Source organism: Catharus ustulatus, chromosome 14 (genome assembly GCF_009819885.2).
Source record: "Catharus ustulatus isolate bCatUst1 chromosome 14, bCatUst1.pri.v2, whole genome shotgun sequence".
NCBI classification, from domain to species: domain Eukaryota; kingdom Metazoa; phylum Chordata; class Aves; order Passeriformes; family Turdidae; genus Catharus; species Catharus ustulatus.
In genome coordinates, this window is record NC_046234.1 from 15,253,318 (window position 1) to 15,323,840 (window position 70,523).

Genomic DNA, 70,523 nt, shown 5'->3' on the forward strand with positions numbered 1-70,523 from the left:
CTGCAGAGATTTTCCTCGTCCTGGGACTCAGCAGATCCTGCCATGCTCCAGCTCCATCCTCCCTGCCTGTCCCGCCGGGGCGCGGGGCCTCCTGCTCCGGCCGCGCTCCGTGCTTGGCTGCACTCCCTGAAAGGGCCTTTCTCTCACAATCAGGGCAGGATTCACCCCCCGGCCCCCCTCGCCTCTCTCCCGCAGCCAGCGGTGCTGTGGGGAAGAGTGGAGGGAGTGCGGGATGTGGTAGAGCTGGAGCATCCCATGGAACATCCCCTGGATCATCCATCCCATGGAGCATCCCATGGAGCATCCCATGGAGCATCCCATGGAGCATCCCATGGAGCATTCCATGGAGCATCTCATGAAGCACCCATCCCATGGATCATCTCATGGAGCATCTCATGGAGCATCCTATGGAGCATCCCATGGAACATCCCATGGAACATCTCATGGAACATCTCATGGAGCATCTCATGGAGCATCCCATGGAGCATCCCATGGAGCATCTCATGGAGCATCCCATGGAACATCCCATGCAGCATCTCTTGGAACATCTCATGGAACATCTCATGAAGCATCCCATGGAACATCTCATGGAGCACCCATCCCATGGAGCATCCTATGGAGCATCCCATGGAAAATCTCATGGAGCATCCCATGGAACATCCCATGGAACACCCATCCCCTGGAGCATCCCTTCCATGGAGCATCCATCCCATGAAGCATCTCATGGAACATCTCATGGAACATCCATCCCACAGAGCATGCATTCCATGGAGCATCCCATGGATCAATCCCTGGATCATTCATTCCATGCAGCATCCATCCCATGGAACATCCCCTGGATCGTCCATCCCACGCAGCATCCATCCCGCGGAGCATCTCCAGGCAGGGCAGACCCACTGCTGCTCCTGGAAAGCTTTTTTGGCTCCTGCCAAGCTCGCTGTCCACCCCCAGCTGAATGAGGGGGTTCCAACAGCCAAATGGAATTCCTGGTGGGAATTCCTGCATCCCCCTCACATGCACAGGGGTTCTGTGCCTGGAAATCCACCTCCAGCAGCTGGGATCGCCTGGAAGGTGCAAAACTGACTCTGGGAAACCCTGCAGGATTTTCTTTGCTGAAAGGGTGATCAGGCCCTGGAACAGGTTGCCCAGGGAAGTGATGGAATCACCACCATCCCCGGAAGTGTTCAAAAAACCTGTGGAAATGACACTTGGGGACACAGCAGCCCTGGGAGAACAGTTGGTCTCCATGATCTCAGCAGGATTTTTCCCACCTTAATGATTCTGTGATCCAATGATAAGACGTGGAATAAAATCCCCAGCTCCAGGTTTCACTGTCTCTGTCTGAGCTGGGAGTGAGGCGTTCATAGCCTGGGATTTCCTGAGATTCGGGATGAGCCCCCTCGCCTCACTGCCCCTGCACCTCACACCCCACCCCAGCCCTCTGCACCCCCAAGGACACCCAGGCTCATCCCTCCCGTTTATTAGGAGCTAAAGACCCCGCTGTTGGTTTTGAGAAGGATCGAGGGATGTTTGGAGGCTCAGCCTCCCTTAACCCTTTCCCCCCAGGCTGGGACGGGTTTCCGGGTGACCCGGGGGGCCGCAGACACTGCGCCTTTGTTCGGCTGCTGCGGCTGCCGGGATATCGGGATATCGCCTTACGAGCCCAGCGCTCCGGCCCCACTCCCGCGTCCAAGAGCAGCAAAGCCCAGCCGGCACCGGGATTATTGTTGGAAGGCCAGGGAGGGCGAGGAGAGGTGTCAGGCTCTGGCAGGGGAGGGGTGGGATGGACACCCCCAGCAGGACCCACCTCTGCCTGCTCAGAGCTGCCTTCTCCAGCTGGGATGAAGCTCAGCCCTTCCCATCCATCCCCTGGGGAACATTTTCTCCGGTCCCCCCAACCCTCACTGTGATCCAGCCCCTGCAGATCCCACCAGCCCGGCCCTGTAAAGTCCAGAATTAATGGCCAATCCCATTCTACATCAAGCAGTGGGAGGCCACAGCTCATCCCACATCCTCCTCACGAGCTGCTCTCTCGTTTCCAGCCAGGACAAAGTGATGGATGCAGGATGGGAGCTGCCATCCTTCCAAGTTCCTGCAGCCCAAGCACAGGAGAGAGCTGGGTATTGGCACAGCCACAGCTGGGGGGACTCTGGGGGGTCCCAAGGGGAGCCCTCCACCCCATTTTTGCAAGGGGGCGGGGCAGCAGGAAAGCCCCTTTGTTGATGCAAATAACCCCACAGGCAGCTACCTCTGTGTTCTGGCTGTGGGTTCACCCTCCAGTTCATCTCCCCAGATACTCCCTTTATCCCTTCCCACCTCCATCTGCACCAGGAGAAACCCATGTCCAGCTGAGGCACCTCCTGGGCATGCTGTTGGGCTGGCACCTCACCACCCCAACCCTTGCCTTCTTCCGCAGGGATGATCCCACCCCAGCTCTCAGCAGGATTCAGGGCTTTTTCCACCCCTCTCCAGCACCAGCTGGGCCATGTCCCCACCTGAGCTCCCCCAGCCCCCAGGTGGAGGAGAGCAGAACTCCCCCCCAGACCTTTAGAGTCTCCAGCTCGCTTTTCCTTCTGGCTCAGCTTCCCTACAAGGACCCCAGAGCCACAGCCAGAGCCAATTTCCAGCAGGAACCTGGCGCTGGGCTCGCTGGGGAGGATTACACCAGGCTGCAGGAATTAGGGGGGAGCTCGGCTGAAACCGAAGCCTCTCTCAGCCCTTCCCAGCCCAGGGCAGCTCCAAGGCTGGAGGTGATGGCTGGGACGGGAACAGGAGCTGCAGGATGGGAACAGGAGCCCAGCTTGTCCTGGCTCTGCCCAAATCCCATCCCTGAGCTCTGGGTGCTGGCCTTGGGACGTGGGAGATGACAAAGGCTCAGCCACATCCCTCCATGGGGCAGGGTGAAGGTGTGGCAGCCTGGATCACACCGACCCCAGGACACCCTGCAGTGACAGCCTGCAGTCACAGTGTCCTCATTCCCCGTGCCCTGGGGAGCAGGGGACAAGCACAGAGTGACCATTGAAATGGGGCAACCTCCCAGCAGGATCCTGGGCTGGCTCAGAGGAGGGACAACCCTCTCAACAGGGTCCTGGGGTTAGTGAGAGGTAGAACAAGCCCCTGTCAGGATCCCAGGATTGCTGAAAAGCAGGACAAGCTCCTGTTGGGATCCCAGGATTGCAGACAGGCAGAGCCTCTGTCGGGATCCTGGGCTGGCTCAGCAGCAGCTCTCAGGGTGGCCACAGCACTGATATTTCCCATTTTTCTCTCATCCTCCATCAAAAACAAAAGGAAAAGCTCTGTGTTTCCTTCAGACCCCTTTCCAGCAGCTGGGGGACCCTCTCCAAGGGTTGTGTTTCAGGAACATTAAAACCTTGCACATAATTAACTGATGTTTGCTGTAGAGCCGTGTTCATTCCTTCTTAACGAACCAAAACCTACAGGATTTATCCTGAAGCTCCTTGTTTCACAGGGACAAAGTTTTCTCCTTGCTCCCCCATGGATTCCCAGCACACTCCTTTGCCTTTTCCAGCCCTGTGAGCCCTCCAGCCCAGCCCTTTCCTCGTGGTTATCCCAGTGGGTTGCTGGCAAACCCGGGGAGGTCACGCACAGGAGCCTCTGCACATCCCGGCTGGCTGGGATATGACCAGGGAAGAGCCTTTTCAGGATGCTGGAAGCGCTGCCAGGGGAAAAAGGCTGCAACCATCCCTGCTGGCTCGGGGCCTGCCTGCAGAGGAAAAACCTTGGCAGCGCGTGACGCTTTTCTCCGAGCACTTGAGCTCCGCTGGGTCCAACTGCGGGGCCTTTGTGCGAGCGGCGCCGGGCTCGCTCCGCCCGGATCTGCTCTGCCTCGGGCACAGATGGTTGCCCTGGCACAGGGATGGGGCTGGCAGTGGCACAGGAACACAGGGAGAGCGCTGGAGCCCGACCCGCTGCCTTGCCAGCGCCAGCTGTGCTCCTTTCCTCCTCTTCCTCACCCTTCTCCTCCTCCCATCTCATTCAGCATCTAACACAGAGAGCACCATCCACATTCCCATCTCCATCCCATCCCATCCCATCCCATCCCATCCCATCCCATCCCATCCCATCCCATCCCATCCCATCCCTGTGACAAACAGCCCCCCAGTGCACTCCCGTTATTGCTCTTATTACGGAGCCCACGGGACTCATTGCATTCCACGACAGCCTAATGGATCTTCCAGGCTCCTCTCCTTGGAAACCAGGTGCAGGCAAGCCAGTGGATGCAGCAGAAAGCCTGGCTGTGGGAAAAGCCCAGCACCTCGACCAGGAAAACCTGTTAGTTATTTTGGATATACTGCAGGGAAAACAAGGATAAACTTCCCAATCTTGGCGGCCACAGCTGGTCCAGCCAAGGTTTATGAGCAGGAATTGCTGTTATCCAGCCCCTTTCAGGCTGAGGGGTTCAGATGTTCCCCTTGGAGTGGGAATGCCAGAGGAGGAGGCTGAGTGGGCTGGGAAGGGCTTGTGGGGTCGGGAATGTGCTGCAGCAATGGGAGAATGGGGTGTGACACTGGAAAGGAAACCTGGGTTACACTGCCCTGTTCACCCTCAGCCCTGCTGAGATCCAGGGAATACAGCCAAGGGAACAGCAGGGGCTGGAGGCACTGGTGCTCCAGCTCCATCCCTGCTGCCTCCCAGGGCTAGCTCATCCATGGATGGATCCTGCTGCTCAGGGCCTTGAGGGGGTGGGAAGCTCCAGGAATGGCAATGCCTTGGCAGTGCTGGGATTAGAGGGAGAGGATGGGTGGAACAGGGAGAGCACCCTGCCAGCACAGCCCTGGCACATGGAGCTGATGTTCTGAGAATCCTGGGGCTGTCCCCCACACCAGAGCTCGTCCTGAGCCCCACAGCAACCCCAATGCCCCATCTCCAGCTGAGCCTGGTCTCAAATTGGAGCTGGAAGTGCTCCAGATCCATCACTCCCTGCTCACCTTCCTCCAAGGGGCTTTGAGCTTCCCATCCCTTAACCAGGCCATACAGGTGCTTCCCATATGGTGCTTCCCATATGGGCTCCCCTTGCATGGGGGTCCCACCCTGGCCATGACACACAGCAGCACCACTCCTGCAGCTGGGATGCTGCTGTGATTCTGATCCCTCAAATGCTCCTGTACCAGAACACAGTGCCCCCAGTATCCCAATCCCCACAAATGTTCCTGCACCAGGGACATGGTCACCCCCAGTATCCCCATCCTCAAAAATCCTCCTGCACCAAGGACATGGTCACCCCCAGCATCCCAATTCCCCCAAATGCTCCAGCTCTGCTGGCCTGGCAGCTGCTCCACTCCCGAGTGGGATCCGGCCAAGGGCGAGTTAATAAACTCGACAAAAAGCTCCTTTATGTGAAATAATTAAAATAACTCCTCCAGTCCTGATGGACATCCAAAACCATCAGCAGCTCTGCAGCTTTAATGAACTTTCCAGATCCAGAGGCTCCTGGGTAGGATCCTGCTGATCCCTCACTGCCAGCTGGCCCCTGAGAGCAGAGCACAGCAGAGCCACCATGTCCCCCTGGGCACTGGCACCAGGGTTTGATGTCCCCTCCCAGCACAGACAGGGACAAGGGTGCTCCCAACTGAACCTTTCCCAGCACGGGGACATCTGCAGGATATGGCACTGGGGTGGCATCAGGAGGAGAAGCAGTTCCAGCACATCCCTGCCCTATGGAACCTCTCTGCAGCTGCCTGGGGACACCCAAGGAGCACCAGGGGTGACCCCGTGGGGCTGGCAGCTCTGCACCCCCAGCCCGTGCTGGTCCCTCCTGGAGCAGCCCCGGAGCCGGGGGGACCCTCCCGCAGTCCCGCTCCCGGCCGGGGGTGGGTTCCAGGAACCTGTTAAAGCACTTTTCCCTCTGCTGGCAGGTCCCAGCATGTTTGGCACTTCCAGTTCTCCCTGCGGGCATCAGGGCCCAGCGAAGCTGTTTAGAATTAAAAGCCTTATTTCATTCCCACTGGGATCAAAGCACGCAGAGAGGGAGGATTTTCAAACCAGCAAACCACATTTGAGCCTGGCTGGTGCAACCCAGGGCCCCCCCATCCCGACCCCCATCCCTGCATTCCCTGCTCACTCCAGCAGGCTCTTGGCATGGTCCTGGAGGTTCTGGTTGTGTCCAACCATCTCTGAACTATCCCACTGTGTTCCATCTCCCCTCTGTATTGGATGAGTTTTCTCCAGCCTCTCTTGGTTGGTGCCTCAGCCCCAGTCTAACTCTGAGATCCCATAAACCAGACCCATTCCCTCACACATCCCTGTGGTCACCCCAGAATCCAGCACCCACAATTCCTGACAGGACAATCTGGACTGGAACTTTCATCACTCCATCCTCTCCTAAAGCATCTCCAGGGTGAGGAGGAGCCGGCCTCACTCCCTTCCTGCTTTTCCCTGTGCCTGCCTGGAGCAAATTCCTGGCAGCAATGGGACATCCCTGTCCGGTGCCACCCACCAGCAGCTCCCAACAGGCTCTGCTGATCTGGAGCACAGGAGCAGCCCCTCAAGCCTGAGAGAAATCCAGAGGTCCCCAGGAGCTTCCAGCTGCAGGGACAGAGCCATGGAAACCCAGAATCATTTAAGACCTTTCAGATCACCAGGTCCAACCATATCCATGTCCTGAGTCCATGCTGTAAATACTGGACAAAAATCTCCCAACTTTTCCCGACCAAACCAAACCCACCAAATCCCTCCAGGACCAGCTGGTGAGGATCTGTCCCAGCCAGCTCTCCCCACATCTCTTCAGCTTAGGCTGCACTTTCAAACCTGGGGCAGGAAGAAAGCACACGGGAGACAGCCAGGATTCCATAGGAAAAAAACCCTTTTATTTAACAATATATCAGGTTCCATCACGGCTCCATGGAGTTCAGCTGCCACAGAGCTGTTACCGATGCCGATGATATGCTACTGGGCGGGAGAGCTGGGAGAAGGCGAAAGGAATCAAAACCAGGAACATGACACGAAGAAAGAAAATCTGCGGCGCCGGGAGCGCGGCCGAGGGGATCCCGGCACCGCCGCAGCCCCGCCGGGAGCCGAGGAGAATCAACCAGCACAGGGACACCGAGGCTGGAGGCAGGATGTGCCCCTACAGCTGAGGAAGTGCCAGCACAGAGAGGCCTCGTTCCCTCCGTGCCCGGTTCCCAACCATTCCCTCCCGGCCCCATCCCGCGTGTCCCGCAGCAGGAGCGCACCCGGGCTGCAGCTCCGTATCCACCTCTGGGCTAAGGGCAGTGGAGGGTGGACGGGGCAAATCCGGCAGCCCGGCTGCTCCGGCGGCGGCACAGGGGTGGGGCAGCGGCAGCCCCGGCTGGTTGATGGCAGGGCCGGGCCCCTGGGGACAGGGGACGGCGCGGATGTGACGCTGTGGGATGTGGAGGTGGCACAGCTCTGAAATGTGGGAGCGCGGTGAGGACGTGCAGGCTGCGGCGCTGCCGGGACGGAATGGAGACAGGGATGTCCATCCCTGCTCCAGCACCTCTGGAACCTCCCAGGAACCCTCTGGCGATATAATGCAGGTTCACAGCCCAGCTCCTGCGAGGACTGGGGGCTCCCTGAAGCCTTCCAGCTGTCCACAAGTGACACTGGAGATGGCACCAGGGACAGCCACCACCCTGCGCTGAGGAGGAGCCGCCCCAGCCCAGGCTCCAAGAAGAGAAGGGGCCATGGTGAGCTGGCAAAACAGGCAAGCAGAAAACAGGGACAGCTGGGAAAGGGATCTGCACCAGGAGCAGCTCCACAGGCCCAGAAAAGCAGAGCAGGATCTCAGGGTGTTGCATTGAGTTCTGCATCCCCAAGTCAGGGATTTTTTTTTGGTTAAAAATAAGAAAGCAGATAAATTTGATGCTCCTTTAGGTCACCATGTGTCCCCAAGTCTCTGTCTGTGGCCAGGACAGGGCTCAGAGGTCCAGGACTCACTGGGAATGAGCCACAGATTTTGGGATGGAATAGAATCCCAGATTCCTGCCTCACTCTCTGCCTGGAGCCCATCTGATCCTGCATTATATCGAGGGAAGGTCCCAATCCCGATCCCAGCAGTTCCCACACTCCAGCACAGCCCACAGGCTCCAGGCTGAGCTCTATGACAATGTTTTACACCCGTTCTTGTGGTTAAAATTTCTTTTTTTTTCATCTTTTTTTTTTTTAAGTTCTCATTTGTTTTTCTAAGAAAAAGCAACCAGAAAATAATTCGGAGTTTATACAAAACATCTTTACATTATTTCTTCCAAAAAAGACTAGTATTTACACAAACAAAAGGGGGGGGGAACAAAAAATAAAAATAAAAACAAAAAAAAAAGGAAAATCAACCAAATTTCAATTCTTTCCAAGAAAAGAACCCGAGGGACACACTCTGATCCAGGACCCAGCAGCCCGAGGTGCTCAGCAAAAACCAAGAGTTCTGATTTCACCCTTTCTTCACATATTTACAATGTTTTGCAGCTGTTCCCAGCAGCAGGAGTGGGACTGATGGAGACCTCAGCTGGGGACAGCCACCAGGAGAAGTCACCAGCACTGTCAGATCGAGTTTGGTACAACCTGTGGCCAGACTCTGTCCCTTCTCCACCAAAACCAAACCAAAACTACATTGTCCCCCCACTTCCCCCTCCACTCTGGTCACTATTCCTAACAGATTCCACTGTCACTGTCACCATCACCACTGCCACCACCACCCAGCCAGGGCTCTGCCCACTTTGGGAAACAGGCTAAGGTTTGGCAGAGGGAAGAGGGAAAGGGGGATTTTTAAGACACGATTCTCTGGGATTTCCCCATCGGGGAATGGGGGTCCTGGTGGGGGCGGCTCCCGAGCCAGGATGGGCAGTGGATCCCACAGAGGAGAGAGGGATGGAAGGTGCTACACAGGGAAGCAGTGCTGGGATGGGGAAGCAGGGGAGGCACCTGCTGGGGTGCATCTCTCTCGAGGGAAGCAGCCAGTTCAGGGCCCTGGAAGCAGAACCACCTCAGGATGCCAAGGCAGGAGGGGAGCTGGGACACCCCGCTCCTCTCCAGCCCAAATTCCTGCCCTAAACCACAAACCCAACAATGTGACACCACAGGATGCTCCCATCCCGCTCAGGGCCAAACCCCAGCATAGCCAGGGCCACCAGATCCCTCCAAGTCACCAGATCCTCCCAGGCCACAGTCCTCTGTCCCTGCTCTGCCCCTGCCCCCGCCCGCTCCTTGTCAAGGCACTTTAGCAGAGCAGCTCCCTCGCTCTTTGGGCACTTCCTAACGCGGGATTCGGGGCCCTGGGGACAGGCGGGAACAGCCCGGGCAGGAACAGCCCTGCCGGCCCCACTCCTGCTCCCTGAGCAAAAGCAGCTACTGCTGGAAGGAAAGGAAAGTGAGGAAGGGGGGACAGCCCGAGGAGAGGCAGTGCCAGGGCACTGCCAGCCCCGCCGGGCTCTCTGACATCAGCCACAGTGCTGGAGGCTCCTCCCGGGAACAGGAAGCCTGGAATGATCCCAGCAGCCAGGCTCAACCCCTTCCAGTTTTGGGCAGGAGATGGGCGAGGCAAGGGCAGGGGAGCCCAGGCTTGGGACCCCGGGGGTGGCAGGACAGGGAATGCTCCTGCACCAGGAGCAGGGTAGGGAACAGGCACAGCAGGTCCTGCTGAGGGGCACTGGATTCTTCAGGTAAAACAAGCAGGAGGGTGGAAAAGCCTTTGGCTCAGCTCCCAACCAAGCCAAGCCTGGTGCTGCAGCCTCTTGGGGGCTTCCAGCCCCGAGCACCAGCCTCCTCCTGACACCGTGGGCACAAGCTGCAAGGGAACCTTTGTTTTCCAGTTTTCCTTTCCAAGGACAACCACCTGCAGTATGCCCAGCTTGGGAGGGGCTGCAGCTTCCCCCTGCCACCCCCTACTTTGCTTCCAGCAGGCTCAGCCCCAGCCTGAAAGAAAGCCCAAGGCTTTTTTCCATGGTGGGATGCTCCAGAGGGGTCAGGAAGAGCTGCCAGGCCACAGCTGCTCTGCATGGGGCAGGAGCAGTGTCCAGCCCCTCGCGCACTGAACGCTCGAGACAGGGTGGAGATAGAATTTTTTTTTTCTTTCTTTCTTTTTATAAAGAGACTAAAACAAGAGTCAACAGCTACGAACACAAAAGTTTCCAGGGGCAGTGGGGGGAACAGGATCTGCCCCGTGGCCGGCAGGATGATGTGCTGGAAGGAGGTGATGGCGTGTGCCCGGAGGCGGCGGGCCGGAGTCCCGCCCGGAATTCACAAAAATAAAAATGTTACAAAAAAATTAAAATAATTATAATAATAATAATAGTAGTAGTAGTAAATCGGGTTTGCCAGCTTCCTCCCTGCACAGTTGTCTGCATCTTGGCACCTTGGCAAAGCATCCTCCTCCTCCTCATCCCCCTGTGCACTTGCTGCTCCTGGGACCGAGCCCCGGTGTCGCTCCAGGCTCCCGGACCCCGCAGTGCTGGCGGGCACTTCCTGCAGGGCCCGAGGGGTGACGCGGGGAAATCCCAAACCACAAAGGGGAGGTGGAGTCTCCGGGTTTGCCAGCGGTGTCCCGAGCACGGAAAGGCACGGCGCCCGCCCCCCACGGCCGGCCACAGTCTGGAGAAGAAGAGGAGGAGGCTGAAGGCTCACCCTCAGAGTCTCGGGATTACAAAAGCTGAGAACTACAAAACTAAATACAAAGGGGAGAATCAGCACGTGAGCGTTGAGCCCTCCGCTCCCCGGCGCCGCTCCCGGCGCTGCCCGCGCCGTGCCGGGGTGGGGGACGTTTCGCTTCCTCCCTGCGGCGCCAGCCCCGCGCCTGGCGCTCCCGCGCTGCTGCATCGGCCCTTCCCAGGCTGCTCCTCACACCTTGTAGTAAATGTTGGCTGGGCTCTGCGGGGGCATCTCCTGCACGATGTAGACGGGGTGCCCGTAGTCCCCGCTCACCTTCTCGTAGTGCGGGCAGTAGTTGTTCTCTGTAGTCCGTAAGGGGATGATGATGTCGCTGGGCTCCGAGCCCGCGTTCCCGCTGCATTTGGGGCTGGCCAAGGTGCTGAGGGACAAGGCTGCGGCTCGCTGCTGCGTGTGCTTCCGGTGCCGCTTGCGGATCTTGATCAGGAGCACGACGAGGAAGATGATGATGAGGATGAAGATGACGCAGCCGGCGCCGATGGCGGCGAACACGGCCACCTTGGAGCTCAGGAAGCCATCGCTGGGACCTTGGGTCTCCTGGCCGTCCTGGTTGACAGAACCTGCAAGGTAAGGGGAGATGGGGGTCAGAGAGGCAGCCAGATCTGTGCCCTGCCCTTGCATGGATCACACCTGTGGAGCAGCTGCCCATTGGAGCCCCTCACTGCCCCCAAACTCAGCACAACATTCTCCTGCCATGCACCCAAGGAGGGGAGTCCCTCACTTGCTCCCCACCTTCCAACCCCAGTCAGACCCACACATCTCTGGGAAGGACTGGGCAGGGCAGGCAGCAGTCCCAGGCATCCACAGAGGGGGCACCACACGCCCTGTTCCCCATGCTGCACCACTGCTCCCCTTCCCATCTGCCACCTATGGAGCAGAGTATGGATCATGCCCAGATGACACCATTCCAGACCTGGGGAGCCACAACAGACTGGGATACCCTGGTGAATGTGGGCTCTGACACCCAGATCCCTCAGTCTCCAATTACTGCAGGGGCAGTACTCAGGGGCTGATCCAGGCAGGAAGAAAAGAGTCATCAGATTCCACTTTGCTCTCAGAGGGGTCAGGAACTCAGGAAACGACCTTCAAAGGGCTCTCACACCTGAGCACCTCACCTCCTCCAAGCCCTCTCAGATGTACTGTGAGGAACACATGGGAGGAGGAGGAGGAAGAGTGCTGAAACAGCACTTCTCTGCCAAGTTCTGCCAGGATCTGCAGCCTGGGCTTGGGACAGCAGCAGTACAGCAGAGACGGGCACAACACTGAGGGCAAACCCATCCAGTCCCAGACCTGTAGAGTTTGGTATCCCTGGCATCCAAGCAACAAGTTCAGCTTGGAGGGGCTCCATTGGCCTCATGGTCCCATCTATCTCCTGGGGATCCCTGGAATACCCACCTGGCTTGCCAGGCTCCTCCACCACCGGGACCTTGCTGCGCGGGCTCTGCGTGACGACCTTCACGGTGTCATCCGACTCCTTGCTCGGCCGACTCGTCGTCAGCTGCTCTGGGATCACCGCATTTGGATCTGGGAAAGGGAAGGAGATGGATGCATGAATGAGAAGCCTTGACACAACCTGGAAGACAGCAGCTTGTTCCCCCCAGTTGTCAGCCACTCCCACTGGGCACAGGAGCACTGGGAGATGCTGAGAGCAACAGAGCAAGGCTGAGCTGCTCCAGGGCTTGTGGGAAGCAGGTCCCCACCCTAATTCCCTGGTTTGCTGTTTTCAGAGCTCCCGTGCGTGGGCTGGGACAGGTTTCTTGCTCGGGCAGCAGGAGGAAGGGAAGGGAAGGGCAGGCAGGAGGCCAAGGCTGCAGCACAGTTTTGCCTGTTTATTATAAATATTGGCCCCGACGTGCAAACACAATAATGAGAAGCAGAATCAGGAGCTGCACATCCGAGTCGGGGCCGAAACAAGTCCAGGATATCGCTGGGACTGGGAAGCAGCTCAGGATGGAGGTGGTGGGGAGCAGGAGCTCCAGGAGAAGAGCCCATTGGTGACATCCCTATGTCCTGCTGGAGTCCCCACAGCCTGGTGGCCTTCACAGCTGAGAGCCACCAAACCCAATCCCTGATGCCTGGCCAGCTAAATCCCCCCTTGGATGCCTGGGAAGTCACAGGGGCACTGCCTGTGCCAGCCCCCCACAGCACTTGCAGAGTTCATGGGTCCTGTGCCCAGCTCACTTCCCGCAGGGAGAAGGCCCACGAGGTAACCGGGAACAATCGCTCCCTTTCAACCCCAGCGCTCCGCACATGCGCCATGTTGGCAAGAGAAAAAAGGCAGGAAGAAAGATCCCAAAAATGAAATTCTGTTGAACTAACCCAGCAGCTGGCCTGGTCTCAGTTTCCCTGGAATCTTGAATTCCCACATCCCCCAGAGGAACAGGGACTGTGGTTCAGGGGAGATCCAAGGAATAGGAGCACTCACCCTGCCCCACTTTCATGACAATCTTCATGGAGCGTGTCTGGCAGACCCCTCCCTCCCGGTTCTCCAGGCCATCCAGCGTGCCGTTGGAAGTGGCTGCAAGAAAAGAAAGGGGATGTTAGGCAGGTTCCTAGGAGCTGGAAAGGCACTGCTGGGCAGCTCTTTGCTGTTCCCTGGCATTACTGTGCAGGTTTCCATTGTTCCCTGGCATTGCCAAGCAAGTCCCAGCTATTCCCTGGCACCTCCTACCCAGGGATTCACTCCTGACCCTCCATTACAGCCACATCTTCACACCCCAATCCAGAGCCCACTAAATTCCCAGCTCCTGCCCCTTCCAAAGCTGCCTGAAGCACTGAGGACATGATCCCTGCAGCTTCCTCTCACTGCCACATCCACACAAGTGAGCCATTCTCCACGCCTGCACCCTCCTCCCCCTTTAATTCCTGGATAATTTCCTTTGCTCCTGGTGCAGAATGGGAACACTTGCATATGCACAGTTTAAATTATACATCTCTAATTACACCCTGTGCCTCGGTGAAGAATGTAAACTCAGAGCCCCAGTGGGCTCTGGGGGCTCTAATTGCAGGGCAGAAGTCACTTAAATTCACATTAACTTTTCGCTGGAGCCAACATGGAGTTTTCAGCCCTTGGATCCCATGGGAGCACAGGGAAGGTCTCCCATCCTCCAGCCCTCTGTGGGCAGGGGGGACACAAGAGAGAATAAGCCCAAACACGAGGATTTCAGGATTAAGCACCTAAATGGCAGATTTTGCCAAACAGAGTCAAAAAATTGGTTTCTGACCCCACCAGGCCCTGGATGTGGCCACTGTGCCAGGCATGGAGCCAGATCTGCCCAGGGACCTGATGGCTCCCACCCCATCACCTCCCTCCATGGTGGCAAACACAAATCATCCCAGTGCTCCACCAAATCCAACCACAGGGATCAATTCACTCAGGGAAGCAGGGAAACCCAGAAGGAGCTCAGCAGCAGCTCAAGGAAGGCAGTGTGATGGAGAATCAGGGAGTCCAGGGATAATTTTCCAGACACAAGGCAGGACTTGGCCAGCACAGTGCAACCAACACCTCCCCAAGCCTCAAGGCCAAAGCTCAGCCTTGGGGTTTCAGGTTCCCTGTGCAGCCCAATTCCTGCCTACATCCCACAAAAAAAGCAGGTCTGGGAGGGCAGGTGACTGACAGAAATTTGGGATGAATCCACTGGACTCTGCTGGGTGTTGGTGAGGGGACAGCAAGAGGCTGGAGTACAGAGCAAGGTCATCTTTCCACACTCCCCTTCCCAGAGCAGGAGGTTGGGTGCCTCCATGAGCTGGGACACTTTGGAAAGCACACCCAGATCCTGCTGGGAAGCAGCCTCCAAGTCCATCACCTCTGTACAATCAAGGCTCTCGCTTGAAACCCCAGCAAATGTTTTCCTAATCAGAAAGTCCTTGGGCCATTTGCTGAGTTATCACCTCTCCCACAGCAGGGTCCCCCCTGCCAGCAGCTCCCTGCATGCAGCTGGGATGGTGCATCCAGCTGGGATGGTGCATCCAGCTGGGAGCTGCTGGCGGCCGCTCCGACAGCGGCACTGTCAGCACCGAGCCCCACGCAAACGCCCGGGAATGTGGAGAAACGCCCCCGACAGCCTGCACGAGTTCTCTGGAATCCAAACAGGATGGACCTGAGCTCAGACTCCCCATAAAAACACATCAGGAGTGAACTCCAGCAGAAAGCTCGGCAGCCCAGTTCTCCCGGGCCGGAGGCGCCGGTTTGGGGGTGAAATCAGCAGATACATCCCAGCTCACAGCCCTGCAGCAGCTCCTTGAACAGTTTCCCAGCTTCCAGCTCCATGCCATGGGTTGTTGCATCTCAAAGAGACTCATCCATCGAGGGAGAAGGCAGCAGTCTGTAAAAACCAGTCCCTGTGAGGCCTCACGAGGTCTGATTTATAAATAATTAACTAATTGTAACAAAATGAGGTAACAAGCAAGTGCGGTTCAAGTGGGGGAAACCAGAAGATCCCACAAAGGCAGCAGTTCCTCCAAACAACTATGGAGACATTCCATCCACATACAACAAAAATATTAAAGGTCCAAAGAGGACAGAGGGGGTAGCAGGAACCACAGGGATGGACGAAGGGACACAGCTGAGCATCCTTCTTCCCACCCCACACTTGGACACAAAGTTTCTTCTTGTTCTGGCCAAGGAAATGATGAGGGAGAAAGGAGCTTTGAGAGGGAACCAAGTGGAAAAATGAAGCAGTTGCTTGAAGGAACAAAAAAAAAGGAAAAACGTTTGTAAAAGCCACAGTGATGGTCTTGGAATGGCGTCTGGAAACAAGGACATGAGCTTCCACATTCTGTGTAAATCCACAACGGGCCGGAGAGAAGCTGGATACTCCATGCAGCTGGCTGGACTTCCAAAAGTCAAAATCCTAAATCCCCAAATCCATGCAAATGGTGCAGAGTCCAGAGAGTTTGATGTGAAGACGTGGGGCAGGGTGATGTGAGAGCAGCAGGTCCTTGATCCACCAGGAAAGGCTCCTCCAGCACAATTCCCTGTGAAGCTCAGTGATGAAGAGCTGCTCTTCCCACTCTGTTTCCTGCTTTCCCAGCAGAAGGTTCCAGGCTCAGCTCAGCCCAGCTCCAGTGGATCCAGACTGGGATCCAGGTGGCACTTGATGGATTCCCCAGGTGCCTGTGCCACTCACAGCCACGGTTAGGGCGAGCCACGGTGACACCATCAATCCCCAGCTGCCGATGGAATCCAGAGTCAGCAACCCACAGAGGAAAATGTTAAATCCACAGGCACGGCAGCGGCTGCAGGAGAGCTGGGGGAGCCCCGAGCTGCAGAGAGGCAGCTGCAGGGCAGCAGCAGGAGGCAGAGCCATGACATGACAAAGGAAGCCAGGCAGGGAATGCCCGTAGAATAGGAAATGGCAGGTCTCAAACAACACTGTCACCTCCCCATGCCACACCAGCGAGGCTCAATCCAGCAACACTGAGCATACAGGAGCATTTTCCTGCCCTGTTCCATTTTGGATGCATTCACAGGTTGGTTGTAGTAGGAGAGCAAAAATAACCTCTGGCCAGTGACTTCCAAAGGCTGACTTCCAAAGGCCGCTCCCAGCCCTGAGAGCCATCAGATGCCTCTGCCCTAATGGAGCATTAAGCCCCGGGCTGCTGAGTGATGAGGATTTAACAGTGATACCATTAACCATGTAATTGCTTGTCAATTTAGAGGAGATGCTCAGCCACCATGGAAGCCAGGCAGGACCTCCACTCCTGGAATCCCACACGCCCATCCAGCCCAGTGACACACACCACAGAGCTGGGACAGATGGTTGAGACCCCCAACAACCCCATGGTCCCATCTCCAAGCCAGCAATGCCATGTGCTGTCCCTGCTGCCTCCCCAGCGCCAGCACTTGGTGTCACCAGAGCTTTTCTCCCTCCCCTAAAAATATTTCAAAGGAGAACTCGGGTTTTGGCAGATGGGAGACGCTGGAAGTAATACCTGGCAAGAGATGAAGGCAAGGGTCTCTTAAATGGTCAGCCTTGGCCAGAGCGAGATGTTTGGTTTCTCTGCTGGATTCCCTCTAGCAGGGCTGCGTTATGATTTGGGCCCCAAAGCACAATTAATGTGCTGAGACTGTAGCGAATCCAAGTCTCTTTCCTTTTATTGCTCTTAATCACTCTTCCATCTGTGCAGCTCAGCCCTGCTCCAGCCCCAGCCCCAGCCAGGCACGGTGTGGCCGCAGCCCGGCCGCCGTCCCCACCACCCCTAAACCTGCACAAGGTTCTTGTTTCCATCACCTCAGGAGAGGTGGCAGCATCCCACCAGTGCCCCACAGCCTGACCCCAATCCTGCCAGAGCCTCGGGACTGACCCTGGCAAGGGGCAGCTGGTGCAGAGCAGCCTCAGCCCAGCCTGAAAGCCCCTCCTGGCACAGGTGAAGCCCCTACAGGTCACCCTGGAGATGTGCCTCCCACATCTGTGACACTGCCAGAGATCCCTGCAGGAATCCACAAGCAGACTGCAGTTCAAATAAAACCCCAGCTCCTGCCACCTCCCCTCTCCAGACCTTCCAAGTTGTTTTACACCCCCTCGATACCGACACAGAGGTGCTGCCCTGGAGCCCAGCCCAGCACAGACACTGAGCTCCTGCCCCCCCTTCCCAAGCAGGGCTGGCACCCCAGGGGACACGGAGCCACTTCCAGGTCACAGAGCAGAGGCACCTGCCTGCTCCACTGCACACCAACTCCCTGGGGCCTCCGGGGAGCACAGCTTGCTTACAGCCCCAGCTCAGCCTCCTCCTTCTCCTCCTGCTTCTCCCATGCATCAGGGCCAAGCAGCTCCAGCTCAGGGCATCCCGTTATTGCTGCTATTAATATTAATATTGGTGTCACTTCCTAGCCAGCCCCACTGTGGGGACATGAGGTCCCCACCCTGCACACATCCCCCAGCCCCTTCTCTGAGCTCCAGCACATTGGCTGGGGCTGCTGCCAGCACTGGGGCAGGGGCTGTGCAAAGGGAGCCCACCCCACGCTGTCACACTGCCAGCAGGGCCAGCAGCAGCCTTCCAGCCTCCTTCCAGCCTCCTTCCAGCCTCCTCCCAGCCTCCTCCCAGCCTTCTCGAGGCAGCTGCGCCGGGAAGGGGCCCCACAGCCCCTGAAATGCCTGTGCGAGCCAGCCCGGCCCTGTCCCGTCCCTGCACAGCACAGGAGGTGCAAGGCTTGGGTTTCACAGCCACTCCTGCCAGCTCCAGAGCTGCTCCAGAGCTGCTCCAGCCACATGGTCCAGCATGGAGAGAGAAGGGCCATGGGGCTGCTCCACCAGCACTGCTGCTCTCCTCCCTGGCATCAGGGCACTGCCAGACCCAAGCCCATGCCATCAAGCCAGCTGGGATTGCTGTGTCCCTCCCCACAGCTGTACAGGGCAGGTGAGGAGCCTGCTGCTGCAGGTAGCCCATGGAGCACTGGGAATCTGGCCATCCCACCCCACACTCCCTGCTCCAGCAAACACGTGGGAAAATCCCCAGTTTAAATGCACTGCTGGAAATAGGAATGAAAACCATCACATGGGGTTTGGCTTCCCCTGGCCAGAGTCAGCACCCCCAAAACCAAATTAAAGAGTTAAATCAGCCCCATTCCTTATAGAGAGCAGAGGGACACTCACAGTGACAGCTAGAAGAAGGGAGGACACCACCCACCACACTCATCCTCACCACCTACAGCTCCACTCTCTCCCATTTTTTCCTGGGGCAAAGGGAGAACAGGCAAACACTTAAGTATCCACTAGAAAAAGACACTTTAACCCAAGTAATGCTTAAGTGAAAAGCTAATTTCCCATTAAAACAGCTTTCTGGTGGAAAATTATACCCAGCCCTAATTAGTATCATAATTAAGAGTCACTGCTGGATTGCAGGGAACCTCATCCAGCCTGGAAAGCACATCTTGGCTGCAGGACCACAGCATGGTGACTCACTCAAGCCCTTTATCATCAACACTGTTCATGTGGATGAGCTGTGGAAACTCCCAGTGTCCCCATCCTGCTTCCTGCCCAGCTCAGGGGGACCATGGCACTAAATAAACCCTTTGTCTTCAGGTCTGTCCATCCCTTCCAAAGAAAGAGCACATCATTGGGAGAGGAAGGTGATTTGTGCAGTCTCTGTGGTCGCCCCAAGCAACTGGAGACAGGTCAGGATGAAAGTGCCACATTAATTCCCCACCTGATGCTCTGCCAGAACCACTTGTGGGCCCTGCTGGGAGCAGGAGGGGAGGAAAGCACTTATTGCCTTTTAACAGGGTGTAAATCTCTCCTGTTAGGTAGCAAAACATCTGGGGGATGACTGAGAAATCCTTTGGGAAGGGGATGGAGACAGACAGTGCCATCCCCCAGCTGCAAGGCCAACACCAGGTGCCCACCTGAGCTCAGGCTCCATCTGTGCTCCCAGGGGCTCAGAGAAAACTTCAGGTTATCAGGGACAGAGAGGCTGACAGAGGAACAGAGTCATGTCTTCTGGAAGCTCCAGGTGCCTGGGAGAGCTCAGGAAGCCAAGGAGGTGCCAGGCAGCAGCTTTGGCTGCTGTGGGACAGCCAGGAGGAAACCCCACTGTAATTACAGGCAAACTTTGCATAACCACCAGGAACATCTGGAACTGGGGAGGTGACACTGGTGAAACTCCTGGCCCAGAATTGCAAATAATCCCCTGCCTGCAAGAGGAGCCAGCCCAGGCACTGCTCCCAGAGTGGCCATGTACCCACCAGAGCCCAGCTCAGAACAGGATCACCTGTGGCTCCCCACAACAACTGGAGCAGGGGATGATCCACTGCTCCTGGGGATTGCATGTGTCTGCTCTAGGTAGACACCAGCATGGACCAAATAGTCTCCAGCAACACTCTGAGTTACATGGTTTGGAAATTTCCAGTAAAAAACAGACTCTCCAGACAAGGATTTGCCTCCTTGCTGAGTAATTAACGGAGGAAGGTGACTCTCCTCCCCCAAATTAGAGCTGATCCCACTGCAGCCACCCCCAGATTCCACTGTTCTGCAGCCCCCTCTCCATGAGGTGTGCAACTCCCACTCCACACTGCCAGGTGGGATCAAAGAGCTGAGGCATTACACAGCACCAGCAAAGCATCAATCCTGGGGCAAAGAGACTTTGAATGGAGGATGACACCAATCCTCCCCAGAAAGGTGACCTGCTAAAGGTGCCACACACCACCTGGGCTGGCCTGGCTGAGGGGTGGACACAGATCCTAGAAATTAGGGGTGGAAAAGGGTGGCATGTCACAGTTCTTTAATGTCAGACTCTGCACCCTGCACATCTCAGGATCCAAGTGTGGTGGTGCTTCCTGGAGTCCCCAGTGCTCTTGGTCTGACAGACAGCATCCACCACCACACACCCAGCACCTACCACCACACACCCAGCACCCATCATTACAGACCCCTCTACACCAGTTCAGGGCTGCAGTGATGCCAACAAGTCTCTTCCCAGCACTACAAGAGCAGTGGATTGCAATAGGGATCCCACGAGAATAGCCCAGGGAGAGGGTCTTGATGTTACAGTTGTTTAAAAAAATATGCCAAGGAAGTAGCTGCCTGCACTTATCCATGCACAGCTTCCCAGACACATCAGTATGTCAGGATTTGTTTCAACTCCTCATCAAGCTGAAAGCTCATTCTGCCTTTAGAGTTTCCTACTCAATGTTTAATCCAAAAGCAGCCAATTTTAATCTCTTCCAGTGTCCCAGACAAAGTGATCATCACTGAAGAGCCAGGTCCACCACAATCCATGCAGCTGCAGCTCCAGGGGATGCCCTGGGATTTGCTGCAGACATGGCAGGAGGAGCAGGGGATGGAAGTGACAGGATGAGTGAAAGGGAAGATGAGATGCACCAAAAATCCTGCTTTGGTGTGAGCATCCCACACAGCTGCCAAGAGAGCCCTTTTGAGGGGGACAGGCAGATTCCCAGGGTCCCAGGAACAGGGGGCAGAGCAGGATCAGGCAGGTGATGCAGGGGGAAATGTCACCTCTTCACTGCCATCACCCCTGCACACCATCTCTACTGTCACCTCAGTGTTCAGGAGCACTGAGGAGTTAAACACGTTTTGTTTTCTCCTAATGGGTCGTGATAATGCTAAAGAGGTCGTGACAATGCTGGAGATGCTCTTGGAATCATTTCTCCTGGGGAAGGAAGAGTATCCTGGGATGCAGCCACCCCAATTTCCCAGCAGATAGCACCCAGTGCCCAGCTCCAGAGCCCTTTGGCATGCCAGGGCCACAGGCAGAGCTGGCATGGGGACCCCTGGGTGGGTGGTTATGGCAGGCAGGGACCCCTGGGCGGAGGTTTGTGGCAGGCAGGGCCCCCCTGGCCCCAGAGCAGATCAAAGCTCGGGGTATTTACCTCCCGGCTGGGCGCGGGACACCGGCCCTTTCTGAGGGGGCTTTTCATCCCTATTAGGGCCGTGAAAGGCTGAGCCATGAGATCAGCTGCCAGGGGCTGTCCGGGGACAGCGCTGAGCCGAAAAGGTCAGGAGGGAGGAGGAGAAGAGAAAAGAGGCAGAGGCTTAAGGGACAGGGCTCAACAAAATCACATTTACTGTGGTCACGCTCTTCAGACAAGCCTGCAAGACAAGGAACCGCGTGTTGTCTAAGGGCCATTATTTGGGTTTGACATGGCCAGGGCCTGGGCTTTGAAGTCGGGAGCAGGACACCGTTAGAGCCGTTTGTGTCCGGCCACAGCTCCCACGCAGCATCACCATCTCTGCCAGCAGCTCCCAGCAGGATGGGGATGGAGGAGCAAAGCCCCAAAAGCAGATGGATGCCACCAGGCCGGCTCTGCTTGGCCCGGGTGTGTCACAAGCTGGGCCCGTTTGGGTGAAGAATGAGGAAGCCGCTTAATTGGAGTTTTATCAGCCGAAGTTCACAGCTCCCATCACGGCATCAAACGGCCCTTGGGCTTTCAACTCCCCTCCACCAAACAAGTTGTGGGAAGGAGGATGAGGAGCACATGAAAGTGGCCACATTTAAATGGCATCAGCAAAGAGCTGGCAGGATGACAAAGCCCCCCCTGGCACAGCCCCCAGCCCAAGGAACCAGGGAGGGAATTATCAAATCCCAAGGAATGCAGGAAGGAGCGCGAGCGGCTCCGCACACACGCGCTGGCACGGGCTGAAGGCTTCCCAAACCAACGGAAGCTGGAGGAGCACAGCCAGAAAAGCGAGTATGGCAACGTGTCCCAAAAAAGCTTTGGAGGAGGAAGGATGATCCTGGCAGCTGGCAGGGTATAGGTGACCCCCTTCCCCACGCTGAGCTGCAGGAAAATGCTGACGGAGCGCGGCCCAGGGACGAAGCCGCATCGCAGCAGTGGCGATGGTTTACAACAAATAACTCTTGCCAGGTTAAGACTAATTGCATCTAAAAACAGAAATGCAAGACAAGGGCTTTAACACAACACTCAGGGTAATAGATCTGCTCTCGCTGCATCCCGCTGCCAAAAAGCGTTGGATTGGATTACGGACGTTATTACATCAAAAATGGATTGAAGGGCTTAAGGACTCACAATAAACAGCAAATGTCTCGGATTTATGAGGAAACATCTACTAGGACCTTGCTTTTCCTTCAGCATTGTCATCAAACAAGGGCTCTGTGCTTTAAAGAGGCTCATGGAACAGGCTGGACGCTGAGGAAGAACACCTGGAAGAACACCTTGGCATCACTGCCACATCTGCAAACAGCTGCCTGGAGTGTACCCTGAGGCTCAGCGAGGTCTGCCTGGGGTCTCCACACCCCACTGAACACAGAAGGGGCTGCCAGGACCACCATCAACCCCAAAATCCAGAGAAGGAACTGAGAACTATGGGAGTCCATCCAGTTCATCCCCTGCCATGGGCAATGACACCTTCCACTAGTCCAAGTGGCTCCAAGCCCAATCCAACCTGGCCTTGAACACTTCCAGGAATGGGACATCCCAGGGATGGACTGGGTGACATTTAACAGTTCCTTCTAACCCAAACTGTTCTTTGATTCTCTGATCCAGAGCTCTGGGATAGCAGGGAGCCACTCCAGGAGCTCCTCCTCACGTCACCCTGCTGCCAGGACATGGGGATTAATGGATCTCTATCCAGGCACCTCATTACCAGAGATAGTAAAACTGGAGCAAGTTCAAAGAGGAGCAGCAAACACAATTACGAGCTGGAGTGAATTAGGAGGGGAGGTGGAGGGAGCTGAACCTGCAGGGCTGGATAAGCTGTGGTGGGGCCGGAGCTGCCCACGACATCCCGGAGTGCAGGCACCAGGCAGGGGAGAGGCTATTCTGCTGGGAATATTCTGTAGGGAGGGGACAGGACACTGGGGACAGGGAATCCCACCAAGGCACCAAAGGCAAGCAGGGAAACACCCAGGACACCAGGGATGGAAGAAACCACAGCACACCATGATATAAACCACACAATTCCCAAATTCTCATCTCCTTCACCCTCTCAGTACTTCATCCTGGGGATGGTGCCCACATCCTGCTGGAGTCCCACACGTCCCCCCAGCCTCTGTCCAGTGTAGACCTGCAGGCAGATGCTGCTGCATCTTGGTCTTTATGGAAAGCCTTAGGAACAAGCATCACCTTTCCTTATCCACCCACAGGAGCAAAGATGCTTTTAAGGAAAGCCTGGAGCTGGTGTGGAAGGGCTGGTGTGAGGCTCCAGAGAGGATGGGGACAGGGAACAGCAGCTTTCAAAAGCCTTTTGATTGCTAAGCCGAGGGCTGGGGCCGTGTCCCTCCATGATAAAAGTGTTTCTAAACAAGGCTTGGCACATGCAAAGCGATGGCAAGGAGCAGTCCTGAATAGGAGGGACCCTGGGAAGCCCCTAGCTCCGGTGAGGAGGTTTCCAGCTGCTGGGGAAGGTGGGGGATGAGCGGCACACGCCCTGCTCCCCTCAGCTCCAGCGTTGCTTCCCCGGCTTAGAAATGAAAAGGGAGAAAAAAACCTTTTGTGTGTCCAGGCAAAGCTTGGGGAAAGGGAGGGGAGAAAAAATTGGTGAGGGGGGTAAAAAAAGACAACATGTGGGTGGTCTGCTCAGGAGACTTTTGACTTTGTTTTTTTGGCTATTTTATTTCTTGGCAGAAAGAACTCCTGGGGCTGCTCGGCAGAGGGTACAGCCAGATCACAGGAGCATCCTCAGCCCACCCAGGGGCCAAAGTTCAGCTGGCAGCTCCCAACTCCGAGGGGTTTCGCATCAAAGCTTGGAGGAGTCAAGAGAAATTAAAGTCAGAAACGGTCCAAGTCAGGGGCAGAGGGCACTGCCGGCCCCCTGAGGAGAGGGGGGGCATCCCACAGGGATGCTCCAAACACCCCGCTCACTGCATCCCTACACAGCCTGAAACCGGGAACAAGAGGATAAATAGGATTTTATATTAAAAATGAGCTTAAAAGGCTCAGCCCAACATCCGACGGGACGCGCAGCCGGGATTTCCCAAGCTGGGCTGTGCTGCCTTCGCAAAATCGCGGCTGCGTGTCCCGTCGGATCTGCAGCGAGCTGGAGTCGGTCACCTGCAGTGACCCAGGTGTGCTGGCAGCCTTGGAGGGGAGCTGGCATCGGCTCAAAGCCACGGGGGCCCCGCGGGAGCCGCGTTTGGAGTCGGCAATGCACCGGCAGCCGCTTGTGAAAGCACCTCCCAAAGCTCCAGGAGGTTGATTTTCACTTCAGTTTTTGTGTGAAATGCAAAACAGCTCCTTAAAATTTGGGTAATTCAGAAGCTGGTAAATCCTTCTGCCTCCACCCTCCACATGGACTTGGTTACCATAACAGGGATCCTGTATTTCTTCTCCTCAGTGCTTTGTTCACCTCCTGAGCTCGTTTAGGGGAGCCTATTTGTCTTTGAGGGCTCTTTGCAGCCTGAGAGTCCCACGGGCTGTAGCTCAGAGGACCCCAATTTCAGCTCTCATTAGCCTGATGACCATGTCAGTGCTTGAACTTGACCTCCAAACACAGAGGAGCCACTGCCCGAGTGCTTCAAAATGTTTGCCTGACCCAAACCTGGTACTTTGGCCTCTCCTCCAAATTTCTTCCCACTTCAGGCAAAGCTTGTATTCAATCAAGCTTTCCATCAGCTGAAGGGTAGCAGAAGGGTTGAACTCTGGGGTCCCAGAGCCACCAGGTTGGTGCCAGCTGTGGTAAGGGAGATGGGAGCCTTCATGGGAGTTGTGCCAGGGCTTTTAGCATCCCCAGCCTATCTGGAGCACCTGGGTTGGAACCAGTGTGTCCTGCCCCCAATGGCTTCAAAGCTGGTGCCCCTCAAGTGACATGGGACAGACATGCCCATGTCTGCACAGTGACAGTGACCACTGCTCTGGAAGAGCCTGGCCCTGCCACGGTGACTCAGCCCTGCAGAGCCCGCAGTCCCTGGCAGTGCAGAGGCGAGCTGGCTCTGCAGGTTGTGGCGCCAGGTCGTCCCTGCTGTCACCTCTCCTGTTAGGGAAACTTCCCTGGCTGACCATCCAGGAGCCACTCTGGTATCTCCACGGGAACAGAGCCCCCTGCGAGCCCCTGTCACCACCCAGCAAAATTTGCCATGACAGAAGTGATGAGGGCTGGAGGCTGACCTGCTAGAGCCAGGCCTGGCTGCTTCCTCTGCATCAGCTTTATCCCAAATTATTCTGCAGCAAGATTCCAACAGCCCCAGCCAGGCTTGCTGGGGACATCCAGACCAGCAGCCTCACCACAGAACCACGCTACAGCACAGCCCCCCTTTCTCCACTGCCCACCATGGCCTTGCCACCCCCTCCCAAAGATTCCAGGCTAAAAATATCCTGTTTCCAGCCGGGAACACACGGCTCCCACGGCTGGGCGCTCACTCCCACAGCAGCAGTGACCCCTGTGCTGGCTGCTCGCCGCAGAGCCCACGGCACACAGCGAGGGCAGCTGAGCCGTGGCCACCGTGCCCTTTGCAGCGCACCCAGTCAGGTGGGGACAGCCAGGAGAGGACAAAGAGAGAGCTGGCAGCACTGCCCAGACATGGCAGAGCTCCCACTCCATCCACACCAGAGCAGGCACAAGCAGATACATTTCTGTGCAGCAATCCCCTGCACGCACAGACCACAGGCTCTGAGAAAATTCCAGCCTCCTTCTTCTTCCCCTGCATAAAATGCCATGGTGCACCAAGACACAAACAGAACAAGCCAGTGTGCAGAATTTTTCAGCCACTTTGACCACATCACACACTGGACACCACCAGCATTTCCTGGTGCTGGGGCTGCTCTTGAAGGCAACACCCAGGAATAAGGACAAGCATCACCATTCCTCTTTCTCCACAGCCCAAAAGCAAAACCCTGCAACACTTCCAGCAAAGATGGCAGCAAAAAACAGGCTCCAGGCATGACAGCACTCCAGGGCCGACCCCAGATGAGGATGTGCTCCTGTTCCCAGCCACGAGCAGGGCAGGGGACACAGCACAGCAGCCAGATAGGGACTGGTGACCCACTCGGCCAGTGACACATTCCTCCCCCTGCTCCCATCCAGCAGGACATATTTTCCATCCGTGTCAGCTCTCTGCACCGGCCAAGTCACACACAAGCGCCTGGTGACACTCTCCAGGCGCCCGAGCCCTCCCGAGCCAGGGCTGGCGGCGAGGAAGAGGAGGGCGACTCACATGTGATGAAGTAATCCTGCTGCCGCTTGAATTCCAGGCCCATGTAGTTGGGGCTGAACTCCTGGAACTTGATGGTGAAGCGGATCTCCTGCTCGGGCCGGTTGCACGTCACCAGCACGTTGGGGTCCATGACAGTGCTGCAGGCATCCGCCTGCTCCTTCCTCACCAGGTACAGCTTGTAGTACTCGTAAGGCTTGGACGGCTCCGCCTTGGGGCAGATAATGTCCAGTTTATCCCCAATCTCTGGGTAGATGACCAGCCCCTTCCCAGTCATGAACCTGCAAGAGAGGAGGGTAAGAGGTTACCACGTGCATCCCAGTCTGACACCATTAACTTTGTGTTTCAGCTCCGCTGCTCCCCCTCTGTTTTGACACCAAAATCAAATTCCCCTCTTCCCTCACCATGCCAGCCTGTGTATGGAGCCAGCACAGGCTCCTGCTGACAAAACCAGGGCTGGTTTGGGTTAGTCCCGCTCGTCAGCCATGATGAGGGCGGGCACCCTTGTCAGCCCCAAGCCTGGCATCTAACTGGGAATGAGTCTTCCCACAAAGGGCTGGGAGACGCCGCGGCTCTGCCCGACGGCCAGGCAAGGAGCTTCCTGCAGGGACAGGCAATAATTAGGCATAGGGAGAAGTCCTGACAATGGGGTGCAGGGAGGGATCCCGTCCACGCCCTGGCTCCCTGAGGAATTCCTGTCCTTAAATGGAAGGGAAGGAAGCATCCTGCAGGACAACTTCTACGGAGCCAGGCTCAACAGCGTGCCCAGGAGCGTGGGAGGACCGGATGGAGAGGAGCAAGGAGGGAGGAAAGCTATTCGGGGCTGGAAGGCAGGGCATTGGGAAGGGTAGGAAGGCAAGATGCTGATAATTAACATTCGGATCTCGGTATGGTGGGGCAAGGCACTGATTAGGTTTTTTCAGCGTGAAGGAGAGGATTAGGGCAGCAAGGAGGGAAGCAGCAGATCATCTACTTTGATGTAGGCAACTAAACGCGTTCCTGATGGGAGATAAGGTGGGAATGGATTTTCCTGCAGAGTTATCTCTGCTGCAACTCTCTCACGTAATCTGGGCACGGCAAAACACAACGCGAGCGCTTTGCCAAGGCTGCACGGCCACGCTTCCCCTTCCGCTGTCGGACACAGCCCATCCCTGCCCCAGCCCACCCCAGAGATTGGATGGGGGCCTGGATACCTTCTCCCCCAGCCAGCTGCTCTGGCTGGAGCTGCAGGCTCCATGGAAGGAAGATCAAACACACAAGACCAACCTGCTCCGTGGCTCTATGCAAGTCTTAGCAAGAAGCCACAGAGCTGGAACCAGCACCAGGCCTTTGGCTGCAGGAGCCCAGCAGATCCATAGGCTGGGCTGGGAGCAGGCAGGCGGAGCTGGAGCCCACGCACCCCCAGTGCCCTTGGCACGGGCTCTGCAGCTTGGTGCCAGCTGAAGCAGCAGGGCAGACACACAGACATCATGTGCACCTCACAGCTTGCCAGGTGAGAGGAGCATCCCAGCCACCCAGGGCACAGCACAGGGATGGCGGGCACAGCCTCATCACACAGCTGGATTTAGAGGGGTTATGGGTCTGTCCTCCCTGCCTGGCTGCAGCTCCAACACATCAGCTCCAGCAGTACCCAAAGCAGCACAATGGAGTAGTTGGGATCATCCCAGCTCGTGAGGCTGCAGGGAGTTTTGTACAAGTCATGATTCGGGCAGAAGATGACCAGGAACGGGAATCTTGGCCCCAGGAGGGTCTTTAGGGACGCAGGTGGGATGCAGAGCCCGCCTCCATCCCGGCATTGCAGGCAGGTGAGCCATGCTTTGCTTCACACTACCAAGTAGGTCACCTGGCCAGTGGCCAGCACGGCCTTCCAAAGCCTGGGGAGCGATAAAGGCTCCCCCACCCACGGCCGGAGCCCTGACGCAAGGGCCGGAGCAGCAGCGGGAGGCGGAGCAGCCCCTGTCCCTCCCTCCCGCCCGGCCGCAGACACGCAGCGCAAGTGAACACTTGCATGGGTTCCCACCCCGAGAGGCAGCTGGATCCCACACTCCTTTCTCCACAGTTGGGCTGAGTCAGAGGCTTCCTGGCACAGGACTCTGGAGTGACTCAAGCTCCCTCCTCCAGCCCCTGCCAGCTCCCTCCTGCCCAGAAGATGCCAAACAGGAAGCCACAAACAAGTCAAGCAGATGTCTTGCACCGCCAGAGCAGGAGGAGAAGGCTCCTATCCACCCTCATCTCCATACCAGGAGGACCTATCACACCTCTGTGGCCAAAACCTTGGCCAACACTGCAAACCAACCGGTCCCTGGGCCACCAGCCTGTTGGGATCAGGCCAAATGGATTTGTAAGCAGGGGAGGGGCCATGAAGTAAGCGAGGGAGTTGAGAACCTCCCAGCACCACATCCTGCTGGCACCTCTTCATCTCAGGAACTTCAGGACCAAGGCCTACCTTTGGTTTATGTAAGGATAAAACAAGGAGGAAAATCCCTTCCATGAATGCTCAGTCTGAGCTCCAGAAGCACACAGCTGCTGTCTGGGAATTAGCCCAGGAACATCTTCCAGATCCATGAAGACAGAGCCATTTCTCTGTGCACAGTTTTTGTGCTGCTCCCTCCAACCACTGCTCCCCACCAGCCACATTCCCACCTGCACACAGACCATTTTCCCTTTGTCCTCCAATTTTCCTGCTTTTTTCTCCTTTATTTCCCCTCTTCTCCAACAGCAGGGTTGTTTCCAGATGACAGCCTGGGCAGCACAGGAGAGGAGATAAACCTGAGGCAAACCCCTCACACAGCTCTTGCAGCTTTTCACCACACACAGAGACCTTTATTTCCCCCAAAAATTCTGCTTTGTCACAAGAACAGCTTGTGATGATCGTCCTAGAGGAGATCAACAATAGCTCCCACCATGCCAGAGGCTGGTTCTCAGGGAAATTCTCCTTTAAAATACACAGTGAAAAGCAACATTTATCACAAGAAAAAGAGAGGAGAAAAACGTCCAAAAATTGTCACATGTTGCCTGAACGCAGGATTTCAGCCAGTTCTGGAAGAATTTTAGTTCCAAGGGATGGCTGAAGACAAAAAGGAATTACACTCTTGACTTGTCTTCACAAGGACATGTCTTCAGATTTATCTTAACCCGGAGGAGTGAACAGAGCAACTCTTAAATTAATAGGGAAATTCATCGTGCCCTCAGAGCACCCGCTGTAATTTCAGGGAGGGAAGTGGGAATCTGCTGTTCCTCTGGAAAACACAGCTTGATTTCCCTGTTTCAAGGTGAGAAGGGGGGAAAAAAAAGGAGAAAAACTAAAACTTAGCTTAACCTTAAGGCTGAAACAACTCTCAGCATTAAGAATCACTCTCCTCTACCTTGCCCACCATGCAGGAGGAGGAGAACGGCTCCAGTTTTATTCCTGCCCCATCCTTGGCAGTGTCAAAGGCCAGGGTGGATGGGGCTTGGAGCAATCTGGGCTAGTGGATGGTGTCCCTCTCCATGGCAGGGAGTGGAACTGGATAAGCTTTAATGTCTCTTCCAACCCAAACTATTCTGGGATCCTACAACTGGCACCACCACCAGTACACAGTAACATCCCAGCATCCTTTCTCCTGATGTCCAAGGGGGTGGAAATTATTAACTACAGCCATTAAAGCTTAAAACAAGTATTTTTGTCGCCAGCTGAGCAGGTGGAGAGCGCTGGCAGCTTCATCCCTTAAAGCCCCTGAGGTGATCTTTGGGTGGCACCCTTTGGGTGGCACTGGCAGAGCCAATCCTGGCCATCCCAGCCAGGCATCCCCATCCCCAGCACCACTGCAGGCCCCCGGCCCCCGGCCCCGCAGGTTCCTTGGGAGCGATCAGGTGGCAGCGTCCAATTTCCTCATTGTTTGGGGAGGTGTTTTCTGATGGGAAAGGTGAAAAGGGGATTTGTGAGCCTTGTAAACCGATTCCTCTGAGTTGGGTAAACAACGGGAGCTCTGTTGGCAGCAGGATGCCGGGATGCCGGAGCAGGGAGATGGGATTAAAGTGCAGCCTCTCCCGTGCCCTGAGCTGGGGGGTTGCTGGTGGGGCCCCCAATCCCTTGCAGAGCCCCCCTCACTTCCCCTTGGGGGTCCAAAATGCAGGATCTGATGGAGTGACGGAGGGTTACAGGTGGGAGCTGCTGGAAGAACCAAGGCCTCAGCCAGGGCCTGTGTCAGAGGTATCCCACAGCTGGGAGGGGAGGAAGAACACAAGCTAAGCAGGAAAACCAAGCAAATTTGGCCAGAGAATCACCAGGAATGACACCCCACTCTTCCACAGCCCCCTTCCATGCAAGCACCTCCCCTCCATGTGGGCACACATGGATGAGCCAACACAGTCCCAGCAATCCTGCAGACACAAGTTTCTGCAGATAAGTCATCCAAAGCCCTGAAATCCAACAGTCCTTCAGCTCTTTGTTAGGGAAGACCAAAAAATGGCTTAAAAATACAATTTTCTAAAAGAATGGGTTGACATATTTTCCAACTGCTCTCCCCCTGGAACCAAGCATTCCTTGCACCATGTCAACCACAAAATCTCCGGGGCAGCATCACCTTTCCCCACATCCACCACATACGATGCCCCTCACCTGATTTCAGGCTTGGCAGAAACAGAACAACATTTCCCAAGAACCTTCTCCTTGGAGATGTTCTAAAGCTGATGCTGACATACATATAAGATGACATATGCTAAATGCTGTTTGTTTCAAAGAAATCCAAAAATAACTGGATCTTCCATAGAGGACATGTATGTCTGGCAGGGAAGGCTGACAATGCCTGGCAGAGCGAGACCTGCAGGAGCTGGGAGGTTTCCCTGGTGTCTGGGCAGCTGAAATCCCCACAGGCCTAGCTCTCCACACCAACAGAGCATGTGAGTCCTTCCACATGGATCACAGCTCTCACCCACTGGGAATCTCCTCAAGGAAGGGATGGGGAAGGGCCAAACCCAGTAAAAATGCCAAAGCTCTGCGTTTAAACTGGGTGTTGGATCCTGAAAAACACTCCTGCAATTTGCTGGTGCCCAGCGACACAGAAATCCAATCCTGCCCTCTCTGCCTCACTTGCCCAAAGCTTCCCTGGGACACAGCAGCCAGGCCCAGGCACTGGGGACTCTCTGTCACCAGCCAGAAGAATCAGTCCTGTCCCCAGAGCTGTCTTCCAGACCCTGATGTCACAGAGACACACCACACTTCTGCCATTGAACAGTCCCTGCACAGCTCATCCAAAGCTCCTTGGTGACCCAGCCACCTCTGCCCTTGCCAAAATCTGTATTTTCACCAAGAAAGAGAATTGAGAGGTCAGTAGTGAAAACTGGAACCTAAGTTAGGTGAAGTGGGACATCACAGGTCAAACGGCATTACCAGATAGGGACAACCACACGGTCCTCAGGGAGCTTGAGCTGAGAACATCAGACACCTCCCCTGTCACAGGGAGAGGTTCTCCTGCTGACACCAGGAGGTATCAATGAGACAGTGCAGCCCCCACCTACCTCACTTCACCTTTTCAGAGCCGAGGACAATCAAACCAGAGGAATTACACCCTAATCCCAAAGGCCCAGCTGATCCTAGCACGCCACCAACATCCACAGCCCTTCCCCAAAGTAGTGCCAGCACACAGAGGCACAGCCCCTTTCTCCTGTTTGACTCCCATTGAGCTCCTGGGAACAAAGATACTCCGTGGAAGGAAGTTAATTACAAGTGGAATGAAAAGGTTCCTCCCTCTGTATCTGTCGCCTTCTCGCTCGTCCATCGCGCCGCTCATCACCACAAGAGGGTAAATAGGAGCACACGAACCCCCACGCTCTCAGATCCCTCTCCTTTCATGTGCTCCTCTATTATTAGTCTCCTTTAGAAGAGCCTGCCATCTTTTTTCCCCCTGCTAATCTATGGATAATTATTTTCCTTGCCCTTCGGCAGCCCTCTTCTATTTCTGCTCTATCCTTTGGAGCTGAGGTGGCCACACAGAGCCTGCAATTCCAGGTATCTGAAAGCAGCTCCTATCTCCTGCACTCCTTTGGTCTCTGCTGCTCAAGGAGAGATTTTTCACCTTCCAGCCCCGCCAGCTCCTCACCATCCCTGGGAGAGGGGACAGCCTTGCTGAGCCCCCCTGGGGCCGTCCCATCCAGTCCCCCTCCCAGATACACTCTAAGGCCCTTTTTTTTTTCCTCATCTCGGGTTTAATGAGGCCCATTCAACTCTCCCAAAGACAAAAGGCCCTTCTCGTTTCCAAACGGATTTACACGACGCATCAGTGAGGCATAAACGGGTCTCCATGGCAACACTCACCGACCCCCCCCAGCTCTGGGATGCCATTTTCCAGCTCTGCTGCTCCCCAAAACCCTTTTGTTGCTTCCCTGCCAGCTGGGAGGCTCCTCACAAGCTGGTAACCCCCTCACCCCATATCCCAGGGGTGGCAGGGGTGACATTTTGTGAGGTGAAGTTACAAGATGCCCAAGGCAGCATCCCTCTGGCACAGACATCTCGGAAAGCTCCGCGCTGTGACCAGCTCCAGGTCACGGTCAAGGCAGGGTTGGGTTTGAGCAGAAGGGATGGAAACACCAAGTGCAGGGGAAAACGAACCCAAGCTGCCCGTCTCTGCAAAGAAAGAGGGGTGATGCCCAAGGCAGTGCAGCCAATTCACACTCAAACACCAGCCCCAGTCACAGCATGGCTCCCAGCACTGCTCCACAGGGAAACGGGTGGCTCTGGGAATTCCCATGGCTTTGACAATGGCCAAGAGGCCACTCCAACATTACACACAGAGCTTTGGCAAACAGGAGCCTCATGTTCAACACTTTGGACCATAACTCTCCCCAGGCAGCCTCAAACACCGAAAGCTGAGAGAGTACCTTGCTTATCCTGAGCAGCCCTGGAAGCAGGGAAGATGGGATGCAGGGAAGGGGGGATGCAGGGAAGGGGGGATGCAGGGAAGGGGGGATGCAGGGAAGGTGGGATGCAGGGAAGGTCTCATACAGTTCCCTGAGCTTTGTTCACATGTTACAGTCACTGCCATAGCTCTAAAGACCAAGTCCTCATCCAATATTGAGGACACACCAGAGAGCCCACTTTTCCAGGAAAATACCCACCACTGCTGGGTCTCTCCAGCAGAAGTCAGGAGCAGAATCCTAGTTTCAACTGCGAATCTGCAGCTTGTGGACAGGTCTGTTTTCCCCTCTTGCAGCCCAGACCCCCTGTCCCAGGGAAGAGTCACACCAAGAGCAGAGGAGGGTTCCAGCCATCAGGATGCTGGGAGAACAGGTCAGCAGGCTTCAGGAAAGCTGGCAAGGATGCTGTAGGATGGCAGCCACACCTCAGCACCCACAGCCAGCAGCTGCCACCACAGCTGGTGACATCTCTGGCCCCAGTGACTCAGCCCTCCTGTGCCACAGCAGGGCTGCAGGAAGGGCTTTCTCCCTGAGCTATCCCCGTAATTACAGCATGGCCAGGGAGAGTATCCAAGGAGGATGACAGATCACCACCACCAAAGGCAGCGCTCACAAAAGGAGTTCTCCTTTGTCCCATCGTGGGTTTGGCCAGCCTGTATCCTGATGCCAGTGCACCACTTCCAGGGACAGCTGCTGACCACCCTCATGCCCCAAGGAGGAGGAAGAAGAGAAGGAGGAGGCAAGAGAAGGCTCCCAGCCCTCGTGGCAGCCGGGCCTGCCAGGAGCAGCCATGTGCTGCTCCTTCCTCCCAGGTCCACGCACACTCCCTGCGCTTGGACGCTGCACCCGAACGATCTCAATGCAAACCTCGCAAGGGGGGGAAACAAAACCTGCTGCTAATTGAGGGATTTTGGAGTAGATTTAATTAGGGCCAGAGCACTGGCGCAGGCTGCTGCTGCCACCTGCAGCACTCTCCGCAGCCGCTGGCGTGGGCTCGGGGGACCCTGGGCTCCCGCCCACGCCCGCCTGGGATCCGGACAGGGAATGAGGAGCACCGGGAGCCGCACCCCCCCAAACTCGGTATTTCCCAGCACAATAAGCACCTCCAGCAGCGACGGAACCAAGGGCTTGGCCAAAAAATAAAAAGGAAGAAAAGCCATATTTTCTCCCTGGAGTCGGATCGTCCCGATCTCCCCTCGGAGGAATCAAGAGGGGCCGAGTTATCTAATTAATGCTGGCAGAAGCGGGAGGCCGAGGGCCGGGGGGCGGCGGCGGCCCACAAAGGCAGCGTGGGGAGCGGTCTCCCCGCCGCCGCCGCCGGCATCCCCCGGCAATGGGGCCCCACGCTGGGAGTGAGGTAAGAGGGGATTCAAAGGGGGGTTTGTCAGGGGTTTTGTTTTTGGAAACGGGGGAGGGGAAGGGGACAGGGCTTGACAAGAGCTGACAGACAACTGAACAAAACCATAAGGGCCATGAATGGCAACACAGCGCTTTAATTGGCGTAGGAATGGAGAGAGAAGTGAGACAATGAGGCTGAGCAGCGGCGGCGGGGCTGAGGTGTGGGCAGTGGGCACTCACCTTCTCCCACCCGCACCCCAACCCCTACCCCAACAGAGGTTGGCAGCTGGATGCTTCACTGTGATCCCATCCCAAAAAACCCCACCTAAAACCCACAGGGAGAACACGGAGGCAGAATGACAGAGCCCAGCACACGTCAGGCATCACAAAACCCTGACGGCACCAGGAGCGGCACAATCCCAGCCCCGGGATGCTGCAGATATTAAATGATCCATCGGAAACAGCTCATGTTCCCGCTCAGCTCACTGCGTTTTCCGGCTTCGGTTTGGCCACTCGTGCCCTGGCTGCAGCCCCGCTCATCCGGAGGACAGGGGGCCAGGAGGGGGAGAGAGGGAGAGGCAGGTTAAAAGGGAACACGGTTGGATCAGCAGGGTTCCCACTCCTTCCCTGACCCCTCCGAAATAAAACGGAGGAGATTTCGTCTCCCGGTTCCAAAGCAAAGAATTACTTTGGCAGGGGCTGCGGCGGCGGCTGGGCGCCCACTTGGAAGGGAAAGCAGCAGGAATATGCCCAAGGAACCCAAGACAAGCCCTCCCCGCCAGCCCCGCTCATTCTCATGCAGATCAACCCCAGTCGGGACAGAACGGAGGTAAAGTGCAGCCCCCCCTCCCCAAGCAGGGCTGGGGGCACAGGGAAGGGGGAGTGGGGGCTCAGCACACCAGACCTGACACAAACCCCAGTGTTCTCCAAGATTCTCCCTCGTCCCACCTCTCCTTTTCCAGCTCAGCTGGAAAAAAAAGAACTGAAAGCTAAGAGCCAAGAGCTGGTAGCTGGGCCTTAACAGAGAGGGAGCCTCTTCCTTCCTGAACCCCAGCACTGACACCCCACTTAACCCTGCACCCCACAAACACAGTTTGCAGCCGGGATCTCAAACCTCCCCATGGCACAGTGACTCCGTGCTCATGCCACTGCATTCCAACAGGGACAGGAAGGTTCCCCAAACCCCTCAGCTTCCCATTTCACTAGCCACCTCCAAAGCAAGGGAGCAGGGCCACCAGCCTCCCTCATTTTTCTGAGAAATAGCAGAAAAATAAAGCCCACACATGTCCTGGGGGGCTCCTGCATTTCCCCTGGCTCCAGGAGCCCCTCACTGCATCCCAGAACTCGGATTTCCATCCCTGGAGATCCCACTGAGGGCTGGGTGACAGCTCCAGAGCACCCACCCAGCTCCCTGGGGCTTTGGCTCAGCCTGGGGATGCAATGCTGCGGTTTGGAAGGATTAATCCCAATGTTAGGAACTGGGTAGGGAGGAGCAAACCCTGCGGAGGGTTCCCCATCCCAGCTGTGGGATGCCCTGCCCTGCCCTGACAGGTCTCCCGGGTTTCGCCAGCCCTGCCAGCCCCTGGTCCCAGGGGAGCAGCGTCACCCCCACCGCGCCGCCCTGACTCACTGCAGGCCCTTTGATCCCCCGGCTCCCGGAGTGGCCAAACGAGTTCTGGCATTCCAGCTCTGGCTCCTGTCTGGAAGCGCCACCTTCCCAGGCAGCTGCAAATCACCAGCCCTCAGCCCTGGCGTCATTACTGGGAACTTGCTCGGCTGCCACCGGCACTGGGGGTTATTAAGAGCTTCCCAACCCCCCATCCCACATGCCATGTGCACATCTGCCCACAGCTGCCCAACCCCAGCTGGAAGGGACCTTGATGACCATCCAGTTCCACCCCTGCCATGGGGTGGGACACCTTCCACTAGCCCAGGCTGCTCCAAGCCCCGTCCTATGTAGCCTTGGACACTTCCAGGGATCCAGGGGCAGCCACAGCTTCTCTGACCTGTGCCAGGGCCTCATAATTCTCACAGGGAAGAATTTCTTCCCAATATCCCATCTAACCCTGCCCTGTGGCAGTGAGAAGCCATTCTCCCCTGTCCTGTCCCTCATTCAAAGTCCATCTCCAGCTGTCCTAGAGCCCCTTGAAGCACTGGAAGGGGTTCCAAGGTTTCACTGGAGCCTTCCCCTCTCCAGGCTGAACCAGGTCACCCCCTGTTCCTCACTCCCACACCAGTCCCACCACTGGCTCACTGCACTCGGCTGCCCAGGTCCTTTGGCCCTGCTCCACAGGGGTGGATGGGGCTGGGTTAGGTCTGGGAGAAAAAGCTAAAGATGAGTTACAGGACCTCAAAAGTTTATTAGTTCTCTCCCCTCTTGTCCTCCTGGCATCACCAAAGCCTGCAGAGCCAGCTCTGCAGGCAAGCTGGATCCAGTGTCCCCCTCTGGTCCTGCTCTGGATGTCACTCAGCAGGGCAGAAACTGCCCCTTTATCCCCAGAACCTCTTCCCAGTGCTGCCCACAGCCCTTCTTCACTGTGAGGTGCTCTTCTGGCACAACAGCCCAAATTTTCTCCATATCCACAGCAAAAAGATCCTCCTAAAGGTTTCACCACTTGAAGGAGTTGGGACACCCTTGTGCCCACAGCAGTCCTTCCACTGCTCCCAGTTTAGCCAGCAGAAGGCTGATGGGAAGAGCAGCAGCTGAGGGAGGGGCCAGCAGACAGAGCACAGCAGTGTCAGGTTTTAATCCCTCCTCCAGTACAAAGAGATCTGGCTTGTACTTGCTTTTATTTTTAGGCCAGATTTACATGTACAGCTGAACTTCAACCCAACATACAACTTCCAGCTGGGAATGGGAGAGAAGAGGAACCAGAACCCAGCACCGGCTCTGGTGTCACAGGCACTGCCAGAGCTGGAGATCTCAGGATTAGCGCTTCTTTCTGTCTCCAAGGATGTCACCAGACTCCACCGGGACACACAGCTCCCACTCCCAGAGGGAGCTTTCACAAGGCACTAAGCAAAGCTCGTGTTTAAACCTAAAAATAACCCAGCCCTTGGGCCTGGGGAGGAGGAGGAGGAGGGCAGAGCACCCAGCCTGTCCCGCTCCAGCGCCAGCAGTTTCCAATTGCCTGCGGACGGGGAGTGTTCCCAATCCTCCCCCCAGACGAAATCCTCCGCCTTGCCACCCACACTCATGGAAGAAAACTGGCAAGAGGCACAGGAGAGACCAAAGTCTCCCCCAACCACATCCTGCCCCCCTGCTCTGCTGCCAGATGCGATCCCCCAGAGCCTTGTCCCAAGGTCCCGCTAGCTCCAGCATTCCCAGTAGCATTCTCACCTCACTCAGCGTGTGCCACCACGCCGGGAGCCTCAGAGAGCCGATGCCACCAACCCCACAGGAGTTTATCCCAAGGTTGGTGTCTGTCTGTCCCGCTGACTCCCCACGCAGAGTTGGCCCCAAACCCCAACACAGAGCAATCCTCAAACCCACCAGAGCTGCGAAAGCAGAGACCAACCCCACCTTGGAGCGATGGTTTTGGGGTGCCCCCTAGAAAAGGGGGTCCCTTATCCTGGATTGGGAAAACCCCAAGTGACCAGCACAGGTGCTGTTGTGAGACCTTGCAGTCCTGCCCTGCAGCCCCTGGCAGGACTCACCCACACAAATCCCTCACCAGACTCCAAATCTCCTCCCTGACCCTCAGCTTCTCCGTCCTGCCCTGCAGCTCCTGGCAGGACTCACCCACACAAATCCCTCACCAAACTCCAAATCTCCTCCCTGACCTCCAGCTCCTCCATCCCTTTCCTGCTTCCCTCTCCCAGAAAAACCCTTCATGGGGCTCTAGCTTCCAGCTATCCCATTTCACTCCAACTCCCTCAATCCATTTACGTATTTCTCTGCATGTAAGGTGTTTTTTTCTTTGCCTTTTTCTTTTTCTAACTTATTAAGGAGAAAGTTCAAACCGTTGGCAGTGTCTGCGACACACTAATTTGGAACTTAGTGCAGTGTCGACATTGCATTAAGTATTTCTGTCAACCATGAGGACACACCATGTCTGTGTAAGAAATTACACCAGCAATTATAGCTAAAGAGGCATGTAAAATTTAAAAAAAAAAAATTAATGTATTCAGAAATGATAACTGACATTCTTATTAGGATTAATCTAATTTTAGTAGACTCATTTATATCCTGCCTCTGGATAAAAAATGAGTTTCAATTTTAAAACCTGGATAAAAAGTGGCATTTTTTAAAAAAGTACTTTTAGAAGTCACCCTGCATGATTAAGCGAGATGATAATGTGAGGAAGCTTAACAAAAAGCTGTGCCATTAAAGGAGATATTTGTTAAACAAAACAGAAGCAGAGATATTTATCAGACCCAGCAGATTATTCCAGGGTAACTCTGGTCCTGGCACTGCTGGGTGTTGCTTGCGGTCGCGAGTTAATGGAGAGAAAATTGGGAATGGCAGATAACGGGGAAGGGGCAGGAGTTTTGCTGGGTGCATCCTGCACCAGCGAGCCAGGGAATGGCAGCACTGATGAGAGCCATCCACAGCCTGGATGAGTCCATGGACATGGACAGGCATAAGGGAAAGCACAGGAGTCACTCAGAGCCTGGGAAGAAAATCCCCGAAGGGTGAGTCAGTTCAGCATATCCAAAAAAGAAAGAACGGGAGATGGAACACCAAGGTCCTTCCTGAGGTTTGCCGACACCAAGTGGGGCTCAGCCCGTTCCAGCATCGCCCTCCCCATCCATGGCACTGCCGTACATGGGCTGTTGGTACAAAATGTGCCCTTGGCCTCAAGCTCTGCTCTTGGCACGTTTTAACTCCATGGCAATAGATGCTTTGATTGACACGGCTCTGGCAGGACACTGGAGTGTCTCCTTTCCCTCTGCCAGCCCACCATACACTTCCTGCTACGTCAATCTCCAGCAACACCTCACCAACCCACAGACCTCATCCATGGAACCAGCCATCCCAGATGAGGAACCAGCCAAGAGGGCTCCTCCAAGCTTGCCTATTGCTTCATGTCCCCACATCCCCCACATGCCCATGAGCACCACGTCCCATGGGACACCGATGAGATCCCAGCCACTCCAAGGTGCAGGACACAGGGGCAGGAGGGCACAGACAGCCTGCACAGCCATGATGGGAGCTGGGGCACGCACAGGGCTGGGCTCCCTCCTCTCACCCGCATCCCCCCATTACAAGGGAACTAAGCACGGAAGCAAAGCACCAAAAGACTTAAGAATACGTGGAAAGAGTCAAAAGCTAAAGAGGAAAAAAAATCCCAGGCTGATTATTTTATTTTCTCCTGACAGTTTGAGCCACAATGGCCAATAAATCCCAATTACGGATTTTAAAAATGCTTCCTGCAGACACTTGGACCATCAAGGCAATTCTGGGCTCCCATAACTCCTGGTTTATGATGGTCATACATGTCAGTTTTCCACAGAGCCCAGCATTTCAATAAAATGACCATAAACCTAGATTAGAGATTAAAGGACTGACTCAGAAGTTGTCAGAGGAAGAAACAAGTTCCCCTGCAATTGCTTTGCCATTTTTACCGACCAACAGTTTGGCTTTTTGATGGGTTTATGCCAGCAGTAAATTTTGGGCTGCTGACAGCTCGGTGTGTGAGACGACTGAAGGCAGCAGCGGGGAGGTGCGGGGAGGACACGAGCCCAGCCCCGGGCTCAGGCGACAACTCAGAGATGAGAAGTGACAGGGCTGCTCCTGGGCTCCCCAGCGCCGGCACGGGGACACGGATGCCTGCTCCGACCGACCTCCCAGCCCCCCGACCTGTCACACTCCTCTCCAGGGAGCAGCTCTGTCCTCGTTTCTCCTCCTCCCACCTTGGCAGGGACAGGAGCTGCCAGCACATGGGAAAGTGACCCCCGAGGGCTCCCTCGGGGAGGGACCCCAGGGACGATGCACAGGGGAGCATCCCCGGGCCCCCCACCAGCAGCTGCTTCTCTCCCCAGCCTGTCACAGCAGCAGCAACAGCTCAAGGGAGACGCCTTTGAAAGGATAAACGGCAGGCGTTTGTTGTGCTCCCGTTTCCTGGATGAATGCGCTGCTTCCTTTTACTAAGTGCTCTCTTAGGAGAAGGAAAAGGGAAAAATAAAACAGCAGCAGAAAGGAAGGAGGATGACTCACAGTGAGGCCACATCTCCACCGACACGCGAGAGCTTCGAGATGGTGCCAAGGACAAAGGCTGGGATCAAAAGCACGGCAGCGGATCAAACACGAGCCCTCCCGGGGGAGGGGGAAGGTTTCAGGGAGCTGCCCGGGGGAGGAAGGTGGGATGGAGCCGGGCCCTGCCGGCCGCCCCTGGGCTGCACGCAGCCATCTCCCCTTCCTGAGCTTCAGCCACTGCTTTACAGCTGAACGGGAGCTCCGGCTGTTGGGGCTCATTAAGACACGCACTCAGGGCTCCACACCAGGACACGGGGGGAGATGGAGAGCACCAGGAGGAACCGTGGCTGCACCCAACAGGAGGTGAAAAAATGCCCTTTTCCTGAGGAAATGAAAGAGCTGAGCCCGGAGCTCAGCGCGCCGAAGGGGGCCCGTGCCCTTTCTGCCGGTGTCTCTCAAAGTCTATCAAAAAGTCCCATTTACATCAAAATGCCCTTCCAGACATGCTTCGATTTTACTTTTCCCCTTTCATCTCCGTCCCCCTCCCGCCCCACCTCACAGCCCCATTGTCCTCGCAGCACCAGGAGAGGGCCGAGCGCGCTGCCAGCGGGAAAGGAACAGGAGAGAAAGAAAAGAGCTGGAAACGAAGAGAGAAGCCGGAATCGCTCCTGGTCCCGCTCCAGCGGGAGCTGTGACCCCTTCTCCTCCGGCCTGATGCTTGGCGGCCGCCCCGGGGGACGGTGCTGGCCCCGGGGCACGGTGCTGGCCGTGTCCCCTCGGCGGGGACGGGGACTCGCTGCCCCAGCCTCCACTGTCGCCTGGGGCTCTGCTCAGGCTCCGGTGGCCACAGATGGTTTCAGTGAGCTTTAACAAAAGCCTCGGGCAAGGGCTGCAGGAGCCACCATCCTGCTCTGTGTCCCCAGCTCTCTGCACACCCTGCTCCCAGCACGGAGGCCACTGGTGGCACTGGGGGACCCCGACAAGGCGCTCTGGGCTTGGTCATGACCGCACATCCCAAGTGGTAATGAAGTGGATCGAGTGAAAGTGCTCCACTCTGCAGATGAGCCTTTAAAATGCCAGGGGAGCTGGAACACTTCCACAGGTGCCAGTGCCAGACTCTGCTCCCCCCAGCCCTGTCCCACCTGCCCTCCTCCAGCAATTTGGATCCACTGAGCTGTTTCCTTCCCCAACCCTGGCCCCAGCAATGCCACATCCTTCCCTCACTTTTCCAAACCCCTTAAAAGCACAAGTGCTTTCCCCAGGCTGCCGGATGGACACGCAAGCCCAAGACTGAAATCCGCTCCAGGTTCCAAGCGCAAACGAGGTTTAACTCCAGTTTAACCCAGTAAAGCCCAGCTCTAGCAGTGCACAGTCCCAATGCTGATCACCAGGCTCTGTCCACCTTGCCTGACACGGAGCTTTTCCAGTCCTCCCTTCCTATTGTCAGCATCTATTTTTAACCCCCAGCATTATTTCTCCCTGCGTGACTTCAGACACTCTCTGGGGACGAAGTGGAATTGCTGAGCTGGTTCCAGGCAAAGTGACTCAACTCTCACCTTCAGAAGCCACACAGGAATCAGAGGAGAAGTAAATTTTCCTCCATTCACATTTTCCTTTCTCTTTCCCTCCAAGCTCTGTCTGAGGCTGAATGCAGGGAAAGCAGCAGGGGGGGTAAAGCCTGTGTCCATCAGCAAGAACACGCAGCAAAGCCATTTTCCTCCCTTTTCTTCCCTGGTACCTTTATAATCAGCTGGATTCACCTCTGTGCCAGTTACCTTGGGAAAAATCCTGCATCCAGTGCTGGTGTATATGAAGGTTAGAATGGTAACCTTAACACAGGTGTTATGAGGCACAGGGAATCTCATGGAGAGAGGCACCATCCTGGCAGAAGGGAGGGAGCAGCATTCCCCTCGCGGGGCCCTGGGCCGAGCGCCGGTGCCGACGCTTCATTGCTCCCTTTGAGCTGGTCCTGCCGGCGCCGCAGAGCAGCAATTAAGGAGAAGGTCAGCAGCGAAGCCCTTCAAGAATCTGTCCCTTCAGGGGAGTATCCAAACAACCCCACCATTTGCTACCTTCTAATTCCTGAAGCGCACAAGCCCAACGCCAATCCAACGCCAACCCAACGCCGAGCACTCGGAGATGCCTCATGGAATGAGGAACGCGTGTGCTGCGTCAGCCAGATGTTGACATTATTTGGCATTAAGAGCCAATAAATAATCATTAATGCTGCTGCAGCAACCAGGCTCCCTGTAAGAAAGCCCAGATGCCAAAAACGCCGTGTTTATGGCACAAGGGGAGGCAGGATCCGGGAGAGCCGCCTGCCGCGCACAATGCAGCCGGCGCTGCCAATTCCAGAGCGTATCCCAGTCCTGCAGCACTCGGCATTCCTCCTGAAGCCCCAGCTTCTGTTCTCCCAGGTCCCCAGGAGGAACTGGGAGAGCTCCTGTGAGCCAACCTGCTTCCACAGCCACACAGGATCACACTGGCCAGCAGAAGCTGGGGTGACATCAGGAGTCGTTGCATTCCGAGCCGTCTGACACTGCTCCAGCCAGCCCTGTTTTTTGGGATGACTCCCTGGTTTCGCTCACTGGAGCTGGCAGGACGCTGGAACACACACAGCCCCGGAGACAAGGGGAGGCAGCATCTGGAAGCAATTATCCCAGAGCTCTTGTATCTGTCACCCATTCCTTTTGTAAGGAACCATTCTCAGTATCAGCAACCTCTCTGTCATAAACCAGGAAAGATTTTTTTCCCCCTCATGCCAACAAGGCAGTGGAGACTTTCCTGATGGAAGGGCAGGGTGGGCAAGGCTCCTCTTGCCAGGTCCCAGGAGAACTGGGCACAGTAGAGAAGGGCACCTGGAGGCACCTTAAGGAGGAATCCCACTCAGATAAGGAATACAGCAATTTGTCTCCTTTGCCTGAGCTCTGGTGTGATGTTGTAGCACTTCCAACATTGTACTTCTAAGTCTGATGCCTCAAAAACCTCCAACTGTTTTACAGGCATGGATGAACTTCTGGGAGCTCCGTGGGATGGTCCCCATGCCTCCAACGCAGCCCATGCAATTCCATCCTCAAACCATGTGCTCCATCCTAAACCAACACGCCTCCAGCCTCAAACCATGTGTTTCCATCCTCAACCCACGTGCCTCCATCCTCAAAGAGGAAAAACAAGGAGGAACAGGCCTTGTCTAGGAGAGCAGGAGCCAGGAGGATCCCACAGCCCTTCCCCACCATCCTGAACACCCCCACCCCAGGCTAGGTAGTCCCTGCACTCTCCCTGGCATTGTTCTCATCCCACACCGTGCTCAGGGACAACATGCACCTTCCATCCCAAAAGGAAAACCCAGCCAAGAAAGGCTGGTCAATGGGCACCAGGACTTTTACAGCTGGTTGGCACATCCAGAAAATCCCCAGCACCTAAAACAGTGGCACCCCCACCCACCTTCCCGAGCCCACAAACTCCACACGCAGCAGAGGGAGGTGGCTCACGAAGCCTTTCGTGCCTCTCTTGGATGTTATGAAACCAGGCAGGGAGCATGAAACTGCCTGCCGTGGGTGGGAGCACCCAGGGCTATATGGAGAGCCTGGAGGATTCCTCCGTGGTCTGAAAAAGCACGTGGGCTCCCCCGCCCCGCACACGCCCTCGCAGGGTGGGTTTTTCTTCTGGAGAGACTGGGTGAGCACAAATACCCAGCACAGCCCCACATGAAGGGGGTAATTAGGGAACAGCACTGAGCACTCACCAAGTCAGGGCAGAGATCAAAAGCAGAATCGAGTGTGAAACCTCACCAGGATCGAGAGCTGCTCCTGGGAATGGACTTCTGTGAGACCCCCCCTGCCCCACATCCCTGCATCCCAGAACCACTCCCTGCAGGTAGAGAACACCAAGCCAAGGCAACACAAGCAGGCTTTCCTCCATCCCCTACTCCAGCAAGTCTTCATGTAGCTCCGGGAAGTACAAAAAAAAAAAGAAAGAAGGAAAATAGGAAAAAGCTCTTCTACTGCCATTAAATGAGCAGCAGACATGAAGCTGTGAAGGACGGAGCGGTGGTAGAGGGCTGGGGGTCCAGGAAGCACAAGGGACCCTCCTCTCCTTTCCCCTCCCTCCCCTGCTTTGCCAGGATGTTGCTGTCTCAATTATTTCAGTAATTAGCTGAGCTGAGGCACTGCTAATGGGGGGCAGGGAAAGGGGGTGCAGGAAAAGGGAGGCACAAACCGGCCGGGATGCACAGCCAGATCTCGGCCTCACAAAATTTCCATGGATGAAGAATAATACAAATCTTAAACCCAAACACAGCTGAAGGGGAAATTCCAGCTGCCTCCAGCCCTTCACACCTCCAAGCGCCTTCCTGAATCTCCAATCCAGCCAGGCCTCCTTGGCCCAGGGAGAGGGAAGGGGGTTATGCATCCCCAGTGGCACTGGGACAGTCCTTCCCAGCTCCTGGGGACACACGTTCTCCTCCTCCTCCTCCTCCTCCTATGCTGTGAAGGAAGCTGGAACAATGGGATGCACCAGTGCCAGCTCCAGCAGGGATGGACACTCATGGACCACCCACCCAGCTGCCCAGGGACAAGGGACAGGCTGGGAGGGACAGCCTGGTACAGGGGGCACAGGCAGCTGCCAAGATCCCCTCCCTTGCTTAGTGTGAGGGGCAGCTCCCTGCCCTGGTGACACGGGGGGACACAACAGGGACAAGAGGAATTCAGCACGCTGTGGTCACTGAAGGAGGGGCTGTATAGAGCTCCCCCACATTCCCCCACCCCAGCTCTTCCCACAGGAGAGGGGCTGCTGGCTGAGCCATGGGCCAGACCTTCCCTTACAAAAATAACATCTTTTTTTTTTTTTTCTTTTAATTTCTTCTTTTGAAATAATTGACTAATTGGCCGAGCCCCAGGTCTGTGCTGGGAGTGGATCCCAGGTCTGCTCTTGCATAAAGCGTTTATTAAAGACATCACAAGAGGACAGGAGAGGAGGGGAGGAGAGGGGGGCCAGGCAGAGCCCGGCAGGCCAGGGCGGTGCCCAGAGCACGCTGGAAATTTCCCATCGCACCCAGAGGGAGGAAGCCCAAAAATTAATCCTGATCATCCCCCGCAGCACAGCTCTGCCCCGAGCAGGGCCTGACTCACCGGGATGGGCATCACCCGGGGCGGGCATCACCCAGGATAGGCAGCACCCAGGGAGGGCATCCCAGCCCCAGCACCCTCAGAGTGGGGCTGTGAGTACGTGAAAGGGAGGGGGTCCCCCTCCTCTCCTCCCTTTAATCCCCAGCCCCAAAGCAGAGCCCTTTCAGGGGAAAGTGTAATGCAATACCTGGAAAATTTCTCCCACCCGTTCTCCGCTGTTGGCTGCCAAATTTAAAACATATTTGCTGCCTGGCCTTGAAGAAACGTAACCTGCTGCCTAATTCCAACACGTTCGTTCTTTGGGGGGCAACGAAAAAATTCACAGAGCCGCTGGTGGCTCCTCTCCTTACACCCCACAGCCCTCGGGGCTGGGAGCTGCCAAAAAGCTGCCTGGGAGCCTCCGCCAGCACACACCGGAACGCCAGGAAAGAAAGAACGGGAGGGAGGGAGGGAGCCCTTGCACAGCAAGAGGTTTTTGAATCAATGTCCATAAGCCCCAAGAATCAGCTGGGGGTGCCACCAGCTAAAAGCCCTTGGAATATGCAACATCCAGGGCAGTACAAAACTCCAGAGCATGGGGAACAGGCAGGGAGAGGATCCTCACTCTGAAGTGGAGCCACCCCATCTTCCCTCACAAGTGGAGAACCGAGGAGCAGGTGGATGCACACACAGCCCCATCCCTCATCCCTCCACCCCAGCTCCTCACCAGGAGGAATTTTCTGGCAGGCTGGGGTTCCGAGGGGAGGCTGAGCAGTGGGAAGGGGCTGGGGGAGGGCACAATGTGTTTAGCAGACTGAGCGATCCGACAGGGCCCATTAAAGGAAACAATTTGTAATACAATAATTATTATGTCGTTTCTCTGGCCCCTTTCCTAAGCCTCCCTTTAAACAGTTTGAGGCTTGAGGGGTCTCTAGAAAGCAGAAATCTGTGGGGCTGAGGGTGCTCCAGTATCCACATGTGCCAGGATGAGGAAGATGGGATGGACACATGGAGCAGACATTCACTTGAAGCTCTCCATGCAATGGTTTGCTCACAATCCTTGAGTGAACAAAGAGGAACTGCTGCTCCCCAACTGCAGGGGATCATCAGCAGATAAGGGAACACCACTGGATGTGGATCCATGCTCGCTCCAACCTGGAGCAAGGCCGAGCCCCGCGGCCGCTCCAGCTCGGCTTTTCTGCTCTGAAGTTCTCGGCCGCACATCTGAAGAAAGCGGCAGTAGCGAACAACAGAGCGAGAGCAAGCAACACAAATCCCCGGGATAATGAGCCCGGAGGAGGGAGACGGTGGGCTCTGTCTGAGGAGGGAGCCGTGCTTTTATTGGAGAGGCCTAAAAGGGCTATAAATCCTCAGATTCAAAGGCGAACTCAAGCTCTTTTAAGTTGGAGGAAGGCCTGGGATGTGTCAGCTGGGAGGACTAACCACGCCGCGTCCCCTGCTGAAGTGGCCTCTTCAGCAAAGCCGCGGAGCAGCGCGGGATATTACACCCAGATCCTTTCCATATGCTCCCGGCCAGCCGCAGGCAGGGCACGGCGGCATCCCTGCCGGCACCGGGACCCGCCCGGCCCCCCGCACAGGAACACCGGCCACCCTGCCTCGATGGGGGAGCGCCTTTGTACCCATTCCCCTTCCAAACCACACTGAGGATGTGCCCCCCGAAATCCCAGGGGGAGCAGGGGGCTGCGTCCCTCCCTCTCGCGTTTGGCTGCGATACTACAGCAAGCCCAGACAAAGAGAGCGGAGCCCAGCACCAGCACATCCCTGCATCCCTGCACATCCCGAGGCTGCCAGCCCTGCCGGCCAACCAGCACGCCAGGCCGTGCTCCCACGTTTCAGAAATCCATTAAAAGGGAAAAATCGGTGGCAAAGAGGAGACGGCGCCGAGCCTCAGCCCCGCGCGAGCAACCACAGACGCTTCCCAGTCTAATGAGGAGGAAAACATGGACACACTCTGGGATCAATGGCAATGGTGGAAGGCAGTTTATAGCTCATAAGCCATGAAAAGGCACTTTTGCTTTTCCCAAAGTACCTACTCGAAAGAGGTGGCAAAAGCCAGGCAGGGCAGATGGTGCAGAGAGCTGGGCTCATCCTGGTAGGATTCCAGGAGCAAGGAAAGAGATTGCTGGATAGTGGGATGCTCTTGTCCCATCACCAGCAGTGACACAGGCCTGGGGGCCACCAAAACCAGCCAGGACCCCCAACTAGGGAGGGCATTCACTCCAAGGCTTTGAACTTTCCAAACTCTGCCCTGAAGGTGCTGGGACAAAAGGAGCTGGGACAGCTTGTGTGGCATCTCCCAAGTCCCACCCTGGCACCTCCACGATGGCACCAGCAAGGGCCAATCCACGTCAAACCAGGTGACTCCAAGCTTCTCACCACAGCCCAGCCCCAGCAGACAAGAGGCACGTGGATCTCTGTGCAGGCACAGCACTACAGAGGGATAGAGCCTTGGAAAAAGGGGAGATCATGGCTGTACACCAGCCAACCCAGCTCTGCCCTCACACAGCCCCCCTGGTAAAAGCCGGTCCCATGGCCTCAGAAAGGGCAAGCAGCCCACCTGGGAAGGGCCGGTTGCGGGTAGGAAAAGGTTATTCCCGAGCAGCCGAGGCAGGGTTATAAATAGCTGGCATTTTTGAAGTGCAGCTGCTCAGCTCAGCTCAGCTCGGCCGGGGCGGCACTGCCACGCCGGCACCTGAGCCGGCTCGGATCCCGCCCGGGGGCTCCGGCAGGGAGAGCTCACAGAGAAGCCACTGCTCACTGGAACACCATAAGGAACCCCCCAAACCTGTCCCCTCAATCTCCCGGGAGGAGGGACTGGAGGCCCTCGAGCCACACTCCAGGGATTGCCCGCAGCCTCCTCTCCAGCTCCAGCAGAACCTGCTCCACGGAAGGGCAGGGGCCAGGAAAATCCCACTGCGCACAAATCCAGCCTCACCGAGCAGGACGTTTAGCCCTGGCTTGTCCGACTCCTCTGGCACCGAGCCTGGACAGGTTGGGGGAGCCAGGAGTGCCAGGATTCCAAGGCTCCAACCAGAGATGGATCCAGACACTCCACGAGCCCAGCACCACTGCTCCTTCCAGAGACAGGATCTCAAGGCTCGGGCACAGCCACGAGCTGAGCTCTGATGCTCCAAGTGGAGATGAAATCCAGAGGTTCCAGCACAGCCCTGAGTAGATCAGGAGGGCTCCAACCACAGATGGGATCCTAAAGCTCTGGCACAGCCATGAGCTGGTGATCAAGCAAGAGACAACCCACGAGGGGCAGGAAAACCCCTCCCTATGCACCAGCCCTGTCCACAAGCAGGAGGACCACCACCACCATCCCTCCTGCTCTCCGGAGCAGGATTCTCTGCCACACCACCGGTCCCAGAGCAAGGGATGGAAGGGGAAAAGCATCGGGAAACAGCAGCAAGGAGCTGGGCTGTCCCTCAGCCCTGCACAACAAAAGCCCCACAGCCGGGCTGTGCATTCCTGCCCAGATGTGACGCCGTGATAGCGCCGAGCGAGTCCTGCTCCTGCTCCCCGATCCCAGCAATCATTAATTAGAGACAGAACGGAATCAGCTTTGTTTCTCCCCACCCTATTCCAGCTGCCAGACTCCAAGTAGCATGTGCTACTGATCGCTCCAAGATGTTTTCCCACCAGAGTCCAGCGCTCCTTGGGCAGACAGGCTTCGCAGCAGCACGGCCACCGCTGTGCCGAGGACAGGGTGCCCTGCCACAGGAGCAGAGAGCACAAAGCTATGGGAGAGCCGGGGGGAAGCTGGGACACACAAATCCTACATGGAAACAAGGGATCATCCCCACTGCTAAGCCCCTGTTTACAGGGGCAATCCAAACAGCTTCTGACGGACGCCGTGCGTGGGACTACTCATGCACTGCGGCTCTTTGCGACCCCCAAGATCCTAAAAACACAGACAGTGTTTGGGGGAACCCCTGAACCCCCACTGAAGCTGTTTGAGGGGACCCCTAAACACCTCGTGAAGCTGCTCAGAGGGACCCCCAGCCCAGTTGGTTGCACCAGCAAGGGCACAGGCACATCCCACCCTGCCACATCCAGCCCGTTTGGGATAAAGATTCAAGGGAACAGCTTAGATTCCAAAGTAACACAAGAGCTCAGGAGCAGTGGATGGAGGCAGCCCCTTCCAGCCCCCTGCCAGCCCTTCCCAGTCAGAAATGGCACAGAAGCCCCATGGAAGCCCCATCCAGCCCTACTGCCAGGCAGATCCAAGGAGCTGCAGCAGCTGTTTTGCTCCGGAGAAAGCTCCGGCTCCTTTTACAATCAATCAGCCACCCCATCACAGCTCTTTTTTTCTTTTAAAGGAAGCAGTTAAATCCATTTTATGGAATCCAGCGGTATTTACCCGGCTACTGCAAGAGCCGCAGCCCTGCCTTCTTTTTTTTTTAATTTAAGTTAATGAAGTCATTCCCAAACGACCTGCAAGGAGCCCTGGGTGCTCCTTTCCCCCTGGCACAGGGAGAGGGAGAACACCTCTGGTGAAACCTGGGCTGGGCACAGGGGTTCTGCCTTGTGGGGAGCAGGAGCTGGGAGGGTTCCCAAAGGCCTGGCACCCAGAAAAGGGTTCCTCCCATTCCAGAGGGAAAGCCCAACTGGAAAGCAGGCTGTCCAGGCTTGCTTTGCCCAAGCCAGCCTTCGGAGATGAAACAAAGCCCTGGAAAGGCCAAGGTGCACATGGGGGCCATGGGATTCTTGATGGGAACACAGAATTATCAATCCTGGAATGGTTTGGGTTGGGAGGGGACCTTAATGCCCATCCAGCCCCACCTCACCTCCTGCCATGGGCAGGGACCCTGTCCCAGGCTGCTTCAAGCCCCGTCCAACCTGGCCTTGGATACTTCCACGGATCCAGGGGCAGCCACACCTTCTCTGGGCAACTTATGCCACGACCTCCTCACCTTCACAGCCAAGAATTTCTCCCCAAAATCCAACCTAAACTTCCCATCTTTTTAGTTTAAAGCCATTCCCGACCTCTCAGCCTCAGGAAGGGGGAGTCTCTATAAGGCAGAAATGATTTTAAATTAAAAATAAGGAGCAAGTTTTCCCTATTGCCCAAATGCTGACGCTCCTGCACCCACGGTTCCCGTAATTCCATTCCATCTGCTCCGACAAGCCCCCCGCTCTGGAGCTCTAGGCCAGCCCTTCCCCTCGGAAACAGCCTTCCCACAAGCACTTTGTCCCTCGTAAAACGGCATTAAAAGAGGCAAAGATCTGCCAGGCTTCAACCCCAGCGCTGACAGAATTCCATGGGACACCATCATGTCATTAAAGGCAGAATAAAAATACCACGAAGGATTAGACTTTTGTCTGGTTTTATTTTTTTCCCTCTTCCCCTCACCTTTTTTTTTTTTTTTCCTCTTCCTTTAAATAAATGCATTTATTTGGTTTTTAACAAGTTTGGAGCTGAGCAAAACTTTCTGGAAGGGGAAGAGGGAAACGCAGAGGCGAAAGGAGCCGTTCTCCGGAGCTGCGTGGATGATGTGTCCCATTTCCCCCACCTCCTTATTAAAATACTTTCTGGGGAGGCGAATTCCAGCCTGAAATGAATTTTCCAAACCATATTTTATTAGGAATGCTTCCCTTTAACGGTCGGTACAGGAGCCCACCAGGGTCAATATTTCTCCCAAATTACAGCCAAGGGAGTTGAGAAAGGATTTAGGCAGAATTCCTCCGGCAATTCCCGGCTGTCCAAGGAGAGCAAGCTCCCACCGCCCCCCGGCCGTGCAGCAAAGGGGACGGGTAAATCCCAGAAGCACTTTCCCCAAAGCCCCCCTTGGACACGATGGAATAAATTAAATCCGTATTGCCTCTCCAAGGCCCCCTTCCAAAGGGTTCTGCAGGCATCCCAGGGAAAGCTCACTCACAGGGTGAGCTCATCCCGAGCACAGGTTTGAGACAATTATCACTTTTTCCAACAAAACCATTCCTAGGTCTATTTTTTTTTCCCCTTTTCAAGGCCCAGCATCCTCACAGTGGGAAGTGGGTAATGATTTCACCGCTGGCTTTGGGACACACACCCAGGAGCCGACCTGGGCTTCCCAACCCAGCACACAGCTTAAGCCTGACTTAACTCGATTAGGAAATCATTCCATCTATCGGATGTGTTATCAGCATCCCTCTGATAACACCAGGAGCCCCAGACTCGCTGGTGGAACTGGAGCCCACAGTTCCCAGCTGCCCAGAAAGGGCAGGAAAATATTTTCCTTATTTACAGCAATCGCGCTGAGGCCGGCCGGGCCCGGAGCGCCACGCTTGCTCCTCGGATCCGTTGGAAAATTCCACTTAGCCATGTTATTTTAAAAGGCTTTAGCTCTCTTTACTCTAAAAACAAGAGTTAAAGCTCAGCAGAGTGGGATGGGGGCTGGCACAGCCCCGGTATTGCCCCAGGAAGGGGTTTGGAAGCCCAAATAGAACAGTGAAGGGTTTTTATGGATCTATCTGGAAGATAATCCCAATCCAATCAAGAGCATGAGTTTTCCTGCAGCTGGGGCCGGACTTTGCTCAGCACATCAACCCCCAGACTGGTTTCCTCAACCCCCAGACTGGTTTTCTCAACTGGGTTTGCTGGGAGCAGCCGTGAGGAAGCTCTGCCCAGTGCCACGCAGCTGGCAAAGCTCGGAGCTGGGAAAGAAAGCGACGGATCCCAAAGACGGATCCAGGACACGAGGATCCGGGATCGCTCCATAGGGGCACAGACTGGAGGGATCCCAGTGGGATCACGGCTGGGCCCCAAAAGTCAGCACAGAAGCAAAACACTTCCATGGGTTTTGCCCGTGCATGTCCCAGCAGAGCCATTCCTGGGTGGAAACACTGACGTTTCGGGCGCTTCCCACTCTCTTGTCCCTGTGGGGATAGAGGGATGGGGAAGCAGCCCCATGTGGGATGGAACATTCCCAGAAAGCTGTGTCCAGGGCAGACAACCTCTGAGTTCCAAATCCACAGAAAACCGAGAGCAGACAACCCCCAAACTCCAAATTCCCGGAGAACGGAGAGTGGGCAACCACTGAGCTCCAAACTGGGGGAGAACTGAGAGTGGAAAAGCACCAAACTCCAAACTGGGGGTGGAAAAGAACCAAGCTCCAAACTGGGGGAGAACTGAGGGCGGAAAAGCACCAAACTCCAAATTGGGGGTGGAAAAGAACCAAGCTCCAAACTGGGGGAGAACGCAGGGCAGACAAATACTAAGATCTGAATTTGGGGAGAATAGAGAGCGGCAACCAAGGAGCTCCAAACTGGGAGAAAAGTGGAAGCAGACAAACTCTGAGCTCTGAACTGGGTGCGAAACTAAGGGTGGACAACCACAATTCCTGAATTCAGGGGGAACTGAGAGTGGGCAACCACTAAAATCCAAACTGGAGAAAAACTGAATCCAGACAACCTCTGAGTTCGGGAAAACCAAAGAACCCCCTCAAGCTCTTCCCGGACACCCCAGCAGGGAGGGACATCTCCAATGCCACCACTCCAGGGCTCAGTGGGAAGTCCTGGAGAGTCACCCCCATGCCAGCTGATGGCCACGGCCTCCTCCCAACTTCCCAATCGTCAGCAGCTTAAGGAAAAGGCAGGATAAGGAAGGGAAGAGGGGTGACATGGCATCCTCCACCACCAAGCCTTTTCCCAAATCAAAACTCTATTTTCTGGAACCAATCTGCCTGCCCCTCTCCAAGCTCACGAATCCAGAGGGGCGATTCCCGAGGGAAAAGGCTCTCTCTGCTCCCAGCCAAGTGACACAACTCCCAAAGAAAGGAAAGGAAAAACACACCGAGGAGAACGAAGGCACGGAGCCGCCGTCCCAGCGCTTCCAGAGCTGGGGACACACAAAGTGTGCCTGCAAAGTTCCTTTTTCCCCACCAAGAAACCAAGGAAATCAACATTTGGTTGGAATACGTGTCCAGGCAAGAAGGTTGTCCAAATTGTTTCGGTTCTTTCCAACCCTCAAAAACTCTTTGGATTATTTTTGGGTTATTTTTTGCCTTGAGAAGTGCGGTGGGGGAAAAAAAAAAGCAGGCTAAAAGTAGGAATTTTTTTGAAGGGAGAAAGGAGTAAGATAAATAAACACTCCACGATCTACAAGATAAAGCTGAGCAAGGGCCACCGACCCATCCTGACCACCAGCCTTAGTGCAGGGGCCACCAAACACTCCCCACTCCTGCTCCTCCTGGCCCTTCATATCGTTCCTGCACGGCAGCCGCGTCCACATCCACGGATTTATATAGAAAACAGATAAATTTATAGAATTTAGGTGTCTGTACAGGCGGAGCAGCCCCACCGCCCGCTTTGTTCGGACCCAGCCCGAGGTGGGGGCGGAACGAATCCCCTCGCCTTCCTCCGCGGCAGATTTCGGATGAGAAAACCCAAGGAAAAAAATAATAGCAAAAAAAAAAAAAAAAAAGGTAATAAATCCAAACGCTGGAGGGAAGCGGCGATCCGGGAAAAAAAAAAAAAGGCGTGAAAAATGAAAAAAAAAAATCAAAAATCAAGAAACAAAACGTGGTTTTCAAAAATAAAAACGAATTTCAAGAGAGGAAAAGCTGTGAGAAGTAAAAGCATAGTTAAAAACGGGGGGGAGGAAAGGAAAGGAGGATTTTTTTTTTTTTTTGGTACGAAAAGCAGCGCGGCGCCGCGGGTCCGTCCACAGCCGGGGGTCGCTCCGTCCGCTGCCCGCAGCCTCCAGGAGCGATTTTACCTTAAAAACCTCGCTGTTTCCGTTCAATTCCCATTTAGAACAACGTTTCGGTGCCTTTTTCCCCGCGGGGGGTGCGAGGCGCGTCCCTCCCGACCCTCCCCCTTCTCTCGCCGCACGTACTTGGGGTTCGCGGAGCTCCACGACACCGGCTCCAGGCTCTTGGCGAGCGGCGCGGCGAGGCGGCACAGGGCCAGTAGGACACCCAGCAGCCACCGCCCGCCGCGGGGCCGCGCCATCGTCCCTCGGCGGCGGGACGGGCCGGGCGTCAGGCGCCCATCACGCTCCGCCGCCGCCTCCTCCCGCTCCGCTCCCTACCCGCCGCCTCCGCCCGCCCCGCACCGACTGAGGCGCCGCCCGCCGCGGCAGCCGCTCTACCCCTCCGCGCAGGCAGCGGCGCGGACAGCCCGGACGGGCGGCCAATGGCAGAGCGGAGCGGGGGGGGCCTTGCGGGAGGGCACGCCCATTGTGGGTTCTTAAGGGGAGCGCGGTGAATTTTTGCTTTTTTAATGCCCCCCCCGGTTACCGGCCCTTGCTACCGGGTTACCGGGGGCAGGGTGAAGAGGCGACAGCATTGGGGACGAGTTGGCAAAGCGCCGGTATGGGCCCTCCACCGGTTTATCCCCAGCCCCGTCGAGCCCGTCGCGCCCCCCCCGCTGCGCGCCGCGCTTGGCCTCGCCCTCCCGTTCAGCCGCGATCCTACAGCGCCCCCTAGCGGACGCCGCCAGCTACGCCCAAAGCGGCGGCGGGGCCGGGACGGAACCGAAATATTCCCAAAAATCCCTGGATTGGGAGGGGTTTAAAGGGTTTCACCGCTTTGGGATTTTTTCAGGAGGGTTGGAGAGTATTTAAATTTTTAATTTAAAAAAAAATAAAGTTTTGTAATTTTTTTCTCATTTTTTCGGGTTTTTTTCAAAGGTTTTGTTCATTTTTTGGCCCATTTTTAAAAATTATTTTCCACTTCTTTGACGTTTTGGAGGGTCTCTTAAATATTTAAAAATATTTTCACTTTTTACAAAGCTTTTTTAAAAGATCTTTCAATATTTTTCGACTTTTTTAGAGGGTTTTTTTTAATATTTTGCATTTTTAAGAATTTTTTTTAGGGTTTTTCAGGTTTTTAAACTTTTTTCACGTTTTTAAAAGGTTTTTCAATTCTTTCTACTTTTTGAAGGATTTTTAAAGTAATTTCTGATATTTTGAACTTTGTTTAAAGATTCTTTTGAGCCTTCTAGGCTTTTTAAAGCGTTTTTAAAATATTTTCATTTTACCAAGTTTTTTGATATTTGGGTATTTTTTACTTTTTTACAGGGTTTTAATTTTTTTTTCCCAGATTTTTGATTTTTTAAACTATTTTTAAATTTTCCCCATTTTATGTATTTTTTTCAGTTTTCTGATTTTTTAACAACATTTTGAAGGTTTTAGCAATTTTTTTCCCAAGGTTTCTTGATTTTTTAAGTCCTCTGAACTTTTTAAAAACTTTCAATGTTTTTTTTTTATTTCCAGAATTGTTTAGAGCTTTTCTTCCTTAATTATTTTTTTAATTTTTTAAAAACTTTTGAGGGGCTTTGAAGTTCTTTTAAAATTTTGTTTAAATTTTTATTTAAAATTTTATATTTGTGGCAAATTTTTTTATGTGTTCTGGACATTTTGGAGTTTTTGTAATTTTTTTTTTTTTAGTTGTCCATTGGGAGGGAGGAGCCAAAATCCAGAATTAATTTTCTTCCTATTAAGAAAATCTTTAGAGTCACTTCACTTTCTGTTACAACAACAGTAATAAACCCCTTTGGAATTGGTTTAATTTCTATTAATAAAATAAAAACAAAATCAAATAAAACCCCCTCCCGAGTCTGTTCACTTTTTATTAAGGAAATTTTTAAAAACCCCTCAAGTCAGTTCCTCTCTGTTACAAAAATAAACCAACAAATTTTGGCGTCACTTTCATTTGTGTTGAGAAAATTGAAAAACAAACAAAAAAAGTCACTTTGGAGTGCAAAAATAAACCAAAACCCCCTGGGTCCCTTTGGTTTTTATTAAAATAATTCAAATTAAAGCTCAAAAAATTCCAAAAAATGGCGGAGTTAGTTCCTGTTCATTCCCTGTTCATTCCCTGTTCATTCCCTGTTCATTCCCTGCCCATTCCCTGTCCATTCCCTGTTCATTCCCTGCCCATTTCCTGTTCATTCCCTGTCCATTCCCTGTTCATTCCCTGCCCATTCCCTGTTCATTCCCTGTTCATTCCCTGTTCATTCCCTGTTCATTCCCTGCCCATTCCCTGTTCATTCCCTGTTCATTCCCTGTTCATTCCCTGCCCATTCCCTGTCCATTCCCTGTTCATTCCCTGCCCATTCCCTGTTCATTCCCTGTTCATTCCCTGTTCATTCCCTGCCCATTCCCTGTCCATTCCCTGTTCATTCCCTGCCCATTCCCTGCTTGTTCCTGGTTCTTTCTGCCCGGTTGTGGCCCATTCCCTGCCAATTCCTGTCCCATTTCTTCTTTCCCTGCGCCTTCCTCACTTTTCCTGCTTTTTCCCTGCCCATTTCCTGCCCATTTCCTGCCCATTCCTGGCTCTCCCTGCCCATTCCTTACCCATTCCTGTCTTTTCCTGCTTTTCCCTGCTCCTTCCTGGGTATTCCTGCCCATTCCCTGCCTCTTCCTGCCTCTCCCTACCCATTCCTGGGTCTCTCTAGCTGTTCCCTGCCCTCTCCCTAACTGTTCCCAGCCTATTCCTGCTCTCCCTGCCCATTCCTTGCCCGTTCCTGGATATCCCTGCCCATTCCCTTCCCGTTCCTTCTCTCCCTGCCCATTCCCTGCCCATTCCTTGGTATCCCTGCCTGTTCCCTGCCCGTTCCTGGGTATCCCTGCCCATTCCTTGGTATCCCTGCCCATTCCCTGCCCGTTCCCTGCCCGTTCCCTGCCCATTCCCGGGTATCCCTGCCCATTCCCTGCCCGTTCCTGGGTATCCCTGCCCGTTCCCTGCCCATTCCCGGGTATCCCTGCCTGTTCCCTGCCCGTTCCTGGGTATCCCTGCCCTTTCCCTGCCCGTTCCTGGGTATCCCTGCCCGTTCCCTGCCGTTCCCGCTCTCCTGCCCCTCCATCCCTGCCGATGACATCAGGTCCTGTTGCCATGGCGATGCCGCTCTCCCAGCACAGGCTCGGGTGGGGATCCGGAGCCCGGGAATCCTTTGGAAGGAGGGAGGCTGATGCCCCCCCAGCTCCCCTGTGCCCAACACCCCCCACCCCGGCCAGGAGAGAGCAGGATCCCTTCAGGATCACTTTGGGAACACTTTGGGATCAGACCCTGTGGCCTCACCCCAGTCTGGTGCTGTGGGGGATGTGGATCCTTGGGATGAGGGGAAGGAGCAGGTGAGGCAGGCACAGGTGAGGCAGGCACGAGCTTCCAAAGGTCACCACTTTATGGAGAGTTCCTCGGCACAGCCACACCTGGCACGCCGGGAAAAACCCGGATTGTGGTTTCTGCCCACTCTGGAATGTGTCAGCGACACCAAACCAAACACTCACAGGCGGGAGAGGCCCCGTGCAACGGGAACAGGTCTCATCCAGGGCAGTGGGACACCTTGGAGAGCTGAGAGTCAGTCTGGGAGAACAGGAAAACTCCTTCCCATCCCTCCTGGTGCTGTCCCTCAGTAGGAAACACCGGCCCAGGGAAGCAGAGCATCTGATTTTCCCACCCAGCCGTGGGAAGGAATCAGGAACCAGGGTGATTCCTTGGATGATTCAGGGGAAAAAAAACAATAAATTACATGGGAGACGGTTCCCTGCCTCAGGTGCACCGGTGACATCGAGATCTGGGCTGGGTTCCAGGTGGGAGAAGGAAGGGATCCATATCCTGGGGGGCTGAGCCAGGGGGCTCTGAGCAGCTCCAGGGGACAACAAACCCCATCCCAAAATCCCATGGTGGGTGATCCTTGTGTTTCCATAGGGAGTTACAGGGATTTCCATCTCCCTGCCCTGCCCTGGCACTCCTGGGGCTCGCATGGACATTCCCATGTGGATGTCACGAGTTTTGCGGGGCTCAGCTCCCACCCAGCTCCATCCTGGGCTGCTGCTCCAGGCTCCCATTCCATGAGGGGTCCAAGAGCCACTCACAGACCTGGTGCTTGCTATAACAGAAAAGGGCATTGTTGAATTCCCAATTTCTTCACCTTTTTGGAGCCTCGTGCCTTACCCATGCCCCCTTCCCGCACATCCCACTGCTCCCTTCTCACCCCGTGTGGCTTCCAGACTCTTGGTTTCCCTCTCCTTTCTCTTCACCTCCCTTGAAACCTCATTAAAACAACATTTTTGGGGATGATCTGATTCCCAAAAATGAGATTTTCTCCCACCTGCTCCACTCCAAAAAGACTGGACTGGTGACACCCAGCATCATTCCCAGCTCTTCCACCTCCCTCCCTGCTGACAGAGTCTCTCCGAGCCCAATCAGCCCCTCATCAAGCAGCCCAATGTATTCCACAGCCACTTCACATTTAAATTACCTGAGAAATCTCCGAGCGAAAAAAAAAAAAAAAAAAAAAAAAAAAAGAAAAGAAAAGGAAAAATTCGGCTGAACACCAGGAAAAAGTGCTTAGTGCAGAAATCCGGGAGATGGTTCCCCCAGGAAAGCGCTGGAGTTATTTAAAACTCACCTAAATAAAACATCGGTGGGGAATAAACTCCTCTCATCCCACAGGCACCGTGGGACCAGGGAGATATTCCCCTAAAGTGTGTTCCAGGATGAAAGGGATGAGATCCCACCGGGCTGGCACGTGGATCCCCAACACCCTGGTTCCCTCTCCCTGGAAAGAGCTTTTCCAAGGAGCCCTGCACAGATGGGACCAAAATTCATGATTAACCCCAAATTTCCGCTAAAAAAAATAAAGAAAAAAAAAAAGATTTTATTTAAGGATATGGGACGCACGGAGACATCCAAAGAGCCTCGTCCCACGGAATTACAGCCAGCCAGGCAGGATGGGTGCCAGGGAAGCAGAGAAATCAGAGCATCAAAACCAGCAATGAAGGTGATGTCAAGGACTCGCCTTTCCCGTGATTTATCCCATCATTCCCGCGCTCAGGCTCCGGGAATCTTGCACCTTCTGCAGATGTGCTGCCTGATTAAAATGATGCAACATTTTTTGCTGGCTGTGTCATAGGATTTCAATTTTTAAAAAAGCCTCATTTTCCACCTGGAAATCCGGGCGCTTCTCAGCTGCCCCAAGGGGAGAGGGAAAAGGGGAGCTGAGAGTGTTTAATCCATCGGGAAAGGATAGAGCAGGAAAATGCAGCAGCACGAGGCCGTGAGGCTCCAGAGGAACATTTTATGGGGCTGAGAAGTCGCTGCATAATAGGCTGGGGAAGGAAGTATTAAAATCTTTAACCGGTTTTCAGAGCCGCGATAATTAAGGTGTTGCAAGCTACAATTGCCTGGAAAAAAAAATCCAAAGGCAGGGAATAAGATTTTTATCGCTTGCAGAAGTGGCCACTCATGGATTTGGGGTTTAAAAAAAAATTAAAGAGAAAGAATAAAACCCTGCAAGAAAGGGAAAAATTCAAAGGTGGTTGAAAAGGGGTTGGGCTGGAGATGGAAAGTGGGAGCTGGGAGTCAGGGAAGCATTGTCTGGAGTCCAGCACTTTAATCTGGAGTTTAATGGAACTGGAGTAGAGGTTTAATCCTAAATATCCTCACTGGAGCAGCTCCCTTTCCTGCGCACCTCTGGGAAGGGGGGAATGTTGGCTTCGATGAATGAGGCCGCAGAAATGGGTGAGAGAGGCTGAATTCCCTCCTGGCTCAGGCAGGACACATCATCCCCATCTCCAGCAAATCCATGACTTTGGCTGTGCCCTGGGAAAGAGCAGAGTGGGGCTGAGGGCTGACAAAGGGAGAGGGAACACAAAAACCACCCAAAAAAAATCCCTGCAGGCAGCTGGTGCCACTCTAAACATGGAAATAGGGCAACAGAGGGGTCCTGAACATCCAGATATTCCCAAAAAAACCAGACAATGCATCCTAAAAACCCCACCAGAAGTAAATCACTTCACTCTTGAAAGAACAAAGGTGAGATGTGTGTGAGCTGCCTTTAACTCTTCGACCATTATTGTTGAAAATATCAGGAAGAAGCCTCAAATTGGCTGGAGAAGGAGCAGCCCTGAACGGCACAGTGGGAAATTGCAAAAGGAATATGGTGGGAAAAGAAATATCGATAGATACATATTCATGTGTATACAGATATATATATATATATATTTGTATGTAATTTTGTATATAGATATGATTTATATGTAATTTTGTAGATACATATGAAGGTAAATATGTATTAGTATGTGGGTATGTATGGATTTTATATATTTATATGTGATATAGGAATTTTTGTATTAATGTATTATATGTGTATATGTATATAATGTAACATATCTATATAATAGCATATATATACACATAGATATACGTGTATAACATATATAAACCTATATAAATATATATAACATATATAAATATATATATAACATATATAAATACATATATAACATATATAAATACATATAAAATATATAAATATATCTATATATGAGGCAGCAATGTACCGATTCGTGCAGAACTTGCTGGAAGAGGCGGGAATATCCGAGGGGACACTGCCGAGGTCATTCCTTAAGATCTGCCTTAATGACCTGCAAAAGGCAGCAGCAGCTCGTTAATGACCTGGCAGGGAAGATAAGCAGCTTGTCGCTGGAATTGCCGCTGCATCCCCGCCGCTATCCCGGTGTGCGAGGCCGGCCGTGCTTCCACACGCAGGGACACATGAAAGGGGCCTAAACAGCCAGAAAGGAGCGCAGGAAACTCCGTGATTTTGTTAGCGGGGGAAAAAAAATAAATCTAATCGGGTCTATCTAGGGCGAGTGATTAAAAAGTTGTTGGAGGGGGAGAGCGGCAGCGGCACCTCGGGAAAATCCGTGGGGTTTAATATGCAGCTATGCCGGAGCTCTCCTCATCCACCTCTCCCAGGGAAAACACAAAGTGCATTTTCAGGTCAGCGAGCCAGAGAAAGAAGGAGAAGCCCCAAAAAGGAGCAGAAGCTGGAGGAATGCTGTGTAAGGCGAGATTTTCAAACACATGGATCTGTTTTCTTTGGAGCGGCGGCGGCAGGGGAAGTCTCAACTGCAGACAAAGCTCCCGCAGGGTTTGAACACCAAAGGAAAGGCGGTGGAGGGTGGCAGAGGAGCTGGAGGTGACCTGGGGCTGTGTCCTATCCCCGGGGAAGTGCCGGGAGCCCGAGGCTGTGCCGGGACACGCGGCTGCCGAGGGATGAGCCCGAGGGCTCCCAGGGCTGCTCCCTTCCTGCCGTGACCTCCACTCCTTGGCCGGGCTGGAAAATCCAAATGTTGCTGTCCCCAGGCCCGGATCTTCCATTCCCAGTGCCACACTTGTCATCCTCAGGGTCAGACCTACTATTCCCTTCCATCCCTGTGATGAGACCATCCACTTCCAGTGCCACAGCTTCCATCCCCAGGGTTAAATTCATCCCCATGGTTAAACCTGCCATTCCCAGTGCCAGACCTGCCATCCCTAGGGTCACACCTGCCATCCTTAGGGTCAGACCAGCCATTCCCAATGTCAGATCTTCCATCCCCAGGATCAGACTTTCCATGCCCGAGGTCAAACCTGCTGTTCCTGGTGTCACACCCACCTTCTCCAGTGTCCCATCTCCCATCCCAAGGGTCACGCCTGATACCCAGTGCCAGCCCTTCCATCCCCAGTGCTGGGGCTGATCCCCAGTGTCACACCTGCCATCCCCAGTGTCCCAGGTGCCATCCCCAGTGTCCCAGGTGCCATCCCCAAGATCAGAGCCAGCATCCTGGCGTGAGGACAGGTTGCTGCCAGCCGGCTGCAGGGGGTTGGGGAATGCTGTGTGTGACCACACGGGCACAGTGCTGCTCTAAGAGGGACCTGGAGGGAGAGGGGTTGGATGGGCTGAGCTCTTCTCCCAGCTCCCAAGCGGCGGGCACCCCTCGGGGCAGGGTCCCGCGGAGCTCCCGGCACGTCCCCACCCGCGTGCCCCGGACGAGCCGGTGATCTCACGTGAATGAGCTCAGAGCTGGCTGCGTCCTGCCAGGATTTACATGGGAGGCTCCAGAGAGTCTGTGTGTACTCACAAGCCTCCCGCCGAGAGCCACAGCTCTCCCCGAGGGGAGGAGGAGCGGGGCTCCCTTTCCTGCTTCCCCACCCTGCCCTGCCAGCTCCAGCTCCTGGCATCCAGCCTGCTCCGAGCGGCCCACGCTGCTTCCCGGGCGGCTGCGGGAGCCGGGACAGGCAGATCCAGCCCCCCTGGACTCCTCACTGCTGCACCCCTGTGCCCCTGTGCCCTGCGATCCTATAGCCCTGCACTCCCGTATCCCTGTGCTCCTGAATCCACATGGCTCTGCATCCCTGTATTTCTGCATCCCTGTATTTCTGCATCCCTGCATCCTCATCCTGCACCCACACACCCCACACTCCTGCAGCTCCTGCACCACTGCAACCCTGCACCCCCTGCACCACTGCAACCCTGTATCCCTGCACCACTGCAACCCTGTATCCCTGCACCACTGCAATTCTGTATACCTGCACCACTGCAATCCTGTATCCATGCACCACTGCAACCCTGTATCCCTGCACCACTGCAACCCTGTATCCCTGCACCACTGCAATCCTGTACTCCTACATCACTGTAACCCTGTGTCCCTGCACCACTGCAATTCTGTATCCATGCACCACTGCAACCCTGTATCCCTGCACCACTGCAATCCTGTATACCTGCACCACTGCAACCCTGTATCCCTGCACCACTGCAATTCTGTATCCCTGCACCACTGCAATCCTGTATCCCTGCACCACTGCAATTCTGTATCCTTGTGCCACTGCATCCCTGTATCCACAAGCCCCTGAATCCCTACATTTCTGTGCCACTGCATCCCTGCATCCCGTCTCCCCTCTAATCCCCTGCATCCCCACACCCTGCACATCTGCACCCCTGCATTCATACTTCCCATCATCCCTGCATCCCTGTGCCCCTGAATCTAGGCCTCCCTGAATCCTGCAATCCCCTGCATCCCCTTACCCCACACCCCTGCATTCCCCACCATCCTGCACCCCTACATCCCAACATCCCAACACCACCGGATCCCTGCATCCTCACATCCCCCCACCCCAGCCCTGCTGCACCCCACACCCCATCCCGACCCCCCAGGAGCCAGGAGGGGATCCCAGTTTCCCACAGAGCACAAGGCTGATTCCCACTCCGTGATTCCCACTGGGACATCCCACTGCAGATTTTGGGGATGCAGCCTCGTGGTGCCGCTGCTTTTCCAGCCCCGCTGGCTCCCTGTGCAGAGCTGAAAGGCAGAAGAGGAAAGTGGAGAAATTCAGTTTTATCTCTCAGCAATCGCAAAAAGGGATAAACTGAACATCCTGAGCAGTTGCAGCGCTGCTTTTGTGGGGCTGGTAATTTGTGACAGTGAAGATCGCTGGAAATATCTTAATTAATGTTTATTTTGATGGCTGTGTAGGTTTGGGGTGACGTGTCCCTGAGTCTGGAATGGGGAGGGGGGGCAGGGTGGCAGGGGGGGGAAAAAAAAGCAGATTTTTTTTGACTTGCTGCCCAGAACCACAAAAATGCCTTTTAAAGCGTCCCTCCCTCGCCCGAACAGGCTCGTCGGGAGCAGAGCAGAGCTCATGGAAAGAGGAGAGATAGAGAGATAGAGACTCGGAGGAAGGAGGTGAGGGGCAAAGACATGGGAAGGAGACAGACAAACACACACGGAGCAATTTGCATGGTTTATGAGTCTTTGATTCCAGCCTATTTACAACCTGGGCGCTCACACCCCGGTGGGAAGTTGGGAGATTACTGTACTTACCCTCGATTTCGCTTCACATCTTTATCGAGGGATCTCTCTCGCCTCCAGCCAGACTTTAACGAGCTGCAGCTACGGCAGGGACCGGCCCCGTGCGGCCGAGCCCCTTCCCCGCCTGCTCCCGCTGCCGTTCCTGGCTCCACAGGGACACCCCGAGAGCCCAGGGACACCCTGGTGGTCCAAGGGACCCCTCTGTGGGGCAAGGGACATCTCTGAGAGCCCAGGGACATCCCTGCTCTCCTCTTTTTCCCCCAGCTTCACACACGGGTAAAAGAATTTCTGGGGTCAGACCAGGCAGTTTTGGGTTTGGCACAGAGGAAAGAGACCCCAAACCCAGAGCATTTGGTTCCAGAGGTGCAGGAGCTCCTGCCCTGCCTGCATCCAGCATCCCATTCTCCATTTCCTTCTCGTTTACCATCTCATTCTTTAATTCTTCCATTCTTCTCCCTCCCCCCGCACCATTTTTTCTTTTTTTTCTTCCCCCTCCCCCCTCCATTTTCCTCCTCTTTGAGCCGTTTTCCTCCTGCGTTTCCACTGAGAAAAACCTGAATTCCAGGGAAAGGGGATGGCTGGTGGAATTACCACACACAGTGGGAAGAAACGCGTGACCCATGGCTTTTTGTTCCTTTGATATTTGAAATCCCAACATCCGAGTCCGGAGTAACTTCTAGAAAATTCACTGGGGGAAGTGTCTTTCCTAATAAGAAAAGATGAGGCAATTTGGGGGGAATTCCAAGCCCTGAGTGAATCCTTCATCCCATTGAGAATCCCCGGACACGCCGAGAGCCACCAGCCCGTGCTGGGTTCCTGAGCACCTCTCCCACCTCTCACCATGATCCCAATCAGCTCCGAGGAGACACAAATCCCTCTCCTAACCCTAAAGGGCTCTCCTGGCCTTTTCCAGGCTGTTTCCTTGGGATAAACCCTATGATCTGCCTCCATCACTCAGGGCGAGCCTGGGATTCTTCCCCCATTCCCGACCCCTGAGCACACCGAGTTTTCCCGCAGTGTTTTGGCTCCTTTTGGCTGTCGGATTCCCCCCGGCTGCTCGGGATGGTTTTTTTTCGCTCCGAGTTCGACACCCACACGCGTGGGGCTGTGCCAGGAGGGGCAGGGGCAGCTCTCCCTGCCTGGCAGGGGCGTCGTGCCCGGGCTGGAGCCCCGGCAGCCGCTCCCTCCTTGGCTGAGACCCCCGGGACGGTTCCCATTCCATAATTGGGTAAATCTTTTCCTATCAGATCTCAGAGCAAGTGTCTACAAGCCTCGCCCGAATAATAAGGAATATTCAAGGAAAACCTGGTGCTTTTTCTCATCTCCTTTTCGCCAGTAATCTGTTTTTTGGGGGTAGCGGCTGGAGCACAGGCAAGGGCAGCTCCCGCATGACTATTCATGGGCAATCTTCGGGGATTTGCTTAAACTCAAAGCAGATTTGGAGGAAAAAGAGGAAACCTGGAAGCCTTTGCTGACGACTCCTCGCTGCAACTCCACTCGGCACCACGGGAAGCTTCTGTGCCTCCTTCAGCTCGTTTTTATTGAGGTGTTTTTTCCTTCCTCCCCCTTGACGTTATTTAAATCTTGTTCTTTAATAAGCCAACAACTAAAAGCAATTAAGGAGCTCAGTGAGCAGCATCCATTTCAGCGCTGCCTCCAAGGCATGTCCAGTGCCAGCAAACCCTGCCTGGAGGCACGGAGAGCATCGGGAGGGCCGGGATGGATCCATGCATCCATCAGGGGAGCCCGATGGATGCTCGGCGGCGTGGGGGGCACATCCCGAGCCATCCCATCCTTCCAGGGGCTTTTCCTCACAGGATGGATGGTTTGGGGGCCCTGCCCGCACGCCCCTTCACCTAAAGGTGTTGCCACGCTGATAAACGATGCTTAAAATAAAATAAAGAGAGAAAACGCATGTTTTCCTTTTCCGGGAGCAGCAGATCAAAGCAGCAGATGATAATTCCTGGCATTAACCACCCACAGGAGATAAAGGGGACAGAGGAGTCCTCAGAGAGATGCGCTCAGAAATGCAGGTGACAGACACAGTGAGGGCTTTGCCATTAAAAGGGACATCGAGTTTTGTCATCGGGGCGGCACAAATCAAACCCACCCTGCCCAAAAGTCCCCTGCCCCTGCCAAAGCTTCGGTACCTCCGTGGGCAGCGGCCACAGCCACGGCCGGTGCCCACACGCCCTGGGCAGCCCACGGAAAGCCCTTCCTGCCAAAATTCCTTCCCATTCTCCCTGACAAAGAGCTCTCGCTTCCAGCTCAGCAACAACAAACACGGAGGCAGGCGAGGTAACCTCTTCCCACAGCATTTTAATGAAGAAAACACCCACGGAGATGCAAACGCGGCCGCAGTTCGCTGCCTGCCCATCCTTCTTCCACCTGGGCTGGTCCTCCTTCCAGCCGGGACCGTGCAGGGATGCGCTGAACCTCCCCCTGCCCCTGCCCCTGCATCCCGGCCTGGGCCGGGCATCCCAAACCCCGCGGCGTGGGATGCTCGGGGAGCGGGGCACTGCCAAGGCTGGACCCGAAAGGGAATGGGCAGCACAAGAGGGGAGGGAATCGGCCTGAATTAGCAGGAGGAAATTTTGCCCTCATCTAATCCCTCGCACGGTGCCCCCAGAGGAGAATGACAAAGGGGTTTAGTCCGTCAGAGGTGAGACCGTGCTTAGGGCAATGCATCCCTAATTCCCAGCAGGAATCAGCATCGGGGTAAAACAATCCCAAACTTCCAGCAACAGGGCTGGGCACACCCAGCAGGACCAGCCCAGGGGACCCCAGAACTCCCCGAGGTCTGGGCTGATCCTGGTGTGGGAAGTAGGGAGGGGGGAATTCTTTTTCCAAGGGCTGGAGCCCCTCTGGAGCCGGGCTGGGGTAGCTGGGGGTGCTCATCTGGAGAAGAGAAGGCTCCAGGGAGATCTCAGAGCCCTCCCAGTGCCTGAGGGCTGCCCCTGGATCCCTGGAAGTGTCCAAGGCCAGGCTGGATGGAGCTTGGAGCAGCCTGGGATAAGGAATGGTGTCCCTGCCCATGGCAGAGGGTGGGACAAGATGGAATTTAAGGTGACTTCCAACCCAGACCATGCTGTGATTCCATGATTATTCCCTGTGTGCCTCCAGCTCCTGTGGACTGTGAGATGGAGACCTGGCTGTAAACAGGAGGTGGGGAAGGTGCTGCCTCTGATGAAATCCTGCTGATCCCTGGGAACCTTCGGCATCTTCCCACATCTCCCTCGGCCTGGGGAGCCCAGCTCAGCTCACCCCACCACCCCTCTGCACTGGTACATCTGACTTGTCCTCAAATCCAGCCAGCAGCTCCAAGCATTGTCCATAAAAACAAACTTTAAAAGAACCCAAGAATGATTTATTGGAATGTTCCCATTTTCACTGGAAACACAAAGGAATGATCCTCCCAGAAATGTGGTTTGCAGCTGGGGATTTTTTAACTAAAAGTAAGAAATGTGTGCAAACGAGAGACAGTTTTGGGGGAAAAACCAAAAATGCAACTTGAGAGCCCAAACATCTGTTGGAAAACCATTCCCAAAGTTCAGAAAGGCACTACCAGCAAACCCCACAAGGGCTGCAAGCAGAGGGAAGGGCCTTGAGGAAGTCAAGGGTTCCCAGGTGGACATGGGTGACACATCCTCAGGATGGGCATCATCTCCCCCCTGGAATTTTGGAATTTTTGGGTTTTTTATGGAAAAGCTGAGCTGTGGGAGCACTGCCCTGGGACTCCCAGCAGAGCAACCCAGACGGGTGAGGCTCGTGCCTGTCAAAACATTTCAGAATAATCGTCATAAAGCACAGCCAGATCAAAACAAGTTAAAACGGAGCCGCCAAGGTCTGGTCACCTCATAAACCACAGATAAAGCCAGCAAGGCTTCACCAGAGCAGGTTTGATCTTCCTCCCTTCCTGTATCTCTTCCATAAACATTTTGGGGAGCCGCAGGAGAGGAGTCTTATTGATGAAGTCCGAAAACTAACATCCTATGGATGCTGGGAATTATCCCACGCCTCATCCTCCCTGTCCAGGGCAGCACCAACCCAGCAGATCCTGCCAGCCCCGCCCCAAGGACTCCTCTGTTTACTTTAAACCAATTCCCATCAAACTCCTCACTCAAGAAGGGAGAAAAATTGGATCAAAAGAGGCCCTTTGGCTGCCCTCCTCCTCCCAGTTGTCCCCCTTGGGGTTTGGCTGAAGGAGCCAGGACCATCAGCAGCACCTCCAGGGTTTTGTCAAGTCCAAAGAGCTTTTCCCAAATCCCTCTCCACCTTCTGCTGTCCTTGAGCTGCTGCATTGAGGGGCTGCAGGATGTCCAGGGAAGGGAATGGGGAAGGGCTCAGCCTGGAGAAAAGGAGGATCAGGGGGGACCTTGTGGTTCTGCACAATTCCCTGACAGGAGGGGACAGCAGGGAACAGGGACAGGAGGAGAGGTAATGGCCTCAAACCCTGCCAGGGGAGGCTCAGTTGGATATTAGGGAAAATTTCTCATGGAAAGTGTTGTCCAGCCCTGGCACAGGGGTGGAGTCCTCACCCCTGGAGGGATTTAAAAGCCATTTGGGGATGTGGTCTGTGGTGGCTTTCACTGTGCTGGGCCATGGTTGGACTCCACAGTCCCGGAGGGTTTCTGTGATTTTAAGCATCATCCCTCCTGCCCCAGCAGCTGAAGATGTCCATGAATTTCCAGGTCACTCAGCTCATGCACTGCTTGGGATAGAGACCTGCCAGCTTCAGGTGCTCCAGGAGAAAAGTGGGATGAGCACCGAGCCCTGGCAGTCCTGGGGCTGGTCTGTCCACACCAGCCATGCTGTAACATGAGCTTAATTAGAGTAATTGAGCTCCTGGACAAGGCTTGGAGCAGAGAAGTTGCAATATTTGGGGTTTCTAAAGAAGGTCTCTGCAAGGTCACTCAGCCCAGGCTGGTGAGGCAAGAGCAGCCTGGGGATAAATGGGAATGTTAATCCCTGGTTAAGGATGGCAGGATTTGAGGAACAGCCTGTGTGTGAAGGAGAGAGGACTTTCAACAAGGTCCCACAGGAATTTGGTCAGAAACCTCCCCTGGTGCCCCCCAAAACGATCCAGGAGAGGGAAGAGCGCAGCCAAGCACTTCAGAGCAGCTCCAAATTCCTCCTGGCGCTGAGGAATTGCAGGGGAATGGAATGATCACATGGAGCAGAGCAATAACATGGCAGATGAACTTCCCTGCTCATAATTGCAGAGTAATGAACACGAGAAGCTTTTCCCCCAGCCGGACACGCTCCGTATCAGCAATTATTGGGATTTAACGAGATCTTGGAGACGCTGCTGGGCCCCTTTGAAGGCCTCCTCTCAATGATTAGCAAGAGTCAAAAAAGGCAAGTGGAATATTAAGAACTCTTGGAACAAGGAAAGAGAACAAAAGGGGAAATGTCCCTTTTTTTTCCTTCATCTGTTGCCTCTCAGCTCTGATGGATCCATGCCAGGGAATGGGAGATGGGGGGAAAGCATCACATTGGTCCAGGGTTTGGGGTAACACCTGAGTGGGGAGAGGCAAAATGAATCAGGAAAAAGGAGATAAAGAGAGGTTTGGAATGGGAGAATTGACAATACGATCCTTGGATAATGGATTTGATGCTCTGCCCACCGAGTGGATTCATGGAGCTGTGGGAACTGTCAGCAGTGGAGACTTCCCACAACCCTGAGATCAGATCTGCAGGGTCAGCTCTGCATCCCTGAGAAAAACAGAACCAGATCCAGCATCAGCTGGACCTGGGATGGAAAATAAAGAGGATTGGGGACACCACATTTGAATCTTCACCTACAACCTCCTGGGGAATTCCTGGAGCTTTCTAGGTATCCACAGCACAAGAGTTCCTGTAGGGTTTTGTCCTTTCAATCTGGGGAGGGCATGTTCCTCTTAAGTCCTTCAGATGTTCTTGCAAAGCCAAGGCTTCCTAGGAATGTCCTGTGATTTGTGTCTAGAACATTTCCAGGAATGTTCAAGGGCTTCATAAAGCCTTTCTCCAATCTGAATTATTTCAAGGTATGCCCTAGAGCTTCCTTGACTTTCCTCCACCTAGAAACTTCCCCAGAATCTTCCATTTCCCCCGTGAGTTTTCTCTCTTTCGGAAGTTTTCTGGCATTTCCTTATCAGCAACCTGTCTGGGAGCATCCCAATGAATTCCAAGACTCCCACAAGGGCTCTCAAGAAATTCTTCACTGTAGAATATCTGAATGAAATTCTCCAAATACTTTTGAGAAACTTCTCCATCGAGG

At 54.9% G+C, this 70,523-nt stretch overlaps 1 protein-coding gene across 1 annotated transcript; it reads right to left on the minus strand.

Moving 5' to 3' along the window:
- Window positions 1-6,811: 6,811 nt before the first annotated feature.
- Window positions 6,812-54,633, minus strand: EFNB1 (ephrin B1). Its single transcript, XM_033072477.2, has 5 exons — window positions 54,518-54,633; window positions 26,203-26,480; window positions 13,061-13,153; window positions 12,031-12,159; window positions 6,812-11,195 (listed from the first exon to the last, which is right to left on the minus strand). Exons 1-5 carry the CDS (start codon window positions 54,631-54,633, stop codon window positions 10,807-10,809), a joined length of 1,005 nt encoding a protein of 334 aa, XP_032928368.1. The 3' UTR covers window positions 6,812-10,806.
- Between the last annotated feature and the right edge of the window lie 15,890 nt (window positions 54,634-70,523).

What these genes read in the sequence shown, in the direction of transcription:
- EFNB1 (XM_033072477.2), bottom strand. Translation starts at nt 54,633, where the DNA reads ATGGCGCGGCCCCGCGGCGGGCGGTGGCTGCTGGGTGTCCTACTGGCC. An exon ending in TGTCATGAAAGTGGGGCAGG is followed by an intron (nt 12,160 to 13,060) that starts GTGAGTGCTCCT and finishes TCCCTTTCCCAG; the next exon opens with ATCCAAATGCGGTGATCCCA. An exon ending in GGAGGAGCCTGGCAAGCCAG is followed by an intron (nt 11,196 to 12,030) that starts GTGGGTATTCCA and finishes CTTACCTTGCAG; the next exon opens with GTTCTGTCAACCAGGACGGC.